The 72089-nt window shown below is 32.0% G+C and overlaps 4 protein-coding genes across 5 annotated transcripts; 3 read left to right on the top strand and 1 right to left on the bottom strand.

Moving 5' to 3' along the window:
• Positions 1-1167: 1167 nt before the first annotated feature.
• Positions 1168-4245, top strand: LOC126889366 (uncharacterized). The gene is made up of 2 exons (XM_050657616.1): positions 1168-1696; positions 1838-4245. Exons 1-2 carry the CDS (start codon positions 1376-1378, stop codon positions 3251-3253), a joined length of 1737 nt encoding a protein of 578 aa, XP_050513573.1. The 5' UTR covers positions 1168-1375; the 3' UTR covers positions 3254-4245.
• Positions 4246-5957: 1712 nt separating this feature from the next.
• Positions 5958-8458, bottom strand: LOC126889367 (uncharacterized). The gene is made up of 4 exons (XM_050657617.1): positions 8231-8458; positions 7900-8136; positions 7517-7686; positions 5958-6199 (listed from the first exon to the last, which is right to left on the bottom strand). The coding sequence occupies exons 2-4, from the start codon at positions 8117-8119 to the stop codon at positions 6026-6028; spliced, it is 564 nt and encodes a 187-aa protein (XP_050513574.1). The 5' UTR covers positions 8120-8136; positions 8231-8458; the 3' UTR covers positions 5958-6025.
• Positions 8459-8462: 4 nt separating this feature from the next.
• On the top strand, positions 8463-38164 carry LOC114336157 (putative glutathione-specific gamma-glutamylcyclotransferase 2). Of its 2 annotated transcripts, XR_007700006.1 has the most exons (3): positions 8463-9602; positions 30510-37877; positions 38087-38164. XR_007700006.1 is itself a non-coding variant. In XM_028286488.2 (2 exons), exons 1-2 carry the CDS (start codon positions 9423-9425, stop codon positions 30888-30890), a joined length of 561 nt encoding a protein of 186 aa, XP_028142289.1. In that variant the 5' UTR covers positions 8463-9422; the 3' UTR covers positions 30891-38164. The 2 variants fall into 2 exon arrangements, 1 of the variants encoding a protein (XP_028142289.1); XM_028286488.2 differs by having other exon boundaries at positions 30510-38164.
• Positions 38165-41276: 3112 nt separating this feature from the next.
• LOC114336155 (uncharacterized) lies at positions 41277-53765 on the top strand. The gene is made up of 4 exons (XM_028286487.2): positions 41277-41443; positions 47634-47688; positions 50377-50452; positions 53472-53765. Exons 1-4 carry the CDS (start codon positions 41404-41406, stop codon positions 53652-53654), a joined length of 354 nt encoding a protein of 117 aa, XP_028142288.1. The 5' UTR covers positions 41277-41403; the 3' UTR covers positions 53655-53765.
• The last annotated feature ends 18324 nt before the right edge of the window (positions 53766-72089 follow it).

A 72089-nucleotide genomic window follows, 5' to 3' on the forward strand; every position in this document is an offset into this window, starting at 1 on the left:
GGAAGATGCGAAGACGAGATCCGTCGATCACAATGGCCAGGCTCGCTATTCTCGACATCACTCGCAATTAGCGCGTATACGTAAGTTGCGACGGATTGATTTGCGAATATTTCCTAATTGGCAACGACCAAACTCACTGGCATATATGGAATAACACTGACATTACAAAAAAAAAAAGAAAATTACGCCTTGTTCGAGTATTAAAATTTCCTATCGCCACTTAGTCTTCAGAGACTTGGACCATCAAAAAAGCCGATTCTAAGCGTATAATGGCATTTTGAAATGTGAGTCTACTATGTAGAATGTTGCACATACCATGGACCGCACATCGCACAAATAATTCAATACATATTAAGTAGCAGAACTTAACATAAAAACTAGACTTACCACAACTATCAACCAAAATATACTAAGATAATTTGGACGTATAATCCGAAGAAAGGGAAGGCATGGAACGAATGATAGTTGAAGGTAACGAAGCGGGCAAAAGATCCTAAAGAAGATCTTCATTACGATGGTCGGACCAAATAAAGTACATGATTGGTTATTCATTCTCCGAAGCAAAGCAACACAGATAGTCAAACTCTCCGAAGCAAAGCAACACGGAGGGAGGGACAGAGATATTCAAACAAATTACATGGCTCCACCACATCCTTACGAAGGAGAAAAGATAGAGGAGGAGGAAGTTTTTAACTTAGTAACTTTATCAGTGGGGCTCATATAAATCTTAGATGCAGCAGGTAGTGCAAAAGAATTATTTCACACCTGTTTTTCATTGATTAATCGAGACCGTATTTTTAATGCTTATGTGGACGCTTTGATAATTTTTAAATTGTGTACTATGTAGTTGTTTAGGAATGGTATCTTTCTTATGAAAGACACAAATTCTAATTTTATGTAAAATAAACCGTTCATTTTATATGTAGAATATCATTCGTTATAAAAGTTTCTTCAAATTGTGTGAAATCCAGGTTACGTATACCTCCGACTATGTTGTAGCCACTTCCATATCATGCACAAGTGATGACATATGACACTGATGACAGACAATGACACCAACAACGTCATTTGGACGTCAATGACACGCACACGCGTCGGGTACACGTGCCAAAGACGTTGTCATTTCCCTATGTTTTGACGTCATTCGTCAATTAGGCAATCCAAACCACGTGACTATTTTGACGTTTAAATGGCGGTCGTATGGCATGCAGTCGATTTTGCTGGTTTACTTGCATTGTTGCACTTGTGCTTTTCGTTGTAGAGTTGGTGTTAAAATTGTTTTATTTAGTTACTTGTACCCTTTGAAAAACTGTCTTTTTCAAGACAACATTGCAATATTATTTGTGAGAGTCGGACTTTTGTTTTTATTACAAATATGGCTTTAAAAGAAAGTTCGTATTTGGACCAACTAAGAATAAGCTCTCCTGAAGCCGCAGATAGATATTTGGACAAAATCAAACAACTTAACTGTGATCCATATGCTCTAAGTGAAGTCGATTTTGATTATGGACTTACCTATGTGCCACCAATAGCTTCCATGGACATTCTGACCTATATTGTTTTTACTCACAGCTTTTATACCCATGAACAAATGAGAGCTTATAAAAGTTTAGCAGCTTACAAATATTTCAAGTCTGGCTTTGTAGAAAAAGTGGGTTTTAAAGTTATTAATGATCTGGTGCTTTTAATAGGCAAGGTAAGAGTAGTACCTGTATTTCAAATTTTTTAAGAAAAAATACCTGATTTGTTAATAATCAATATTAAAGAGATTACTTTTTAGTCTTAGGGTTTAATATAATTGATTGCCTTGATAATTGATTTAATTTTTTTGTTTCAGGTGCAGCATTCAATGAGAGCTAGAGAAACCAAATTAAGAGTTTGGATTATCGCTGAAACAGGTGGTAGTATTTGTACTGCGCATTGTACTTGCATGGCAGGTCTTGGGGAAGTATGTAGCCATGTTACAGCAGTTTTGTACGCTGCAGAGCATGCAGCATATTTGAAGCAGCAGAAAAATGAAAAGAATGTAGCGTGTACAGATGTCAAATCAACTTGGCCAGTTCCAACGCAAAGTGGTACACATCCAATAGAAGCTGCTTCACTAGACTGGGGGAAAGTGATAGAAGAAAAAAATTATAAGGAAATTCCTCCAATGGATGATAGCGAAATGTTGGACTTGCTGCAAGAATTGCAAAATTCCAATTGTGACGCTGTTTTGATGAGGCATGTAGAGCCATTTGCGTCACAACTGTCAGATGAAAATAATGAAAAAGTTAGTATACCAGTCCTTTTTAATGTGTACCATAAAAAATATGAAAAAATGCCTCTAGATGATCTCATTCAACTAGGTATGAAATGTAAAATGGAGGTAACCCAGAATATACGAAGAGAAATAGAAGATAAGACACAGGACCAAAGGAAATGTGCAGAGTGGTATAGACAAAGGACTGGTAGAGTAACAGCTTCAATTTTTAAAGATGTCTGTAGAACCAATGTGGAGAAACCATCCCTATCTTTGATCAAATCAATATGTTACCCTCGCAAAATTTCTACAAGGGCAATAAGATGGGGGATAAATCACGAACAGCTGGCAATTGATGCTTATAAAAAAGAAACTAGCAGGAATCATAGAGACTTTATAGTGAATACAATTGGCTTGGTAGTGTGCATGAAATGGCCTCAGTTAGGTGCCTCACCTGATGGATTTGTGTATTGTGACTGTTGTGCTGCGGGTACCTTAGAAGTAAAGTGTCCATTTTCTCTTCGAGAAAATGGAAATTTACAGGAGTATGCAAGTCGAAAGGACTCCTGTCTTGAATGTGATAAAACTGGTACAGTAAAAATGAATAAAAAACATAAGTACTATTACCAGGTGCAAGCACAAATATTTATTTGTAAACTTAATTATTGTGACTTTGTTGTCTGGTGTCCTAATTTTATATTTATCGAAAGAGTTTTACCAGACATAAAATTTTGGGAAGAAATTAAAGATAAAGTCCTAAATTTTCATGCAAAAGTAATTATGCCTGAACTTTTAGGACGTTATTACACTTCCAGAGTACCAGGTGGCAATATAACAAAGTGGTGTTTTTGCAATAATGTCGATGATGGCCAACCTATGGTTCAATGCTCATATGAGAATTGTAATATTTTCTGGTTCCATATTGGGTGTGTAAATTTATTAGAAAAACCCAAAACTAGGTGGACATGTTCAATATGCAACCAGAAACTATTTCATGATTATGCCACATAAAATTTTAATGGTTCATGTTTCCATTATTTTCATAATCATTATTGAGTCCATTCACTCTCTTCTTCCATTTCGCACTTTCTGCACCATGGTTCATTCACCTTACTTGTCACCATTTCAGTGACCGTTTTCATCTCTCGTTTATTGAGGTTCATGAAACTGTTTGAGTTTTTTATTAATATTCTTGATTATTTTTTTTTTATTTAGTCTAGACTTGAACTTGAGTGGTTCTCCTTTTCTATTGATGATTCTTTATCAGCCATTTCTGAACCTCATTTTTCGTAGCATCATTAGTGATGCCACAGAAAGGTTCTGGACCTTCAAAAGTTTCCCTCGAGCCATGTTTATTCCATATATACATACAAAAGTACAGTGTACCATAGTATACATATACTTTTAAGAGGAAATTTTGAAACTTTGTTTCCTTAATATTTTTACAATTCATTCTACGGTTGATATAGGTCAGTCTCCGAAACATCAAATAAATACATTCTTTTCAGTTTTCATATGATTTATTTTCATTAAAATTGTCACAAATTTTTTATTAATATCAAAATACAAAAACAACCAATGAGGTGTACATAAATAATATACGCTAGCCACAGTCATTATTGTAAGAATGCTACTTAAAGTTAAAATTAAATCATTTGAATGCAAATTATTGTCTGGAATTGTTGAATTCTGGACATTATTTTCGTTCTAGTTGAACACATTTTTTGCAATTTTTTTATGCAATCATTATGTTACTACATGATCTCTTGCTCTTGTATTGGCTTTTAAATTGTTAACTGTACTTAGTTTTTTACAAACTTAATGTCTGTATTTTACATTTCTCAATGGTTCGTTTCACTAGCTGCTTTACTTACAACTTGCTAGTTGCATTGCTTTTTTTTCTATGGATGTTTGTTATTTATCAAACTCATTTGTAGATGAACTGGTAATGTTCACTAATTAGTGAACAAAAATGTCTTCAATAAATAGATGAAGTAGCCGAAGTCTTTGTCTTTTATTCTCCACCTTTTGACCAATAAACCTACCACTTTCGAATGATAATATTATGATTTACTATCTTTTAGTAAAGTCGTCCCAGGAACGCAACTCATCAATATTGGCAATATCATTTTAAAGTCTTCTTCATTAAAATGTATAATCCATGTCTGAATTGCTGATATAAATGAGTCAGATTAAATAAATTATTAGAAGAATTTTTTACTAAGCAATAACATTTTTGTTTAATTTAATATTTTGTATTTTGACAACACCCGACTTGGGCGTCGAAACGTTAATAAAATCATTTTTTTGGTAAAATTGTGGCTTATTTCCCATTGAAAATAGTTGATTATAAAGTACTTTACAACATAAAGCAAAATGTTTATTTATTTATAAATCAAACAGACAAAAATGCCCAATTTTGTTTATATTATACCGATTTAACAACAATAGATCATCAGAACTGCAAGCTTCCCCACAACAAAGATTTGTAAAATGATGAATTCAATATTTTTAAAATTATTTAAGTATACAAAAGAGTTTTAATTCTTTAAACAATTAGCGGCCAAATCTGTGAGTAGAACTTTTTACTTTAACATATTTAAAAACCAACAAAAAAAGTTTTAGAAAAATATAAGCTTGTTTGATTTTGTCTGAAACAATGCAAGTTTTCTTGCTGTAGCTATTTATAATTCAAAACTAACTGACAACCTCGACAACATGGCATATATATATATATATATATATATATATATATATATATATATATATCCTAGTTTTGGCCAAAGGTGTCATTGATTGTTTTTCGTAGTGACACTTTAGATGTGTACCAAAAATTATTAAAAGAAATACTAAAAAGGCGACAATCTGGTGAAATAGGTTAAATTTAATTAAATTGGAACAATAGGAGGGCATAAATTAATCAAAACACATGCTATAAAAATTATCTTATCAACTATATTTATACCATCAGTAACATGGGTTAACATAGAAATCGGAAGTGGCTCTGAAAAAATATTAAATTTATTTTTAATGGAGCCAATAACTCTTTCTACGTGGATTCTAACCTGTGCAATGTTTCTAGTTTCTTCCAGCTCTAGTGGAAGCAATTGTTTTTTCCCCTTGGTAAAAGCTGGAATTACTAGCTTTGCTTGTAACACATCTAAAAATTCTTTTATTAAAAAACCTCGATCTGCTATCACAATATCTTGGGGTTCTATTTTATCCAAAAAACCAGAGAGCTCTACTATTTGTTTATCTGATGTTCTTCCTCCCCATGCTTTACTGATATATGAAATACAGCCTTGGGGAGTAATTCCAATAAGGAATTTAACTGTGTTATGATGTTTATAGTTTGACCATGTTTGCTGCTGGGTTAAATAACTAGCTGGTTTTTGGATAAACACCTCAAAGCAATCAATGATAATTGTGGTCTTATCATGAAAGACTTCTCTAAAGCAAGAAGGCATGTTTTTTTTAATAATTTCCCGATCTGGCCATTTTATGCTATTTTTAAATCTTTGATACATTATTGAGATGATGGTATTAAAATAGGTGGAACATGTTGATTGAGAAATGCCAAATTGGTAGGCCAAATATTTAAAATCTAGATTAAGTCTCATTTTCATCAATGTCAACAAATATTGTTGAGAGGGATCTAAAACAGTTACTGAGGATGATGGAATAAATGGTTTTAATTCTGTCAAATACTGACTTCAAAACAGAAAAATTTAAACCGGTATAATATAAACATTTCGGATTGTCCGTTTCTAGTGACTCGAAACTTTAAATGGTCTTATTAATTCTGCGAGTCAACTCGTCAATTTTTTTATTTGCAAATTTTAATTGTTGAGCCATCTGTTCAATATCATCTGAGGTTAACTCAGTTTGAGTTTCGGTTCCAGTACTGTCTTCATACATTGCTGTAGTGTTACTTTCACTTACTGTATTGTTTTCATTCTGTAACAAACATAATTGATTATAAATTGGGATCCTTATAGTGGAACCATATGCAAGCTTTAACAGAATTAAGCAAAAATACAACAGTTTTAATTTCAAAATATCAAACTTATGACAGTTTCTTATTATAAAATCATATACTTTACATTTATACGAATCTTGAAGGTTAGTTGTGAGTCAAACTGAATACCTAGATCTTTTATAATGTCTTCACAATCCGATACAACATTGGTAACAGAGTAATTAAGGTTTTTACATGTACTGTCGACTATTATACACTGATCTCTATAATTAAAATTCCCTTTAAGAGTGTAAGCGCAAATATTTTACTGCTATCCCTACCTTTTCTGTCTTTACATGACAAATTATGTGTAGTAAAATTCTCACTGGTATGGATATGTAAACATTAGTTGACAATGTCATCATTAACTTTAAAAATATGGCTTTTGAAAGTTCTTGGATAACTGTTACTTGCATAATGGCTTAAATTATTAATTCAGTTAATTAATATGATAATTTTTTCACTAGCTATGTATTCAGTGATTGTAATAATTTATATATTGTACAACAAAAACTAACACCCAATCGAGCAAAAGTGATTTTTTAATAATATATTGTTACTATAGAACGCTTACAATTTTGAACATCTGTAACAACAAAATACTTGGATCACAGAATATATACTGGTGTATTCCCCGCCTGGATCTTCCATAAATAATAAACAATAAATAACTTTTTATTAAGTTCACGTCTTCAATCAATTATTCATCAAATACACTATCAATATTATTTAATCAATAACTCAAAATATTCCTGATGCCATGTCAAATATTTAAAATTGTCACTGTCTTATCACCATATTCTATTCGACTCAGTGCGTTGTATGATAAAGATAACGAATGTTCGATTTGGAAAATATCACCATTTTTAATCCTGAAAAAACAAATAAATATTTTTAAAAAATTTAAATGCAGAATGAAAGACTAAATTGTTATCAAGGGCCGAAAGTCCCTTAGAATAAATAAAAAGTTTTCTTTTGAATGAGATATTTTAAAATAAAAAACACACTACATTTTCTCTTAGTTTTTCACCCCTGTAACTTATTAAAATAAACATAAAAGTTTTCAGGGACTTTCGCCCTCGGTAATAAAGTAATCTTTCATTCTGCATTTAAATTTTTCAAAAATACTTATTAGTTTTCTCAGGTTTTGAAAAGAATGAATCCGATTTAAATAGCATTGTAGCCGAAACTTTGTATGGATCCCCTTAATTCCAAATCAATTTAAAGTTAATGACATTCTCTTTTAATTAGTATACCTCAATAAATGTATCATTGTCCTCTTGTGAAACCTTTGTGGAAGATCTTTTCTTTACTCTTTCCAGTCTTTCAAGGTCCTGCTTTCGTTTTACAGGTCCCCTAGAGTAACCCATATTTTGGGTTGGTATCCAATCAGGATCATTTACATCTTCAAGTTTTGCAGGTTGTCCTAAAACAAAATTATATAACGTAGATACACAGTTAGTAGGCATTCGCATCGGGTAAAATTTTTTGGGAAAATAGCTTAAAACAATGTATATTTTCATATTTTCCAAAAAATTTTACCCGATGCGAATGCCTACTAACTGCCACGGCACCTACAATATTTTATTGAAATATATTAAGATTAATATTATTTCTTTATAGAAAATTATTGACAAACCTTGAATAAAATGTTTGGAACACACTTTTTGATATTTTAATTTTGATTCTGTCAGGTCTGCTCTTCGTATGGCCCTTATCCATTTTTTTCTGCGTTTAACAGTTAATTCATTCAAGTGGATAGCATGTTTAAACTTCAGTGGTTTGGGAATAGCAAAAAAAGATACTTTATCCCTTTTCGACCTGCTTCCACAGTTCACTACAATACATGTTAGTGGCATAGCTATTACTAACTAACCTAAAATAATAAAATACATAAGTAAAAAATCTATTTTAGGGATGCTTAATATAATTTATTATTAAACTTTGAAATATAAAATTTGTTAACCTACCTTTCTTCAACCTTCCAAATTACTTAGTTAAATAAAACTTTTTAAGTACTTATTCTAGTTTATTGATGTAAACAATATTTTTTATTATGTCACAGAAGTATGTTAGCAATACTTAGGCGGATATAAATATACGAAAATTACTTTAAATACTTAAAAAACAATATTTATCATATGCTTTCAATGTATTGCATGCCAATCGCCAGACATATTGGAATAGTTTGACAGATCGTTGGATTCCCTAATATCATGCCCCGCTAACTCTAATAAAAAACATGTAATCGTATTTATTTTCCTTCCGTTTAGTCAGAGGCGCTGATGTCGGCATTGTGATTGGTCGAACATGACTTTTGACAAATCGTGCGCTATCTGTGAATCTGTAATCTGTGTTCGTGTTCGTTCGTTCGTTGTCGTTCACTTATTTTATATGGTCGGTCATGATGTGATGTGTTTGGTGTTTGGTTTGTGTTTGTGTTACCATAAAAAGCTGATATTCAGTCGTGTTTTTTGATATTTTTGTTATTTCATAATCGAGTACCTTTTTAAAGGTAAGTTTTTCTGATTGTAGGTACTGTTTATCCAACAGTTTTAAAATACACATTTTATTTCGCGTTTTTTTGTTGGGTCTAATGGCCGATCAGCTGTTGTGTGCAGCCGATAAATTCAACAAGTAAACATATATTTAATCGAAATTAAATACTAATATTTCTATGTAAAATGTCACATTATTGTATAAATAAATAATTAAGAAACAAAAGTTGTTTGTGTTTTACCTTTATTGGCCACTTTAATAAAATAATATTAAATATTGGAAGTACCGTATGGAGGCTATGGTGTACCTAGCGTGGAGGCTAGATAACGCTACCCTTCCTATCCAATCAACAGCAAGAACGTTTAAAATTTCACACCTATCATGTTGAAGCTACAGACCACTTATGTGGAGGCCAGATTTGTAGTATCCTTCCAATTTCCCAGGTGCTGAAATACGTGACATATTTTTTGAAGGATAAGATCGCATTCTACCAAATCAGACAACACTTTTTTCTATGGTCAATATCATGATGATTAAATAAATTCAAATTATTTTGTTCAAGAACAAAGATCCCAGTGCTTGTTTTAATCAGAGTATTTAAATGTTCTTTGTATAAAAAATCACGACGTAATGCATTCTATACAATAGTTTCTTTATTCAATAATGTGGGTTTTTGGTTATGGGTCTCTTATATGGAAAATTGATTTTCCATATGAAAGAAAAGTTTTAGGGTATATTAAAGGGTACGATAGAAGATTTTACCAGCTCAGTACAGATCATAGAGGAACCCCAGAAAATCCAGGACGGGTTGTAACCCTTGTTCCATCCGAGGTAAATTCAAAAGTAAGTTTTTGAAAATGAAGAAAACTTAACTTACTCAAAACATATGTGATCAATTAATACAGATTATTTAGAGTTTATGATGCTAGTAAACGTTCTTTGACGTTATAGATAAACGATTTATTTTGTAGAAAACCTTTGTTACACAATATCTTTGTTTAAAATATGAAAGCAATACAAACTGGGGCTCAGACCAATCCACTCTACTTCTATGTAAATATTTAACACATTGCGTGCCGCGTCGCTTTAACACATTGTGTGTCACGTTTCTCATTTTTGATATACACATATGTCTTACTTTCTTTCTGTGGATATCAATGGCCCCTGAGATTATTTATTTTATTTATCAACGGGCAAGCCCAATTACAATTAATGTAATTAAACTATAAATTCATAATACTGACTATATCTATGGTTACAATACAAAAAATTAATCTGTATTATTATACAATGCAATACAAAAGTTATCTATATCTATTATCTCTATCTCTATTAGTCGAGCCAAGAGTACACAAAACCTGACGCAAGAATGAGCCAAAGGTTGCAAAGAAATCTATGTTGTCATATTGATTGGTTAGTCTAGCAGTTTCTGAAATGAAGTTGTTAAATCCATAGTTAGTGCGATGTATAGGGTAATGGAAACTAGCTATTCGCGGTGTGCAAGTACTTGGTAGGGGAAACGAGAAACGACCCTGCGCGAGTCACGGAGAAATATTGCAACTATCTTAAATAATTCATATTGTCAATTGAAATTGTCAAATTGACGTATATTTCATACCTTCTGCCAATGAAGCAGAAAAATTATATATTGCTCCACAATATTGATATGATATGCAATTATTAAATAAAGGTAGTTTTAATTAATTTTATTTTGCTTGCAGTACTGCATTTTAATAACTAATTTTATTTACTACATACAATTGTTGACGTTTTCATAACATAACCTGAATCTTATTTTTTCTTCTTATTATTTTTTTGGACTATGGTCTTGACAATTATCTAGTAACCAGGACTAATATAATTGGCCAATATAATTAAAAGTGCGAATTTTAGTATAGAGCGTAGAAATAGGGGTCGCTTTGCCGAACTTGCACGGTCCCAATACATCTGGTAGGTCTAGATGGAACATGTATATTAATTTTATTGAGCAAAGAAGAAGCAGCAGCTCTACCATGCAGAATATTGTAAAAAGTAATCAAATCTCTCTTCTTATGACGCATAGAAATGGGTGGCATATTTAATGTAGCAAGTAAATCTGCATCATTGTAGTTGTCCAAGATGTTTAATTTGAAAGCAATCTGTTTAAGGAATTTATGCTCAACACGACACAAGGTCTCAATATGCACACCATAAAAAGGTGACCATACACAAGATGGGGACGGAAAAGAGAGCAATAAAGCGTTTTTAAGGCAGTAATCCCAGTAAAATCCTGTGTGCTTCTTCTGATAAAGCCAAGCATCTGAAATGCCTTGTTGACTACATTATTTAAGTGATCAGAAAGTTGTAGAGTTGCATCCAAAGTAACACCAAGATCCTTGATGACAGGTACAGTATCTAGGCAATGCTGTCCAATCTTGTATTCAAAATTGATTGGGGATCTAGATCGAGAAAACGTAATGGCTTTGCATTTAGATGGATTCAGACTCATCCCATTTCTTCTGCTGTGCTAAGCCCAAAGGCAGTAACTGATTTTTTATCGAAAATGAGATTGTTGTATTTCTACGTAGATTATAGGTATTTAGAATATTTTTACCAAGTCCTTAGAGTTATAGAACTATTATAATGGATATCTAGAATATATTTACAAAGTCTTTGGAGTTGTAGAAGCATTATAATATAATGAAACCTACCTAGAAATACAAAATTGTCATTTTCGATAAAAAATCAGTTACCGCCTTTGGGCTTAGCACGGCAGTCTTGTACACCAGTCCAACAAATTGATTAACTCATATTGAAGTTTACCACAGTCATTGGGAGATTCAATCAGGCAGCTCAATTTTAAGTCATCAGCAAATAGCAAAAAAAGGGAAGAAGAAAAACATTCGTGAATATCATTTATAAAAATGTTAAACAGAAGAGGCAAAAGATGTGATCCTTGAGGAACCCCTGAAGGAAGAAGAATTGATTTGAAAAGAAAATTACCAATTTTTACCATGTGTCTACGGTTAGACAAATAGCTGCTAAACCAAGAAATCATTGGTTCATCAACACCAATCATTCTGAGCTTATGGACCAACATACCATGAGACACCCTGTTGAACGCCTTGGAGAAATCAGTGTAAATTGTATCAACTTGATACCCCCTCTCAAGGGAGTCAAACAAAAAATCTACATAAGTTAATAGGTTAAGCTCAGTAGATCTATGGGGTCTAAACCCAAATTGTTAATCGATAAGTTTAGGCTCGACTAAAGGAGTTAAAAAGTCACAAACCAGACTCTCAAATACTTTGGGTATCACATTAAGGACGCTAATAGGGCGATAATTACTAATGAGAGATTTATCCCCGTCTTTAAATATAGGCTTAAGAAAACTTTCTTTCCAGTAATCTGGAAAAACACCAGTTTGAAGGGAACAATTAAATATGTAATACAATGGCCTGGAAAGGTTAAAGCTGCATTTTTTTAAGAACAAAGTAGGTATACCGTCAGTGCCTGGGCCCTTATTGATATCAAGAGAAGCGAGCTTGGTGTATATTTCTGATATTAAAATTTTATGATTAGTGATATGAGTATTGGATGAAGATAGTTCATGATTGGGCATGTTGAGATTACTCTCTATTATTATCCTGATTACTCTCTATTATTATCCCGATTAAAGCGTGGCACGCAATGTGTTAATAAGTTCTTAGCTAGATTATGGAGCAATTGCCCATTCCACTGCTTATAATATAATCTCTTCTCACATCATTAGATATTATTAATAACAAAAGTCATAGATTAATCACAGTTCCTCTCCCTATTACATAAAGCCTGAGTCGCTTGTAATATTTCAAAGCCAATATATATATATATATATATATATATATATATATATATATATATATATATATATATATATATATATATATATATATATATATATATATATATATATTTGTTTGACCGCTTATACAGTCCCAAAACGTCATACTTCACCGCCTATTCAGTCCAAAAGTGACGTTGTCAGACCCGGCTTCGGGTCTGACAACGTTTACTTATAGTACTGGATTCTAGGGGTGTAGGGGGTGCAGGGGGTGAATTTTTAGCTGGGCTTGAAAAATCGGTAATACATCATATTATATACATATTTAGTTCACCGTTCGGCAGATTCGAGGGCGCTTCGGTCGCGCTCAACTAGCTGTATATATTTGGCATAGTTAACATACGCCTAGAAGCCCTACACCTGGCAACACCGTATGGTGTATAAATAAACCAAGAATATATATTCACAGGGCTCATACAATCCCGATACACTAAAACGACCTAAAACTTATTTGATCCAAAATTATAACAAGTTTTAATGATTAAGAGGCTTTTAAATATACGTTGATTGGGTATATATCTACAGTTCTGATACAGACCCGATATGCTAAAACTGCCTACTAACTACCGTTTTTTTTTATTTCGCGCTGGTAACAATGATAGATTTGTGTTGAATTATTCCCCAAAAAGAAAACAAAGTTTTGTTTATCCAAAATGCGATATTTTAATTTAGAAAATTGAAAAAAACATGAAATATTGTAACAGTAATTTCTACAGATTTTTCTTTGAGATACTCAAAACACATTCACAAACATGCAATATTGTCGTTTAATAAAAAAAACTAAAATTGTTGTTAACTAAAAAATGAAAAGTAAAAATTAGACTTCAAACTTATATGAGTTTAAATTTATTTGTAAAAGAGAGCTTACATAAAGGGTAACATAATCTATTTTGCGATTAAGCAGGCGACATTTGTGATAAATGCATAAAGAATTGCATTTATTTTCGACGAACGAAACTTGTTCATTTTTTAAATAATATACTGTTATTTTTGATAGTTCGTTAGTTTAAATAGCGAAATTTTATACATGTATAGTCTTTTTACTACAAAAGCAAGATTACGTAGGTCAAAATTTCTGACGTAAGAGCACTGTCAAACATTAGAATGTAACTTTTCATCATGGCCACGTTTATGTCATTACTTGTCAGATTTTTTGTTTACTCTAAAAATAATATCTATGGTTATTTATTCAAATTAATGATGTCAATTTGTTTTTCATTACTTGCCGAAATATATTATTTACCAGCAATATTACCACAGTGTAGGTATAATCATTAAAATATATTATTTAATATTTTTAAAACTAAGTACTGCAAACGCTAAAATTCATAAGAAAACTTTCAGATCTTTAAATCTAATAATAAACTTATTTCTAATAAAGCTAATCTGAGAAATCTAAATTCTTTAACTTACATCTATTCTCTGCAGTTAATGGTAAAAGGGAATCCCATTTTTTCGTTCTTGTTTAAAAATAAATAACCTATTAAAGAAGCATTTTTGATTTTGCACAATGTTTCTCAATACGAACACAAACACAATAGTATAGGTACACAACAATAATTGCAATAGTTTTTAAATTAAGGTATATTTTAATATGTGTAGGTATTTATAAAAATAGTACCTACAGTGTAAAGCTATATTTTGAATCAAATTGTGTACGAATTGAAGAAAAATGTAGCAACACAGAACTGTTACATCAGTACGATTACAGCGTTACAGCGTACGATTGTCTGATATATTTAAATAAAATTATTATTTTCTGGAGTATTTAACTTAAAGGAATGTTTTGTAAAATTTATATTATTAATAATAAAATATGTTGTTGGTTATTTATTTTTTTTATTTATTATTAGACGGGAAACCCCCATTACAAAAAAAAATAATAGTACATTTTTGATTAAAGGCTATATCAAAACTAATCTAAATAGCATCCTATTAAAAAAAGCTTAAAAGATACATATAGGTACAAATATATCACATACAGAATGAACAAAAAGTTATTTAAATAATAAATCCATTAGGTACATAAGTTATCACTAATAAACTGGCACATATGTAATAGCAATATAACATTAACATATTTCCAAAAGAGTTCTCTTAAATGACTGAAAAGAGTTATTAAACACATCCAATCTATCTTCTCTATTCATAAACTCTAGGGATCGATTCATGAATGAGTGTCTACCATAATTTGTTGCATGAAAGCCAATAAAAAATAAGTTATTTTGTCGAAGCATTCTCTGTGGAACAGCAAATTTGATTTGTGAAAGAATTTCTGAACATGATATATTTCCATTCAATAGTTTGAAAACAAAGCAAATATCAAACATGGTTCTTCTCTTCTCTAATGTATCCAGTTTAAGATACCTTAAAATATGAGAATAGTTGTGGTCAGGAATCATATTCAGATTGAACATATAATTATAATATCGTAGGAATTTATGTTGCACACTCTCCAGTAACGACTTATATACATTATACTGAGGAGACCAGATAATTGACCCATATTCAAGCTGTGATCTGACCAACCCAACATATACTGTCTTCACTGCCTCCAAAGATAACCCTTTACAATTTCTTAGTGTAAAACCTAACATCCTGTTCGCTTTTACTGCTAGTTTATCTATATGATCACTAAAATTCAGTTTGGAGTCAAATAGTATACCCAAGTCTTTAGCTACCTCATTTATTTTAAGATTTTGCCCATTTATAGAATAGAATGATGGTATTCTATTTTTTTTCCTATGAAATGAAATCTGAAAGCATTTATCAATATTAAGGTCTAAGAGATTATGTTCACACCACTGAGAAAGACTATCCAAATCTTTTTGTAGTAAACTAATGTCAAGATCATTACGTATAGTTAAAAATAATTTGAGATCATCAGCAAACATGAGAAAGTCACAATACTTCAAGACCTTTTTGAGGTCATTAACAAACAGGTTAAATAACAAAGGAGAGCAGTGTCCCCCCTGAGGAACCCCTGAACATACCTCAATCACTCTAGATATAAAGTTACCGATTTTAACTACTAGCCTTCTATCGCACAAAAAACTACGCAACCATTCCACCAATCTATCAGAGAAACCTATATTTCTCAGCTTCTCAACCAATAACAAGTGATTGACCTTATCAAATGCCTTGGAGAAGTCAGTATACACAGCATCAACTTGATACCCCCTCTCCAAGGCATCCAACAACCTACCATGGTATAGAAGCAAGTTGGTCATTGTGGAATGACCTCCTCTAAAACCATGCTGTTCATCAATAATGATGTGTTTGCAATGCCAGTTCAAATAACTATACATGAGACTATCAAATAATTTTGGGATAGATGATTGTATGGATACACTACGATAGTTTTTTACATCATTTCTGGAGCCTGTTTTAAATATAGGCGAGATATAACTTTCTTTCCAGATATGGGGAAAAATTCCAGTAGATAGAGACAAATTAAACAGTTTACACAATGGCTGAGATAATGAATATTTGCACTGTTTTAAAACAAGATTTGGAATGCCATCAGCCCCAATCATTAGCTTATTAGGAAGAGTCCCTAACTTTTCGAAAACCTCAGATACACGTATCACAGGACAATCTATGTTAATTTGGCTATAAAATTTTTCAGGAGACATTGCCTTTGCATTTGAGAAGACTGTAGAAAAGTGATTAGCAAATAAGTCAACAATTTGTTGACCATTGGTAGCAACTGAATTATTTAGAACCATGTTTTTCGGAATATTACTTGATGTTCTCCTACCATTAATGAATTTCCAAAAATTCTTTGGATTACTAATCAAATCCCTATTTACAGATGTCAGATAATTTTTGTGACACTCTTGACTCAATCGTTTACATTGTGCTCTCAACATACTAAATTCATGATAGTCCCTTTCACTATAAGACAGCTTATATTTTTTATGTTTACTCTTTTTTAGTGATATCAATTCTCTTAATTCCCTAGAGAAGAAAGAGGGATAGCTGGATGTTCTAAATTTTTTCTGTGGAATAAAACATTGAATACCAAAAGTTAAGATATTATAAAAATCTGACACAACAGTGTCAATATCATTATGTATAAATATATTGTCCCAGTTTACTGAAAATAAGTAATCATTTAGACCCTCATAATTGCCATTCTTAAAATCAAAATAAAATTCCTCTATTTTAAGTGAATCTAACATTTCATTTTTCCCTATTTTAAAATTACAGGTGTAAGAGGTATGGTGAATAGAGTCACAAAAAAGTGGATCTAAAGACTTACAACATTCCATTGAATTATCATTGGTAAAAAGAAGATCCAGAAATACATTTCTGCTATTTGGTGTATTAATCATTTGGAACATATTATAAAAACCATATGTTTGTGCTAGATAAAGAGCTGGAGAACCTGAAGAACAGTTTACTTTAACACCATTATTAGAATTTGACCACTGTACACTAGGCAGATTAAAATCACCCACTATGTAAAACTTGGTATCAGGATATGTAGCACAGATTTCTTCAACAGCCAGACAGTGGTCACTGTATTGATCCTCAGTTGATCCAGGTGGTATATATACACCGCCCACCACAAAACTTGTTCCAAAATATTTACATACTATAAACAACTGTTCGATGTGGCTTTCAGTTTTCTTAATAATCGAAGCTTGGATGTAACTTTTAACCAATACCACTATGCCGCCACCTCTGATTTTTGATGTAACTTGCATGTTCCTGTCAGCACGAAAAACATTATAGCTACTAGCTCCACCAAGCTCCTCAGATAAGATGTCCTCGCTTAACCAGCTTTCTGTAATAACAAGGATATCATAACTTGAGCAACTCAGCATTAAATCCAACTCAGCTAATTTAGTGCGAAGTCCACCAACGTTTTGATAATACATTAGTAATGGGGTATTAGCTAGTTTTTTCTTTTATTATTCGAGCCATTATCTGAGCGGTTATCCCTTTTGACTACTTTCGGACACCCATTGATGTAACGAATTATATAACAACTATCGTCAACTTCATTGTTTTTATCATTAAGTTCAGTTAATGCTTTTTTAAATTGGTCTCTCTGTAGGGTAGTCTTATCTGAAGTGATTTTATAACCAGATTCCACCAATTTTTTCTTAGCTTTCAACGCTCTTTTCACAAAAAGTTGATCAGTACAGACAATTTTTAATGGCCTGCAGGATCCCGTCTTTTTTGCACCCAATCTAAGAACCTTTTCAACTTTGTCACGCCCATCTTCACCAATACTCATAATATCAAACACCTCTTGAACCACTTTCCTGTCATCCTCAATCCTTCCTGAGAGATCATCCTTATTTGACTCCGTTGCATTATAAATTATTAAATTTCTGGATCTAATTGTTCTTTCATGCACCTCGTTGATCACTTGTTCCGGATCCAATTCTGAAGAAACATGTTGACATTTTTTATTCTTAACCGCCTCCAGCTCCATTTTCATGACTTCCATTTCAGCTTTTAGCTCTCTAACTTGTTTCAAAATAGCTGGAGCATTCTTAAATGCTTCCCTACATGGCTTACAAAAAAACATCATGGATCTTTTTTGAATGACAACCGCCCTTAATTCAGATGCATTAAGCCCTGTACATGGCTCAGTTGGGTGCATTAGTACATGGCAGCTATCACAACACACAGATTTATTGCCCTCAGAAATAATTTCTTTACATGAATTGCAGGAATTAACCATGTTTTATCTGATCTAACCTCACTTTGTAATAAGTTCAAAAATAATTAGAAGTTTCCGGGAATTATATAACCTCAATACTTGTGGTAATACAAAATAGAAAACACTATGTAATTCAGACTTTTTAACTCAATTTTTTAACCGAAAAAAGTATTAAAACTTAAGAGCTAAAATTTTGTAAACATGTGGATTGACATAACCTATTAATTTTCAATTAATATAATTAATTAATATAATTAATTATTATTTAATTAATATAATTCTAAAATTCTCAATGTACTCGCGATTACGTTTTTCTTATAGGGCTTTTCATCGATTGTCATTTGTTTCGAGCTACCCGGATTATACAACATATGGCAGAAGCTCGAAACAAATGACTGTGAATGAAAAGCCCTATTATAATACCATTTTAACACTTTTGCAAGATCGGTCAGTTCGGTCAGCTAAAAAAATGTCAATTTTAAAGTTGATTTAATTAACATTACAAATATTTCGGCGTATTATTAATATATTTCGGCAAGAAATGAAAACCGATTGACATCATTAATAGGAAAAAATAATTAGATATATTATTTGTACAGTAAAAAAAAACAAAGAAAATATCTGACAGGTAATGGCATTAACGTGGCCATGACGAAAAGTCACATTCTAATAATTTGTCAGTGCTCTGACGTCAGAAATTTTGACCTACATAACCTTGCTTTTGTAGTTAAAAGACTATACCTACCTTTAGCCCAGTCGGGATAGCAGTCGACCTTGCATGCCAAGCTGTCCCAAATTAAATTTTTCTAATCTTTAAGGAGGGTTAATAGTAATGTAAATTTAAAATCTCGACTGAATTCCGCTGTAGCGTTAGCCGCCATCTTGATTTTAAACAAGAACGGTTTTTGCTCAATATCTCCGCCATTCTCAACTTTTCGACAAAACGTATAAGTACTAAAATTGTTGAAAATTCAATTTTCGATAATTCATTTTATTTAATTTTTTTCGTGCGGTCGATATTTTTCGAGTTATGGGAGAAAACAGTGAGTTGGAGCATAATTATTGAATTATTTCGTTTATTATTAGTTTTACGACAAAAATGTACCTATACAAAAATAAAAGTGAATTAAAGTTTATACAATTTTCATTTGATCAATTTTTTCATAAAATCAATATTTAACGTAGTACGTATGCGGTAAAGGCGCGAGCGTAAGACCTGATTGGTTTTATAGCAAATGTTTTTGTTCCATATCTCCGCCATTTTCAACTTTTCGACAAAAATTGTAAGGACTGAGTTTGTTACAATAGCGAGTTACTACAATTTTTCGAGAGAACCAGTGAACCTACGAAGGCTCGTTCTGTGGCTAGAGGGACCAGAGAACCTACGAAGGGGGAGGGATGGGGAATTTTCCCAAACAGGGTCCAAAATTAAAAAAAAAATGTTAGAACAAAATTATATTCAGTTGACAAAAAACTTAATGGAAGTTTCAAAAACTGTATAAAATATAATTCTCTTTATTTTTGTTTACGTACAATCATGTCCTTAAATTAATGATACACGAGACAATTATTCAATAATTATGCTTCCCCTCCGCTTTCACTATTTTACCCCTTAACTCGAAAAATAGTGATCGCATAAAAAATGTGCAAAAGAAATTGTAGGAGATTGCATTTCCAACAATTCTATTCCTACCATTTTTTCAAAAAGTTGAAAATGGCGGAGATATTAAGCAACAACGCTTCTTCTTTAAAATCAATATGGCGGCTAACGCAACGGCGGAATTCAGTAGCAATTTTAAATTTACACTACTACTGACCTTCCCTAAAGGATAAAATTATAAAACTTGAGATAATTATGCCTCCCACCCCTTTTTACTATTTTCCCGCTTAACTCCAAAAATATCAACCGCACCAAAAAAATTGTTAATAAGAAATGGTAGGAAATCATATGTGGAACAATTTTAGTTCCGGCCGTTGTTATCGAAAAGTTAAAAATGGCGTAGATGCTGAACAAAAACCATTGCTATAAAATGAATCAGGTCTTACGCTCGCGCCTTTACCGACTACGTACTACCTTAAATATTGATTTTAGCAAAAAGGTGAAAGAAATCAAAATTATATAAAATTTAATTCTTTTTATTTTTTATCGGTACATTTTTGTCGTAAATCTAATAATAAACGAAATATGTAATTCAATAATTATGTTCTAACTCTCATTATTTTCCCCCATAACTCGGAAAATATCGACCGCACGAAAAAAATTATAATAAAAGAATTTATATAAAATCGAATTTTCAACCATTTCAGTTCTTACACTTTTTGTCGAGAAGTTTAAAATGGCGGAGATATTGAGAAAAAACCGTCCTCGTTTAAAATCAAGATGGCGGCTACTCAACGGCGGAATTCAGTCGAGATTTTAAATTTACACTACTATTGACCCTTCCTAAAGATTAGAAAAATGAAATTTGGGGCAGCTCGGCATGCAAGGTTATAGGCCTTTTATTCGTCTAACCCGACTGGACTACTTTGTATAATTTAAGTATAGTAAATAATGAATCCCAAGGTCATGATACTTTATGGAGACAAATTTATTAACTTCTAAAAATCCAATAATTGTGACCACTTAGGGATTGGTATATGGTATAACATTTTCGACCAACGCCACGAGTCCCGATTGTCTGGCAACACCGCTGGGTCTGGTTACGATGGTGGGATATTATCAAGTAGTATATATGGGCTCGAGAAGGTGGTAAAATGAATTGGGTTTAAAAACTGTTATTCAGTATGCAACTTTTCATGTAAAAAGAAATGTTTTCCCCTCTAGGCATGCTTAAGAAGTTATATTTTCGAACTGCTTATTTCCTGTTTATATACACACCTAAATCATTTGGATTAAGTGGGTCTTAGGTAGCCTGAATAATATAGCGGGACTGAAAACGTGGGCCGGATAAATATATATATATATATTTCTTCTTATTGGCTTTGGATTGCTTGATAGCCACGATAGATAATACATTAGGTACTGTATGCTACAATATTCCAAATATAATAACATTGCGTACATGTGCGCACATATACCTAATACTTATGCACGCACATACATAGGTAAATATTTAAATAAATAAAAAGCAAAAAAATTAAAAAAAAAAGGAGGTGGAAACATTAAATTGACCAGCAGGTATACTCTTCACTCATAGCCCCAACCAACTTAAATTTATTTACGAATAATGAAATTGACAAAAATATTAAATGCCAATACTAAATACTTACCTACTAATAAATATATGTTTTTTTTTACGCAGCGCTAAGGCTTCAACCTGGTTCAACACCTCAGAGGTTTAGACCTTCTTTGTGTGTTTTTTTTTTCAATATAAATTTTTATACAATTTTAATCTCATTACCTCCCTGTAAAATTTACTTAAAATTTCACGGGAGGCAATATTACATAAGGATAAACATAAAACAAACAATAATTATTGCAGTTATACTTCTTTAGGCGCGATTGAGATTGAGGGTGAATTTATATTGATCTGCGCGCATGTGCACACTGACAGTATGGTATTAGTCGTTATACGGGCTCTGATTGGGTGTTGAAATGATCTGTCAATAATAAATAACTGTTCAATATGAAGGTAAACAAATGTATAATATATTAGTTTTATTGTTGTGAGGACAGAAACAAAAAAGTTTATAATCGTAGTGACATTTAAATAGTTTTTAAAAGCAACAGGTACGTAATAATTGTAAATGTATCATAGGTACCTACCTATTTGAACCCACCAAAATACATAGTATGTAATACTTTTATTTACATAATTTGATTACCATCAAAATTTCTATCAATGTTCACCTAATATATTGTTTTCTTACTCTATGTTTTGTTGTATTTTTGAAGTTATACTTCTTTAGGCGCGATTGAGATTGAGGGTGAATTTATATTGATCTGCGCGCATGCGCACACCGACAGGATGGTATTAGTCGTTATACGGGCTCTGATTGGGTGTTGAAATGATCTGTCAATAATAAATAATTGTTCAATATGAAGGCAAACAAATGTATAATATACATATTAGTTTTATTGTTGTGAGGACAGAAACAAAAAAGTTTATAATTGTAGTGACATTTAAATAGTTTTTAAAAGCAACAGGTACGTAATAATTGTAAATGTATCATAGGTACCTACCTATTTGAACCTACCAAAATACATAGTATGTAATACTTTTATTTACATAATTTGATTACCATCAAAATTTCTATCAATGTTCACCTAATATTGTTTTCTTACTCTATGTTTTGTTGTATTTTTTCAATTCTAAATCATTTCAATTCAAAATTAAAATAATTTAATTCAAAAATGTCAAAAGCTTAATCCGTTTAGTTAGTCGATCTTCTCACATAATGACACATTGCCTCCGTGGCGAAGCGTTTAAGGCGAATGAACCCCAATATACCAACCGAGCTGATAGCTGGTTCGAATCCCAATAAAAACTTTTATTTTTTATTTTTTTTATACATTTTACGATTGTAAGTATATTTATTATATAATTTTATTTTCAGAAAATACGTATTTAGTTAAAAAAATGTCCGACAATTAATGTTCAGAAATCATTTGTGGCATTTTTAATGTGTTTGTGTGTGTTTTATTCTTTTATTCTTTTAATTTTTGGCACTGTTTTAATAAAAATGTTTGAGAAGTAGTAAGTATAAATTAGTTTAATATTTAAATAAAATATAAATAAAAAGTATATTAATTTCGTTTAAATCATATAATAGAAGTATAACTTCTTACGTGTGTACAAAGTACACACACATTCTTTTTTCAATTCTAAATCATTTCAATTCAAAATCAAAATAATTTAATTCAAAAATGTCAAAAGCTTAATCCGTTTAGTTAGTCGATCTTCTCACATAATGACACATTGCCTCCGTGGCGAAGCGTTTAAGGCGAATGAACCCCAATATACCAACCGAGCTGATAGCTGGTTCGAATCCCAATAAAAACTTTTATTTTTTATTTTTTTTATACATTTTACGATTGTAAGTATATTTATTATATAATTTTATTTTCAGAAAATACGTATTTAGTTAAAAAAATGTCCGACAATTAATGTTCAGAAATCATTTGTGGCATTTTTAATGTGTTTGTGTGTGTTTTATTCTTTTATTATTTTAATTTTTGGCACTGTTTTAATAAAAATGTTTGAGAAGTAGTAAGTATAAATTAGTTTAATATTTAAATAAAATATAAATAAAAAGTATATTAATTTCGTTTAAATCATATAATAGAAGTATAACTTCTTACGTGTGTACAAAGTACACACACATTCTTTTTTCAATTCTAAATCATTTCAATTCAAAATCAAAATAATTTAATTAAAAAATGTCAAAAGCTTAATCCGTTTAGTTAGTCGATCTTCTCACATAATGACACATTGCCTCCGTGGCGAAGCGTTTAAGGCGAATGAACCCCAATATACCAACCGAGCTGATAGCTGGTTCGAATCCCAATAAAAACTTTTATTTTTTTATTTTTTTTATACATTTTACGATTGTAAGTATATTTATTATATAATTTTATTTTCAGAAAATACGTATTTAGTTAAAAAAATGTCCGACAATTAATGTTCAGAAATCATTTGTGGCATTTTTAATGTGTTTGTGTGTGTTTTATTCTTTTATTATTTTAATTTTTGGCACTGTTTTAATAAAAATGTTTGAGAAGTAGTAAGTATAAATTAGTTTAATATTTAAATAAAATATAAATAAAAAGTATATTAATTTCGTTGAAATCATATAATAGAAGTATAACTTCTTACGTGTGTACAAAGTACACACACATTCTTTTTTCAATTCTAAATCATTTCAATTCAAAATCAAAATAATTTAATTCAAAAATGTCAAAAGCTTAATCCGTTTAGTTAGTTGATCTTCGCACATAATGACACATTGCCTCCGTGGCGAAGCGTTTAAGGCGAATGAACCCCAATATACCAACCGAGCTGATAGCTGGTTCGAATCCCAATAAAAACTTTTATTTTTTATTTTTTTTATACATTTTACGATTGTAAGTATATTTATTATATAATTTTATTTTCAGAAAATACGTATTTAGTTAAAAAAATTTCCGACAATTAATGTTCAGAAATCATTTGTGGCATTTTTAATGTGTTTGTGTGTGTTTTATTCTTTTATTATTTTAATTTTTGGCACTGTTTTAATAAAAATGTTTGAGAAGTAGCTAAACACATTCAACCGGACTCATTCAGTACAAGTTAAATTCTCCTCTTAGTCCTTTTTAAAAATTCCCAGATGATTTGTTTAATTTTAGAATTTCTACGAGACAAATATAAAAGAGAAGCATAATTTTGTGGGAAAGGTATTTGTTCTTGAACCAGATTGTGCATGAAATACTTAATTGCATCATCATTATGTTTGCATTCAAACAACCAATGATTAATATCGTCAACATAGCCATTGCAATCGCAAAGATCTGCTTCGGATAGGTTAAATCTATAGAGGTATGACTTGACAGTGGCATGATTAAAGAGACATCTAACAAACATGGAATATATATTTCTATTGGGATAACTTCTGAGAGCAAAAGGCTCAGTAGGTAAAATAGGATGAATTTTGGTGTAGAGATTGTTGCTTCGATTGCAGAAAGCGTACCACTCAATATCCCAATTTTGTTTCAGACTTTTCTTGCGAATAGCTGTTAGATCGCTTATAAATATGTAAACAAATTCCAAGATACTCTCTATACTGAAAAAACATATTACGAAATAATTAAATCCATACTTCGCAACATTTAAACCGTGGCCAATCCATTTATCAATCTGTGATATATCTCTAGCGTATTTCGATAAATCTAGTACAAACAATTCCCTGTTTCCAAGTTCGAAGCCCTCTTAAAAAAGTACACCAACTGCCATAAAATCTACACAGATGTATCGAAGTCTGAAGCATCAATTGTTTGCTCAGAAAACAATCGTCTTTTCTGTCTACCCCCAGTATGTAGCACATATTAAGCTGAGCTCTAGGAGAGAGTTGGACACAACCAGGTACTAGTCCAAAAACCGTCTGTATCTTGTGCTATGTTAGAGTAGCAAACATTTGTTGCAGATTGAAATATTCTAAAATGACTTAAGTTTGATATACCAATGTCAATTTTTATAAATATTGTTAAATTATTTAAAAAAAAATTGGAAAAATTCTTTGTAAAAGGTATAAAATTTTTTTATTAAAAATCCCCTTAACCTTTAACTTGGCGCGCCTATAACCGCTGTAAGAAAAATGTTTTTGCTTACTGGATGTCATTTTTAGAGGGCTCCATTATCAGAGTCAATTGCAGTTTTTTTTCTATTTTAAATTTTTTGACATTTTATTGACATTGTATCCCATAAGATACACTACTAGGCGTACCGTACATTACAATGTACCTCGCAAGACACATTGCCAGGAACACTATAAAACAAGTACTGATGCCCAATAGATACATTGCCAGGTTATTAAAAAAATACCTCCGTATCTAGAAAGATACATTGCCAAGATGTATATTTGTAGTTTGGACCAATATATTAAATATTATTGGGTCATTGAATTAAAGCAAAATTATCAAAATTCCACAAAATATAATGAAAACAATAAACAAATCTACAATAAATTGTTCCGCTAAAAGTCTTTAGAATTTTCAAGACTTTTAGCGAAACATTTGTAGATTTGTTTAATGTTGTAATTTTATTTTGTGGAGTTTTGTGTTACTTCAATTATGAATAGATGGCTTTTTGTGTAGGGGTTTCAACCATACACATAGTATTGTATCAATTAATATATAATCATGTACATTTATAAATTATAAATAAACTACAATGGTGATCAAACACTTATTTTTAAAACTTAAATTCAAAACTTCAAATAAAACTTGGAACACTCAAAAAATAAAAGTAGAAAGTAATTATAAGTATAAAATATTACAAAATTTAGATATTATGAAAATCATAAAAACAATTACGGGATTCCGTCAAACATAATCTCGCCCTACATTTTGTACAACTCATTGCTGTTTGTCCTTTGCAACAGTTTCGGCATCGTCCTTTGGTTGTAAAAGTTGGAAAGTGTCCGAAAAGATCTTTTCTGACATCTTCTCCAGGTATATTCTACGAATATATGACGTGACTACGAATCTTCTTTTTCGGTGTCATCGATAATGTCATCACGGCCAGATGGATGACGTCACTAGTATTATGCCAAAAAATCGTAATTTAAAAATAAAAATCGATCTGTTTCGGGAATTTCTATGTTTATTTAGATAATATCTAATGAATTTATGCGTTACTTTATAGACGCACTGTATATACCTAATATGTAAAAAATAGAATTCGATAATATGAAAACATACTGTAACATTTTTTTATACTAATACTTTCAAGAAATATTGGCGGGATATACATATGATTCATACATACAAGCTGGGACATACATACAAGCTTTTGGAGTAGATAAGAACATACGATCAATCATTACAAACATAATATACCAAATGTTTTTATCACTTTTCTGTTAATTCTCTAATGGGCAAAGTAGCTAATAAGAAACAGTTAGTATTTGTCCGTATACCGGGTGATGTATCCAAAAAGATACTCATTCAATTTTCATCAGTACCTGCCAATGTATATTCAAGGATACTATCTAAATTGCCGCTAACCTGGCAATGTATTTTCAGAGATACTACTTTTCAAAGTGATCCTATCTGTTTGTTTATAAACAAATCCTGAAAATTATTTTATACGATTGTTTCTTGCAGGCCTAATTATCTAGAAATATAGTTTACCAATTCATATAATAACTTAAAACATTTAAAAAATGAATTTACTTTCCGAATGACACAAACTAACACCTTTTTTGGAAGCCATTTTTAGCACGCTTACATAAAACGCTCTCTCATTGGTGGAAATCTCTGTGTATGACATTCAAATTAATTTATTGGTTAGGCGAATACTTTATGGAGAGGGTACGTTTAAAATCTCGCGGCAACTTTACGTATATATAGAGAAATTAATTATAATAAACAACGTATCCTGGAGTACACACCGCCAAGTTAAGGGTTAAGGGCTACCTCACAACAAAACGTTTTCGATTTTATAAAAAATCATCATCAGTGTTAGACAGATTGGATGCCAGCTGAACCATTAAAGAAATATTCGGGTAAAAACCCTTTAAATATAATATGGATGCATTAAAGGTGCATACTTAAATAAAATGCCTTAGGATGGATACATGGCAACAAGGATAATGCCCTTAGGTAAGGTATTAAATTTCCCAACACAATTCCAAAAATTCAATACCTTACCTAAGGGCATTATCCTTGTTGCCGTGTATCCATTCTAAGGCATTTTATTTAAGTATGCACCTTTAATGCATCCATATTATATTTAAAGGGTTTTTACCCGAATATTTATTTAGTGGCTCAGCTGGCATCCATATATAATAACACCTTTTTGTGTTTTATTAGTTTTGTGGTATCTCCTCTGATTTTTTGGTATATTCTGTAATCATCTGTGACTCCCGTTCTTAACCATTTGAGCCTTGCTGATTTTTTCTTCTTTAATATTTCTTCGCACTCATTGTCGAACCAGTCATTCCTTTTCTCTACATATTTTCTTCTTAGCACTGTATTTGCTGTGTTTTCTATACTTCTTCGTATATTTTCCCAGTCTGTTTCAATGTTTTCATTTTCTATATTTTCCAATAGTTGTTTTTCCATTTCTTGTTGAAATTGCCGTTTTTTTGTTTTTAACTCTTCTATTCCATCTTTTACTTTTGTTTTCTTTTTTCTCCCTATCTATCATTCTTAGCTTAAGTTTTGCAATTACAAGGAAGTGATCAGATCCCACATCTGCGCCTCGATATGACCTTACATCTTGAATCATTCTTATTCTCTTTTTATTTATTATGAAATGGTCAATTTGGTTTCCTGTATTTCTTCCTGGAATAAGCCATGTTATTTTATGCTCTAGCTTGTGCCGAAATTTAGTACTTGCTACAAATATCTGTTGCTAGATTGCCCATTCTTGTCCCATTTTCATTTGTTGTGTCCATGTGATAACCATTTGGTAGAAGACTTATGTAATTTTGTACCCTATATGTTAGTGAGAGGTACTTATACCTGTAATTTTGTAACAGATAACATTATTGTTGTTATCTTAGATATAACTTTTGTATAACTTATGTCATTTTAGAGTCACATGATATGCACTTTATGTAACTCAGAGATTGTCAAAGATCTAGCAGTTATTTTTAATAAATATTTATTTATTTTGTATATCAATTATTTTATTACTCCTTTATGTTCATTATTACAGGTTTGATATATTTAATATTTGACAGCAGTATAAGATACCTGGGAAAATGATCGAAGATCATTTTCATGGCGCCCATGATTTGTTAGATTTATTTATCTTGTTCGTCTTTAGCAATTATCCAGCTTCATTCAGTTTCAGTACATTATTCTTATTTTATTATTTCATCTTTTAGTCATCATTACTATCTATATAGAGCTACTGTTCTTCGACAGGCATGCAAACGAGCCGTATCCATCCTTGAGTGCCAAGTGGTTTTCTTGCATCTCTTGCTAGCCAACTCTATTCAGTTTGCCTCTGTCTCTTCCCACTTCTACTTCTATCCCTTCTAATTCCCCTTTCTTCAGTACTACTGCACTTTAGTAGTATTTTTTTTATTTTTCCTATTGCGGCTTCTCAACGTAGAAGTCACTTCACCCTTTTCTTTACACACCCCACATTCTCTTCTTTTCAGCCACAACTATTTAGTTACCTAGTATTTTCTTTTTTTTTCCCTTACTTCTGTTGGAGTACCTATATCTTTCTTTTTACTTTCACTCCAACAGAAGTTTTCTTATTTTTGTTACACTGGCCATCACATTTGGTTAGTCTTTCCCTGCTACCGATCTCCAATGTTCCTCTTTACCCATCTTTGCATTGAAGTTTCCTAGAATTATAAGTGTGTCATGATTTTTAATTTCCTCACAGAGACTTTCTAGGGCTTCATAAAATTCATCCTTCTCTTGATCATTGGCTTGTTCTGTGGGTGCATAGATATTTATCATTGAGCTATTAGCAGCTCTATTCTTTATCCTTTATTCTTCCATTTACTTTTTAAAATTCTAATACATATTATCTCCATCTTCTAATTATCATGAAGCCTGTTCCATTTCTACCTTGTGTATTTTCTCCTCCGTAGTACATTGTGTAATTTTGCTTGTAGATCCTGCCTTCTTCCTTCCATCTTAATTCTTGCAATGCTATTATGTCTATACAGTGATGAGCGCGCTAATAACCGGCAAAATAGCGCAAAAGATGGAAAACATAATACATTGCGAAACAAAAAGAGATGAAACTAGTGAAGGTGGAAATGATCGTTATAAACGTATAAATTAACATTACAGTAGATAGTTTCCCACCTTTAAACGTCTGTGACAGGAGTATTTTATAAAATTCTACTGTCACAGTGACAGTTCTCGTACTCCTCTGATAAGTCTAAAGGTGGGAAACTATGTAATTTAATGTTAATTTATACGTTTATAACGATCATTTCCATCTTCACTAGTTACATCTCTTTTTGTTTCGCAATGTATTATGTATTCCGATTCCGTCTTTTGCGCTATTTTGCCGATTATTAGCGCGCTCATCACTGTATTAGAATCTCTCATTTCTTTTGCTACTTCTTCCCTTTTGCCCATGGCTAGCATAGTTTTTATATTCCACGTTCCTATATTTATTATACCTCTCAATTTCCTATTTCTATTACTTTTCGGTACTCTCTTATTCGTTTTCCCTTTTCCGTTTTCACAAACAATAATCCACCCATATGTGATGAGTGTAATGTTCGATTAACAGTCAAACACTGTTTAATAAATTGTGGTAAATATGATCAAGAAAAACATCGTTACCACAACTCAAACTCTCTAGCAGAAGCTCTAGAACAAAAGTGCTCATATCATAATATAGTTAAATATCTAAGATCTATAAACATTTTCTATAATCTGTAGTTAGGTACATATTTACTTTTGTTATTTATATTTTGTTCTGTCCCTAATAATCTTTTGGTGGATGTGACTTTCTTTCTAATAAAGAAGAAATATCTTTGTTTTGATGCAAATGTCATATTTGTTTCATATAATATATCTTTCCAGGTTTATGGAGTAGCCTACAAAATTTCGGAGACAGATGTAAAAAAAGTAGTAGATCACTTAGATCATCGAGAAAAAGGTGGATACGAAAAGAAAACACTTGAGTTCTTCCCAATATGTGAAGACCAACAAACCTTCAACATCACCATTTATCTGGGGGATCACGAAAACGAAAATTACGGCGGCCCAGCAGATTTGAACGATATAGCAGCTCAAGTAGTAGCATCTGAGGGGCCTAGCGGGCCTAACGTGGATTATGTTTGTAATTTAGCTAATGCAATGAGAAATTTTTTCCCTTCCGTTCAGGATGAACACTTGTACGAACTCGAAAAGAAGGTTCTTAATTTATTGAGGAAAAATAACGGAGTATGTACTAGTACATAAGTGATATTTGGGGGAAATAGTAATGTATTTGTTAATGAGATTTGTTAGATCTTTGGCTGTTTAATTTTAGGTTTTATAAAATTGTCCGTTGTATTAAATGAGTTGCTAAAATTTCTTTCAGAGGTCAGAGGTTTAGATAAATTATGTAGAGAAAATGTTTTTCGAAAACAAACTTGTGATTTTAATCAGAAAACCCTTGTATAATAAAAAACAGATATTTTCAGAAGAGTTAAAATCATATTTTAAAAATTACCAACTGAAAAGTTTTTACATACCCTAGAAAAGAGGTAAGGGAAAGTGTGGGAATGGTGCGCAGCGGGTAATCGTGCGCTGCATTGTATTTAAAATTCCGTGGATGCTCTTAAGAACTCAACAAGTCCTACACCTTTTGGATGATCTCGTGAACGGTTGACGCCATTATCTTTAGTCGAATGTTGCACGTTGACTAAGTGAGATCGGATTATTGAAAATCGCAAGAATTCTTTTAGTTTTTCTGCTCCAAAAATTAAGACGCTAAGTTCGTAGGTTTTATTAAGTTGCTTTGAGCTTACTATTGATTTAAATCATGTTGTTTTCCGTACATTTTGGTCCATCTGTTGGTTTATATGGTTTAGTAGTTTTTTGTTTGTGATGACGTTTGCTATTTAAGGCGCAAAGGGGGTAATAGTGCGCACGTTTCCCCAACAAACAATGAAGTGGTAAATAATAAAGTTACCATTTTCGTTTCCAGAGGCCACAAACTACACTAGAAAATCTATGATTCTTACATATTATACTAACGAAGAGTTACAAAATCCTCTGTATGCAATCAGAAATGACGGCAAAAAAATAAGGGAAACGATAAAAGCTTTCGACATTCAAGATCGACTTCAAGAAAAAGACGAACGGGTTTATGTTCCTAAAGGAGCTACATATGTAGGCTCTGTCTGTTGATGGTGATATAACTATCATGGCCGTTTATTACATGAGTGCTGGAGAAAATTATATTCCACTCGTGTTGATCTATCACGAGTTAAACCAGAAATTAAAATAAAATCTCGAACAATCGAAAAATCTTACAAGCTCACCAATGAAAAAAAAGGAAAAAAGATGATTAAGGGACGTGAATCTCAAGAGAAAGCAGGAACAGAAAGCAGCAAGAAAGGCCAAAAATGATTTACTAAAAAATCGCTAGATATCTCGCCAGACAGAAAAAAACTTGAAGGCAAACAAAACAAGAAGAGAGTGCAAAAGGAGCTAACACCTGAGTAGTCTGATGTAACAGACACTGATTTGTCAGATATTATCGATGAAGACAAATTATATGATATAAAATTAAGTTTCATTCCACCACCAGAAAACCAGCTGCACCTAGGGACATGTATTTGCTGGAAAACAGAAAAGAACAATGTTTAAAGAATTTTATAAAAACGTTATTCAGTGCACACCATTTACCAATCCATGCGCATGATTACCCTCATGGATGGGAATCGTGCACAAAGGCACTTCTTTTCGTTTTTTAATATTTTGCTTTAGTATTTTGTATTTCTCTAAAACCTAATTTAAATATTCAAAGTATGTGGAATAATTAGAGCTTACTGTAACATACTAGCCGTTATGATGAATTTACAGAATTTACAACAGAATCGATTTCTGCTAAGTGCGCACCATTCCCTCACTTTCCCTTATTACTTAATAAAATATCAACCTATATAACCAGAGTAAAACTTAAACGCCAAATGTGCAAAGAATATGTTTTCCAGTGATTTGATTTATTCTTTGTACAAATAGGTATTACTATGTATAAGTATCCCAGTTTTATACTTAAATATCTGTGGCTCTTAGGTAAGCAAGTATTATTGTCAAAATTAGTGAAATTTTTTTACAGATATAGTATATTTCAGCGTTATTGACAAGTATATGAATTCTTTTTCTTCTTCAGCCTGTGTTCGTCCACTGCTGGACATAGGCCTATTCCATTTGCTTCCATCGATTTCTACTCTTGTTTGCCCGCGACTTGTTTGATATCATCTGCCCACCTCTTCTGCGGTCTGCCTACTCCTCGCCTGTTCTCACTTGATCTCCAGTTTGTTAGCCTCTGTGTCCATTTTTCGGGATTATTTCGGGCAACATGTCCGACCCATTGCCACTTGAGCCTTGCTATACGTTCTGCGACATCAGTAATCTTTGTTCTTTCGCGAATGTCGATATTTCGAATTTTGTCTCTCAAACTAATCCCTAGCGTGGCCCTCTCCATCGCTTTTTGAGTTGTACTGAGCTGATCTAAGGTTTTCTTTGTAAAGGCCATGGTATCCAGTCCATATGTAGTTACAGGCAAGATACATTTGTCATAAACTCTACGTTTTAGACACATTGGTATATTTCTATTTTTCAAGATACAGCTTAACTTGCCGAAAGCTACCCAAGACAATTGTATGCGTCTTTCTATTTCGGCTATTTGGTTTTCTTTGCCGATTTTAATGGTATGTCCAAGATATATATAGTGGTCTACATTTTCAAGACTGACGTTGTCAATAACAAGATTAGTTTGTACATTACTCATTATTTTTGTTTTCTGAAGATTCATTTTGAGACCTATTTTATTTGACTGCTGGTTTAGTTCCTTCATCATTTGCTCCAGTTCCTTGATATCTGTACTGAATAATACTATGTCGTCTGCAAACCTCAAATGACTCAAACGTACACCATCAATGTTTAGACCTTTTTCCTCCCAGTCGAGCTGTTTGAATACATTTTCCAATGCTAAGGTAAAAAGTTTTGGTGAAATAGTATCACCTTGTCTAATACCTTTACCAAGGCGTATTTTTTCGGTTTTTTGGTCTTCATTGATGTTGATGTGGAATGTGGCCTGTTCATAAATGTTTTTAATGAGTGTAGTGTACTGTAAGTTTATTCGAGCATCCCTTAGGGCTGACAAAAAGGACCAGGTTTCAATACTATGGAAAGCCTTGTGAAAGTCAATAAATGCCATATGTAAGGGTACATTATATTCTGTGGTTTTTTCTACCAGTGTTCTGATGGTTTGTAAGTGATCGTTAGTACCAAACCCTTTTCGAAATCCCGCCTGTTTAGTATATGAATATATAATACGAAATCAATAAACATAAATAAACATTTTGATAATTAAATAGTTTAATTACGAAATTTTGTACTATACAACAATTTTTTTGGTAATGACTCATTTTCGTTTGTTTTAGAGCCACAAATATAATGATATATATGATTAACTCGGCATTGGTCGCTAGGTTGGCTTTTACGTCAGTGGTCGCGCGTGAGATTTTGTCTCACCTATCCAACTTTTGCATTTCTTACGAAATAAAAATTTCAAAATAGATTTTAAACTTATTAGCTTTACACAATGTGCCTGTTGATGCGCTTGTACATTTAAATATAAAAATGTAGAAATAATATTAAATTTAAAATTTCAATATATCGCAGCCGTCTATGAAAAGTATAACTCCGAAAAATGCCGTTAAGAATATAACTTTCAAAGAACGCCGCGAAAAATATTATTTTCGATTATATGATCGTAAAAATTATAATCCCTAATAAAGTGTTAGCGAAAAATATTTTTTGAGAAGTATCAGCAAATACATCATTTCTGTTTGTGGGTTCACGAAAATTTTAATTACTAAAAAGTTCTCATTGAAAATAATTATTCTTCGATCAATAACATTGAAAAAAATTATTTCTAATTCTGTATTCATGAAGATTATAACTCCTAATAATGCGCGGTGAAAAGTATGATCCTGGATGAATGAGAGCGAAAAATATTTTTTCTGTTCTATACTTTCGAAGACCATAACTTCTAATACGGTGCGGTGATAAGAAAAAGTTTACAATAATTACCTGTAAAAATAATTATTTCTGATTATGTTTCCACGAAAATTAATATTACTAGAAATTTCTCGGCCAAAATAATTACTCTTCGATGAATGACAGCAAAAAAAAATCATTTCTATTTCTATGTTTGCGAAGATTATGAATCCTAATAATGCGCGGCGAAAAGAATAATCCTAAATTAGCGACGGCAAATTTTATTTTCGTAGCTACTTTACTGGAAAATAATTTTTGTTTAATGTAAATCTTCGAGGAGTTATTTTTTCCGCAAGAACAGGAATGTAAATAATTATATTCGTCGTCATATATTAAGAACTAGATGTTTTCGTCATAAATATTTTGGGAGTTATGATCTTCGTGAGTGTACAGATAAAAAGAATTATTTTTTGTTGTTCCTGGTATAAAAATAATTCTTTTTCTACGACCGTTTAATAATATGCTCATTATTCGCTGTTTTTGAATAGATAATAACATCCATTACTTTACCCGTGAGTAATGGTTTATTACTCACGGGCTGAAGTTACTCACGGTTTGAAGTTAGATTCTAGTGGTGCATGGCACTTTTAATATACCTATTAGCAAATAAAATTACTTAAGCTTGTTTATTTAATAAAATAGTCATTGTAATTTATATCCACAATTAAAGTCGAAAAATGTTTAAAGGATTTTTAATTGTAACAATGGGTTAGTATATTTTTTACGTTTAAATTTCAACATTTGACAATTTAAGATTTACGTTATTCAAAGGTAAATAAGCAATCGAATGAATTCTGTTTTACTTACTGTTGACTGTACAATAAATTTTTATTAAGAGCACACGTTTCTTTTCGTGTAATTGCCTTAAAATATGTCTTATTTTTAAAAGCCACCTCCATTCCATGACACTAATGTCAACTGTCTGTTTCATTGTTTCGTAAGCTCAAAGAGGGCTATTCTAACAGTGTTGCCATATTTATATAAAATATATTTTCTTATGAAAAACAAAATCTTTTGATTTTGAATAATGTTAGTAGTTGATAATTATATTTTCTACTAACCCAAATAAAAAAGGTCGTAGAAAAAGTATAGTATTCTACTTGCATGTAATGGCTATTACATGCTCGTTGAATAATATACTATTTCGTCACAAATATTTTTAAAATAATAAATGATGGTTTTGCTTGTTTTCGATTCAGAGGGTTGCACACCCGCTAGACAGGCTGTTTCTACCATTTCAGGCGTCATCAGTAGCTTTTGTTAGCGTGCACACCTCTGAATCGAAAAATAGCTCCACCATCATTTTAAAGGGAATCTGAAAAATAATTCAAATTTCCCATTAGACGCGATACAGCGACATCTACTAACAAATTGAAGAGTCTCAGATGCAGAATCCACCAATTTAATAAAAATTAAAATGGTAAATAGTAATTTAAACCTGAGACTTTTCGCGTTGAAAGTTCTTACTGGTACATCCTTAATCTGCGACTTTTTTAATTAATAAGACAGCAGACGACTAATACAGAAAACGAAAGGGAATCGATCACATTCCGCCTTCATTCGTCTCGGAAAAAGACAGCAGAGGAACTTTCAGTACTCAAACCGAGTAAAGGAAATAAAATAATAAATGATGGTTTTGCTTGTTTTCGATTCAGAGGGTTGCACACCCGCTAGACAGGCTGTTTCTACCATTTCAGGCGTCATCAGTAGCTTTTGTTAGCGTGCACACCTCTGTTCTTACTGGTACATCCTTAAAAAGTCGCAGATTAAGGATGTACCAGTAAGAACTTTCAACGCGAAAAGTCTCAGGTTTAAATTACTATTTACCATTTTAATTTTTATTAAATTGGTGGATTCTGCATCTGAGACTCTTCAATTTGTTATGAGATGTCGCTGTATCGCGTCTAATGGGAAATTTGAATTATTTTTCAGATTCCCTTTAAAATGATGGTGGAGCTATTTTTCGATTCAGAGGTGTGCACGCTAACAAAAGCCACTGATGACTCCTGAAATGGTAGAAACAGCCTGTCTAGCGGGTGTGCAACCCTCTGAATCGAAAACAAGCAAAACCATCATTTATTATTTTATTTCCTTTACTCGCTTTGAGTACTGAAAGTTCCTCTGCTGTCTTTTTCCGAGACGAATGAAGGCGGAATGTGATCGTTTCCCTTTCGTTTTCTGTATTCGTCGTCTGCTGTCTTATTAATTGAAAAAGTCGCAGATTAAGGATGTACAGTAAGAACTTTCAACGCGAAAAGTCTCAGGTTTAAATTACTATTTACCATTTTAATTTTTATTAAATTGGTGGATTCTGCATCTGAGACTCTTCAATTTGTTAAATATTTTTAAATTTATAATCTTCTTGGGCACGTAAATAGCAATAATTTTTTTCGTTGATATCTGTAGAGAAGTAATTGTTTTCCCCACAACTTTTTGAAAATTGTATTCGCCGGTACATTAACAAAGTTTTTTTTGTGGTCACTTATTGAAAAATGATTTAATTCCTTCGCTGTAAATCTTCCAGGAATTATTTTTTTTTCGCGAAAACAGAAAGGGGAATAATTGTTTTCGTTGGCATCTATTAAGAACTAAATCTTTTCCACATAAATATTTTGGGAGTTATAATCTTCGCGGACACGCATATAAAAAAAATTGTATCGCCAACACTTATCAAAGAGTTATTATTTTCACTGAAAATGTATTAGGAATCACATTAATTTAGCTGTATTTTATTGTCCTGTAACAGGGCAATTTCTAAAATTATCTTTGCACAATTCATATTGCAAATACAAAATCAAATATTCATACAATATAGAATAACGCTATAAAATAATGCTAAATAATATTATACACGGTAGTCGCGTGACGAGAGAATATCTCTCGTGAAGCGCACTGAGTTAACAAACGGGCCATACTAAGTCAACTGTTCGAGTAACTGTAAACTATTCGATTGTAGAGGAAGGAGAATTATAAGACTAGAAGGAACTACAGCATGTGTAATTTACCAGGGAAAAAGTTGTGTGCAATATTCTGAAACCGTGAGAGAAAATCTCATATAGCGACCAATGCCGGGTTAAAAACAAATAAACTGTGACAGTATTTCGAACTTTATATTTACTAATGTTTTAGCTAAATTATTGTGATGTAGAATATGTTTTTAGGCTTAATAAAGTCGACTTTACACTACATGATTTATCATGTGATTTGTCTTATGATTTTTCCCATGACGAGCCGCATGACAATGCTTATGACAAAACGAGCCGTATAAACAATGCAAAATCATATGACAAATCACACAGTGTAAACATGTAAATTTCACTCCATGACCAAATCATATGACAAATCACATGATAAATCATGTAATGTAAAGTCGACTTAAGATATTTGGAAACAATTTACTCCAGAACTTACTGGTAATTTAGCATTTTATTTATTTTATTATACAATTTTAAACTAAACTGCAGTTTTATTAACCATAATAAAAATAGCCAAAAATTCCTCGGTCCCATCATGAGAAGCACTAAGAAATATGGATTGCTGTAATTAATTTTACAGGGAAAAGTATTAAGGAAAACGGACCAGGAAGGCAAAGGATTTCCTGGCTGACAAATCCATGTACGTGGCTCAACACAAAACAACCACAAATATTATCAGAGCAGCAGTGTACAATGTACAGATTGCCATGATGGTCGCCAACCTCTACTTATCTCCTAATTTAAAGTCTACCCTATATACTATGGCGATTTTTATCTCGGGGGCGGTTCCCACCTCTTCTCGGGAGTGGAAAGTTTTTTGGTTAAAATAACCACGGAAGTGGCTAAAGAACCTAATTCTAAGCAAAAACTTTTTTGTTTTTTTTTGAAAACTCAATACTTTTTGAGTTATTTGTGGTTGAAAATTTGCCATTTTCATTAAAAAAGACACCTTTTCGAACGGTTTTTTGCGAATATGTACCTTAAAAACTATGCATCTAACTAAAAAAACTATACAGGGTGTTAGTAAATAAGTATGAAAAACTTTAAGGAATTCTATATGAAAAAATAATGGCAGTTTGCTCTATAAACGTATGTCCGCAAATGGTTTGTTTCCGAGATACAGGGTATTGAAATTTTTATTTCCATTTGCCAATTTTTTTATTGCTGTAAGACAGGTTGAGATATGAAAATTACATTTGGTGGGTTTCAAGCGGTAGTTATTGTGCATTTTTTGGCAAACAAATAACAATTTTATATTCATCATTGGCGCGCCTACGGGTAATGGTCTGAATTTTTTAAAGAAAAAAATAGTACGCCACTGAGATATTTCAAATTAAAAATTATTTTTGTATTCCACGTTTACTTTATGATAAAGAACCTTTCTTGTCTTTTTTCATAGGGTGCACCGTTTTTATGCAAAAAAATAAAACGTCTTCACGCGTACTTTTCATTTCTTAATACATTATCAAGAACTCTCCAATATAATAATACCAAAGTAGAACAATAACAAAAACTATTACTAAAAAGATTTTAACTAGATGCAAAGCTACAACAAATGTTCAAAATTACCTCCTTTAAAGGTGACAGAATAATTTTATATTCACCATTGGCGCCCGTACAGGTAATGGTCTGAATTTTTTAAAGAAAAAATAGTACGCCACTGAGAAACGTCAAATTAAAAATCATTTTTGAATTCCTCGTTCAATTTACGACAAAAAATCATTCTTGTCTTTTTTTCTCATGCGGCGCCGTTTTTATACAAAAAAATAAAACATGTTAATGCTTACAAATTATTTGAGGTAGATTCCATATGCAGAGAAACTTATTTCAAATACTTTGTAAACGTTAAAGATATTATTATTTTTTTGCATAAAAACGGCGCCTCATATGAAAAAAGACAAAACGATTTTTTGCCGTAAATTAAACGAGGAATTCAAAAATGATTTTTAATTTGACATATCTCAGTGGCGTACTATTTTTTCTTTAAAAAATTCGGGCCATTGCCCGTACGCGCGCCAATGGTGAATATAAAATTACTCGTGTCACCTTTAAAGGAGGCAATTTTGAACATTTGTTGTAGCCTTGCACATAGTTAAAATCTTTTTAGAAATATTTTCTGTTATTGTTCTAATTTGGCATTATTATATTGGAGAGTTCTTGATAATGTATTACGAAATAAAAAATACGCGTGAAGACGTTTTATTTTTTTTCCATAAAAACGGTGCACCATATGAAAAAAGACAAGAAAGGTTCTTTATCATAAAGTAAACGTGGAATACAAAAATAATTTTTAATTTGAAATATCTCAGTGGCGTACTATTTTTTTCTTTAAAAAATTCAGACCATTACCCGTAGGCGCGCCAATGATGAATATAAAATTGTTATTTGTTTGCAAAAAAATGCGCAACAACTACCACTTGAAACCCACCAAATTTAATTTTCATAGCTTAAAATGTTTTAGAGCAATAACAAAATTCGCAGTTTGAAAAAAAAAATTCAACACCCCGTATCTTGGAAACGAAGCATTTGCGGACATACATTTATAGAGCAAACTGTCATTATTTTTTCATGTAGATTTACCCCTTAAAGTTTTTCATACTTATTTACTAACACCCTGTATAAAACATTTTTGTAGCTCATAAAAAGCAAAGAGATTCGCTCCTTCATAAATCTTCTAATACCATAAAAAGAGATATGGTAGATAAAGAGTTTGTTTTTTGGTGCAAGCGCAAATCGGTGTGTTCAACTGTAAATAACTGAGAAACGGTCGATTTTAGGTGTATAATGCCACCAATACCTTTTGTAGTGCTTGAAAAGACCTTTAAAATGAGCAATATTAAATGTCGATTACAATCAAACTAAGCGAGATATCCTGCAAAACAATGATGCCTAATGCATTTTAAGAAAAAATGAGAAGTATCCCCTCATCCACCAGAATTTAAATTCATCGTGTTCCTTCCACACTACCTTTTATTACAGTTTTAAAATAATGATTTATTTATGATCTTATAGGGGGGAAGGGGGGCTTTTATCTAGGAGGGGGACTTTTTAATTTTTAACCGAGTTATTGAGCCTTGAAAATGGCTAATTTCGCGTTTTTCAAATTTTGAATCGCGTATAACTCGACAACAATCAATTTTAGAGAAAAATCACAAGAGACCTTTTTTGCTCATAATTACCCAAAGAATCTAAAAAACGTTTGTCCGAAGTGAAAAAATTAATATTTTAAATTTGTTAAACAAAATAGCGCGGTACCTCCTAGCATCCTGTGGATTTGTTATATGTTTGAGTTTGTGCGCAAAAAAAAAACGAATCGGAATAATTTACCAAACGGGGGCGAGCATACAGCCTGGACTATCTGGTTTTAACGTAAAAAGTAGATAAAAATATTTGTTCTTAAAAATTGACTCAGTTAGGTGTTATTTGATAAGAAAAAATTTGGATAATAATCCTACTTTAAGCCTTAATATGTATATAATACCTAATAATAAACATATTATAAATAAATAAAAAACCTAATAATAATCCTACTTTAAACCTTTACTGGAACATCTCAGAAGTATTGTTCATGCTATTGTATGTAAAACATCAATAATTGATGCTTACATTAATACTGACTTAAGTATTCTTTACTTACTAGTATAAAACTGAAGTTTAGTACTCCACCTTCTTAGTTTTTTGTTCTCTTTGCCATTAGCTGTAAATAAAATATTTTACACAAGATGAAATCAGTATTCGTTATTGTATTCTTCGCTTGTTTTGGTAAGTCTTATTAATAGCAGTCTAGAAGGTGTCCAGAAATTCTACCGACTAACGAAGACAGCAGATTATTCAGATAATTTTAAGACAATTTAGCTCAATTCACCTAGTCCGAAAATGCTTCCTACGGGAGCTAGAGCTTTTTGAAAATGGCGTCTTGTAATTAGTTTTTCTTAAATACCTCCAGAACGCTTCAATTTAGAAAAACGAAAATCGGTGCGTATATTTATCTTCCAGAGATAAATTGATTCCATTCATTGCGAATTTCTAGTACCGATCATAGGCGTCTGTTTTGGGTAGGGCAATGGTTATATTATCACATTACTTTTTTGTTTTTAACTTTTAAGCATTTTTGACACTGGATTGTTAAATTGTGAGGTATTCTAGTACTAAACGGTACTATTGCTTTAATTCAGTAGGACACACGGTTTTCTAGAAAAATCGATTTGAAAATGTTTCGTTTTTTGGATTTAAAATGATTTTTGAAGTTATACTTCTTTACCGGCGATAGAGGGTGAATTTTTATATGTTAAAACCTATCAGCCCGGCGCATGCGCATTATAACTTTGTTCTGATTGGATGTTCAAATGACATGTCAAAAATTATCCGATATGGCAGCTGTAGGACAGCTGTGGTTTGGAGGTAAAGGTAAAGGTAAACAAATTTACAATATATTAGTTTTATTGTTGTGAGGACAGAAACAAAAAAGTTTATAATATTTTAGTGACTTTTAAATAGTTTTTAAAAGCAACAGGTACGTAATAATTGTTAATGTATCATGGGTATAAACCTACCTATTTGATCTGCCAAAATACATAGTATGTAATACTTTTATTTATATAATTTGATTACCATCAAAATTTCTATCAATATTCACCTAATATATTGTTTTCTTACTCTATGTTTTGTTGTATTTTTTCAATTCTAAATCATTTCAATTCAAAATTAAAACAATTTGATCAATTTTCAAAATATCAAAATATCACAAGTTTAATCCGTTTAGTTAGTCGATCTTCGTAAATAATGACACATAGTGTCCGTGGCTAAGCGTTGAAGGTGAATGAATTCCAATACCAACCGCGCTTATCAGCGCTGGTTTGAGTCCCAATAGAAACTTTCTTTTTTGTTTTTTTTTAATACATTTTATGATTGTAAGTATATTTATTATATAATTTTATTTTCAGAAAATACGTATTTAGTTAAAAAAAATTTCGACAATTAATGTTCAGATATCATTTGTGGCTTGTTTAATGTGTTTGTGTGTGTTTTATTCTTTTATTATTTTAATTTTTGGCACTGTTCTAATAAAAATGTTTAAGAAGTAGTAAGTATAAATTAGTTTAATATTTAAACAAAATATAAATAAAAAGTATATTAATTTCGTTTAAATCATATAATAGAAGTATAACTTCTTACGTGCGTACAAAGTACACACACATTCTTTTTTTTTCAAAAGAAACGGTGTATTTTACCAACTTAAAGCAAGAGTAACTTTTAGTACTAGAATACCTCATAACTTAATAATTTAGAGTCAAAAATGCCTAAAAATGTTATGCGATAAAATTAGCGTTGACCTAGCCAAAACGGACGCATATATGACCCGTACCTACTACAAATTGCAATTAATGAAATCGATTCATCTATGAAATATAAATAAACGAACCAGTTTTCGGATTTCTAAATAGTTTTTTTTTGAATTTTTTTTTGGAAATTCAAAAAAAGAAAAATTTTCAAATTGATTTTTGTAGAAAACGGTGTATCCTATCGACTTAAAAGAAGAGTAGCTTTTAGTTGTAGAATACCTCACAATTTAATAATCCAGAGCCAAAAATGCTTAAAAATTAAAGATAAAAAAGTTGTGCGATAAAATAACTGTTGCCCTACCCAAAACGGATACCTATGACCGGTACTAGAAATTCGCAATACATGAAATCGATGTATCTCTGGAAGATAAATATGTGTACCAATTTTCGTTTTCCTCGATAGAAGCGTTCTGGAGTTATTTAAGAAAAACTAATTTCAAGACGCCATCTTCAAATAGCTCTAGCTCCCTTAGGAAGCATTTTCGGACAAGGTGAATTGGTTTAAAATATCTTAAAATTATCTGAGGAATCTCCTGTCTTCGTTTGTCGGTAGAGTTTCTGGACACCCTGTTTAAAATTTATACCGAGAGTGAGCTTTATGTATGGAACACCTCAATTACCTCTTAAACGGTTTGCACGATTTTCATAGATTTTGGTGGGTAAGTGTTTTCTAATGCGGCCGATAATATAGTGTTATTTGCATTGTTTTCAGATTTTCAGTTTTTCTGGAAATCTAATAAACTTTCTTATTTCAAATGGGATACACTGCCTATTTTTTGCGATTTGAAGTCCTTAAGAAATACTGATTATTTTTCATGTAATATTCCATATACCCAAATGCCGTAATTTCGGAGTTATTGCTACATTTATTAAAAAAAAATATATAACAAATTATAAAGAATCATTTTTGAATCTTTGAATCACTGGGAACAAAAAAGGTGTTTTGTGTAATCTTTCTGTAAAGTTGATTGTTTTCAAAATATAAGCAACTTAAAACTGCAAAAAAAAACTAAAAATGACGAAGTTCAGTACATACTCAAAACACAAGTAAAAAAATTAAAATAATTACAAGGTGTTCCTAAATTCACTCTAAAACATTCTTCTGTCAGATCCATATAAGAAAATTTGGCATATTTTATTCCAAAATATTAGGGAACTTGCATACAATTTTAAATTCGAAAAAAATGTTATAAATCATAACAGAACATAATTTAGAACCTGTATCAAAGATTAAAAAGTTTTGTTTGTCTTTCGTTTGGCCCCTAAAGACGACTAAAAATTCAACTTATACCAGCCACCCCAAAACGCGTCGTGACGTCACGCCGTTGTATGTTTACATTCTACACCAATTGTACTATATATAATTTTAAATTAGACATTATAAACGTCAGTAAAAACTACAGTTATGTGACGTTAAAAGTGTTTTTGATCGTTTGAACTATTCATAGAAAATTTTGTACTTTTACAAAATGGTTTTATTTTCAATAGTAAACCTTCTTTCCTTTCCTTCAAAAACTCTATCAAACTCCAATCTCAACAAACTGGTATATATTATTACAACGACATACGATAAATGTCATTAGAATATAAATATTTTTCCTGTATTCCCGACGACGAGCTGGCCAAATACACAAGTAGGTCGAGGCCAATAAACTAAAGAAGGAGAAGAAGAATATACCTAAATATAGCGCTGTGTCTAGGTACACGCTAACGTGTACGCAAATAAAAAAGTTAGAGTGTCCGAGTGTTGGAATTTGTTTAATCGCGTTGTGTTTGCACTTTAATTTTAATATTGATTTTAGTAAAGAGATTTCTTATTTTTTATTTGTTTAGTGTTTGTTTTTAAATTAACTATGCAGTGTCGACAATTACTTAGTTGTTTTAATGAGTTTAACAACATTTTAAAACAGTATGAAAAGTTAAGAGATTATAAATTAATATATATATATATTAATATATAATATTAAGTTTTGTTTTGAGTTTTATCTAAATTTAAACATTTTTATTTGTAGATAGTCTTGATAAAGAAAATAAAATTTTCGAAAGCTCGACTAATAAGTTCAAAGTGTTTCACTGAATAGCCCAAATATTTATTGACTGCATTCCCCAATAAAATTTTTATTACATTCCAACAGTCATTACATATTAACAATCATATATATATATATATATATATATATATATATATATATATATATATATATATATATATATATATAGTGAAATAGTATTACCGTCCAAAATCAAAATAAAAGGAAGACCTAAAGCTTTTACAATAATAATTAACTTGTTCTGAAGCTATTTCCTTGTGGCATTTTTGTAATCAACTATTCTAAATGGGAGCTAAGCCACAATTTAACTAAAAACATGATTTTATTAACGCTTCGACGTCTAAATCGGACGTCGTTGTGAAAATACAAAATATTATTAAATTAAACAAAAATGTTGTTGCTTAGTAAAAAATTTTTTCTAATAATTTATTTAATCTGACTAATTTTTGTATTTTGACAATGACAAATAAAATGTTAATAAAATCATTTTTTTAGTTAAATTGTGGCTTATTTCCCATTTAGAATAGTTAATTATAATAATTAACTTACGTATAAAAATTATTTTAACAATATTTTGTACGTGTCATGTCAACTAAATATATATATTTATTTTGCTAACCTAAATATATACTTTTATATACAGGGTGTTTGGTAAAGAATGGGCCATAGCTTAGCCTCAGGTTCCTGAGGTTAAAATAGGCCGATTTAAGCTAACTTACCTTAGTACAAAGTTTATAAAAACCGAGATACAGGGTGTCAAAGGTAAACTTTTTTTTATTTATTATTGAATATTTCCTGACAGGTATGAGATAACAACATGAAATTTGGTATGTGGGGTTTTTTTGGGTCGAGAAAACTAAATTCCCTACCAAAAATTATGTATTGCCCAGAGGGCGCCACATACGCCTTTCAGCACTCGTTTATTACGTTCAATTTTTTTATCCCTCACTCTGTATAATTTTGACATTAAAATTTTTATCCTCCTATTAGTTCTACTTAAAAAAAGTATACTTCTTTCATCTCCCTAAACTCAACCGTTTTCGAGATAAACGCATTTTAAATCTGCGATACACCGTCATTTTTAGCATAATATCATTGTAGTTACACCCGAAAAATAACTTAAAACCATAATAATTGTGTCAGTTCCAGTTCTCAAATTTATGTTATTGCATCGCAAATTCCATTTGAAGAAATTTGCGATACATTTTTGGATAATTTTATGGTTTTAAGTTATTTTTCTGGTGTAACTACAATGATATTATGCTAAAAATTATGTTGCACCGCAGATTTAAAATGCGTTTATCTCTTAAACGGTTGAGTTTAGGGAGATAAAAGAGGTATATCTTTTTTAAGTAAAACTAATAGGGGAATAAAAATTTTAATGTCAAAATTATACGGAGTGACGGATAAAAAAATTGAATGTATTAAATGATTCCTGAAAGGCATATGTGGCGCCCTCTGGCCAACACCTAACTTTTGGTAGGGAATTTAGTTTTCTCGTCACGAAAAACTCCCACATACCTACCAAATTTCGTATTGATATCTCATGCCTGTCAGGAAATATTCAATAATAAATAAAAAAAAAAGTTTAACTTTGACACCCTGTATCTCGGTTATTATAAACTTTGTACTAAGGTAAGTTAGCTTAAATCGGCCTATTTTAACCTCAGGAACCTGAGGTTAAGCTATGGCCCATTCATTACCAAACACCCTGTATACATCGATTTATTACAATTAAGTTTGAAACATCTGAATAGTTCTGCTTCCCTTCCCTTAACAAATATTTTTCTATCAAACAAACACTAAACATATCAAAATAGCATGTACCAAAATATACAGTCACTGCGCACGCTAAATCATGACATCACTGGCTTGATGGAGTTTAATTCGCGTGTACCTAACTTTTTTATTTGCGTACACGTTAGCGTGTACCTAGACACAGCGAAATATAACCATAATAATAACTTATGTAAAACTATGTGACGTCACGGGTCGTTTGAACTATTTTATACCGCAGAAGACTTTAAATAATATGTATTTCTAAGTTATTACGAGTTTTTGAAGCGTGAAATTTTGGAAATCTCATTTTTAAACAAAACTGAACATTATTATGTAATACAAAAAAATTCGCAAGTTCCCTATTGTTAAGGGCACGGTATCATCGGCGTACCTGATAATGTTGTCTATCCTGGTTCCGTTTTTCTTGATTCCACCTTGTACCTCGTTTAATGCTTCTCTAAATATAGACTCCTAATACAGATTAAATAATAGCGGTGATAAGACGCAACCCTGTCGCACTCCTCGTCGGATTTGTATATTTTCGGATGTTGTGTGCTCTATTTTAATTTTTGCTGTTTGGTACCAATATAATTCTGGTATAATTCGTAGGTCTTGCTCATCAATTCCAGTTGTTCTTAGGATTTCTGATTATATTTTACCTGCGTCATATATCTTATTGAACAGTGCCGTTATCAAGTCAAGGCTTTTACTTTCGTAAGGGCTTGTTTAATCAAGGCTTATGCATGTAAAATAACAAGCACATAATCTATTTTCTTGTAGGTATTATATTATCAGCAAAACTTCCAACTCCAGCACCAAGTCCAACACCAGAACCGTAAGTAAAATAAATTAAGCATTCAATTATTTAATAATAAAAATTTATTTGAAACAATAATATAACTGTAACAGTTAAAAAGCGCTCTTTATCAGAACATATTATTCAAGACAAGTGGGTTGGCTCTACCTATTTTTTTTAATTAATGTGATGGCTTTCATCATCCAGCCTCCAAAGTCCACTGCTGAACATAGGCCTCCTCCCCTCGTTTCCAACCCGATCTATCCTGCGCCGCTCTCATCCAGTTTTTATTTAGCTTTCTTAAGTTGTCAGTCCATCTTGTATGCGGTCGACCGACGCTTCTCCTGTTTTCTCTTGGCCTCCATTCTAATAACCTCTTCGTCCATCGCCCATCTGTCATTCTGGTTATGTGTCCTGCCCATCTCCACTTCAACCTGGCTATTCTTTCGATGACGTCAGTCACCTTTGTTCTCCTGATTTCTTCGTTTTTGATTTTGTCTCGCAGAGTTAATCCTAACATTGACCGCTCCATTCTTCTTTGCGCGACTCTTAGTTTGGTAGCCGAGGCTTTAGTTAAGGTAAGTGTTTCTGATCTGTACACGTACGTCAAGACTGGGAGGATGCACTGATCAAATATCTTTCTCTTTAGGCATGTGGGCAACTCACTTTTAAAAGTTTCTCTCAGTTTTCCAAATGCTGCCCACCCAAGACCGATTCTTCTCTTCAGTTCATGAGTCTGGTTATCCCTTCCAATCGTAATTTCATGTCCCAGGTATTTATATCTATCTACGAGTTCTATTTCTTTTCCACCAATACTGATGTTCTGGTTGGGTACCAAATTTGTCATTATTTTTGTTTTCGAGATGTTTATATTTAAACCTACATGTTGTTCTGAAGCTATTTTCTTGTGGCATTTTTGCAATTTTAACTATTTATAATGGGAAATAAGCCACAATATTATTAAAAATGATTTTTATTGACGTTTCGACGCCCAAATCGGGTGCCGTTGTCAAAATACAAAATACTACTAACATAAACAAAAATGTTGTTGCTTAGTAAAAAAATTCTTCTAATAATTTATTTAATTTGACTCATTTATATCGGCAATTCAGATACATATGATACATATTGGCAATATCATTTTAAAGTCTTCTACTTTAAAATGTATCATATGTATCTGAATTGCCGATATAAATGAGTCAAATTAAATAAATTATTAGAAGAATTTTTTTACTAAGCAACAACATTTTTGTTTATGTTAGTAGTATTTTGTATTTTGACAACGGCACCCGATTTGGGCGTCGAAACGTTAATAAAAATCATTTTTAATAATATTGTGGCTTATTTCCCATTATAAATAGTTAAAATTAAACCTACATTTTCTGTAGCCACAGCGAGTTCCTGTACCATCTCTCTTGCCATACCTAGATCCTCAGCTAGTATGACTATATCATCGGCGAAACGTAAGTTGTTTAGGTATTCTCCATCTATTTTTATTTCCTTTGTCATCCCATCCAAACTCTTGAAAGCATGTTCTAAGACCGTATTAAAAAGTTTAGGTGACATTGGGTCTCCTTGTCTAAACCCCCATTCTATTTTTATGCGATTACTGTTAGTATGCAATTTGACAGTGGTTGTTGCCTGTAAGTATATTTTGTATAATAATTTTGTATACCTATAATCTAGCCTGCATTATTTAAGCGCCTGTAATATTTTGCTAAGCTCAACTGTGTCAAATGCTTTGTGAAAATCGATAAATACCAGAACTAGAGGTTTATTGTATTCCACGACTTTCTCTATTAGGGTTTTTATACTTTGTATATGGTCATTTGTTCCGTAACTTTTCCGAAAAAAAAGTGATGGCTTTGGTAAGAACCAATTAGCCAGACAATTTTTTCTTTAACTATAATAATTATTTTTAATTGAAAACTGATCATTCTTCATGATTACAGTGCTCAAAATATTAGTAGGGTAAAATTAATGCGTGTGCAATTTTTCTTTTGTTTTTTTTATTATTTAATTTTTACCCATCTTTTTATATGTATAATTAGTTTGTTTTTAAATCCTTATTATTCTCTTTTCCTATTGTTTTTTTTTTGTTTTTTTTTAAATTTTGTTTATTTTTTTTATTTTTATATAATTTTCTTCTGTTTTTTTTTATTTTTTTCGGTGCACACGTACAAGATATAACTAGTTGCAGAATAATTGCTAACAAAGATGTGGTTCAAATCTTTGTTAGCAGTCTTTGTTCCAATCTTCAAAAAACCACATTCCCATGTATTTAAATTTGCTCACTCTTTCAATGGACTTGATGATATTCAGTGTATGGTGGAGTCAAGTGCATCCAAGATTCTGGAAATGATCATGAATTTGGTCTTATTTGTAGATATTATTCTCTAATCGCATTCGCTTACTGTATTCTCCGATTATAGTGACAACGAAGATCGACTATGTTGTTACAAATTAAGACACAATCATCAGCATATCGCATGTTGTTGATTAATACTCATTAACTTTAATTCTGATCTCTGCATCTTCCAAAGACTCTTGAAATACGGCTTTCGAATAAATGTTAAATAAAACATCCCTGTCTTCTTATATATAATATGGGTTTGGTATATAAGTTGATAAAATTTTATAAACCACTCCCAGAACCGTAAAAATATTCTGTGTTAAATTGAGTTCTTAAATTTTGTCATATTAAAAAATCTATTTGTATCTTTTTAGAGATGACTTAGTCTGTGGAGTTTGTTTTATGATTGGGAATATCATGGAAGCTTTCAAGAAAGAAGATATTCCTAAGGTAAGAACTAATGAATAACTTATTTTTTAATTTTTGATATTACGTGCTATGATATTTCTGACAAATATTCTTAACTTAAGTTAAAGTTGATTTCATGTATTCAAGTGAACTATCTTCCAATAAAGTCGTCCCAGGAACACAACTCATAAATATTGGCAATATCATTTTAAAGTCGTCTACTTTAAAATGTATAATATTTGTCTGAATTGTCAATAGGTATGAATGAATCAGATGAAATTAAATTATTAGAAGAATTTTTTTACCAAGGAACATACACAAAATTTGTTTAATTTATTAATGTTTTGTATTTTGATAAAAAATTTTGATGTGGCTGTGGAAACGTCAAATAAATTTAATTTCAAACCAAAATTGTGGCTTATTCGATTGGACAATCGACCATGGCTAATCTTAGTCAACTCCACAGGAGATTACTTAGAGGAACTCAAAATCAGAATAGAAAAGGCTAATCTGATGGGTACTCGACAATTAGACCGAAATCATTAGACCGAAATCAATATTTTGATAAAAAATTTTGATGTGGCTGTGGAAACGTCAAATAAATTTAATTTCAAACCAAAATTGTGGCTTATTCGATTGGACAATCGACCATGGCTAATCTTAGTCAACTCCACAGGAGATTACTTAGAGGAACTCAAAATCAGAATAGAAAAGGCTAATCTGATGGGTACTCGACAATTAGACCGAAATCATTAGACCGAAAGCAGTAGACCGAACTCAATAGACCGAAAAGCGCTTTACCGAAACCTCACTAGACCGAACAGCATTAGACCGAAGTGGTACATAAATTTAAAAAGATTGCAGAAAATTATGCTAAGATTTTGTATATATCTGCCTTTTTGTCTATTGTATTTTTTTGTATTATTTTATATATAGACTGTGTAAATTGTTACGCTGTACAGTCTGATATGAAATAATTTTCATCCGTTAAACAAATTAGTGAAGGTAAAAATAAATTAAGGATAGAGTGACGTTAACACCATTTTAACTGTTTATAATAACCATCCAAATAACATTTAGTTGTAATTACATTAGTCATTAGTCTTATCTCTTTTACTGCGACAAGTAAAAAGAACTGCTTTTCGGTCTTCTGCTGTTCGGTCTAGTGAGGTTTCGGTAAAGTGCTTTTGGGTCTAATGAGTTCAGTCTACTGCTTTCGGTCTAATGATTTCGGTCTCTTTACAGTAAACCAATCTGATGTACGTATTCTGAATTTTACACTTGTATGTAATTATTTACGTAAATGATACATCATAGCCCCCATTGTTGTTTTGTATGTGTATGTGTTTGTATGTCTGTGTCGTGTTAAATTGATAATTATAATGACATAACACGGACCCGAAAGAAGAAGACACTCATGGCTTCAAAACTTACGCCAATGGTTTGGACTAACATCGATCGAGTTATTCAGAAACGCTGCAAACAAAATTAAAATTGCTATGATGATAGCCAAGGTCCGCAACTGACAAGGCACATGAAGAAGAAGAAGAATGATATAACTGTAGTCACGTTCTCAGTTCATCCACCATTGTTTCTTCTTCTTCAGGTTCCATCTCCGCTACGGAGGTTGGCAATCATCATAGCTATTTTAATTTTTGAGGCAGTAACTCTACATAGTTGTTTTGAGCTGCATCCAAACCATTCTCTCAGGTTCTTCAGCCATGAAATTCGTCTTCTGCCGATGCTTCTTCTGCCATCTATCTTTCCCTGCATTATGAGTCGCAGGATGCCATACTTCTCGCCCCGCATCACATCTCCGAGGTACTGTAGTTTTCTTTCTTTAATTGTAAGTTCAACTTCCTTCTCTTTACCTATTCTTCTCAGTACTTTATTGTTCGTAACTCTATCTACCCAGGAAACCCTCATAATTCTTCTATACGTCCACATTTCAAAGGCGTTAAGTCGTCTCATTGTCTCTACATTTAACGTCCATGATTCCAGTCCATAGTATAGTACACTATATACGTAACATTTTGTTAGGCGTACTTTAAGAGCTAATGTTAAATCTTTGCTACATAGGACCTTTTTCATTTTCATAAAATTAGAACGTGCTTTCTCGATTCTGACTTTGATTTCTGCAGTGTAGTCATTATTTTCGGTTATAAGTGTCCCTAGGTAAGTGTACTTTTTTACTCTTTCGATCTGCTGGCCCTCTACTATCAAGATTTCGTTAGTATTATGGTTGTTTTTACTAATTTTCATAAACTTTGTCTTTTTGATATTGAGAGAGAGTCCGTACTCCCTACTACACCTTACTATTTTACTCATGAGTATTTGCAGGTCTTGTAAATTATCGGCTATTATTACTGTATCATCTGCATATCTGATGTTGTTAACTAAGACTCCATTTACTCTTATGCCGACTGTTTCATCTTCCAGAGTTTCTCGCATTACCTCTTCAGAATAAGCGTTAAATAATAGAGGTGATAGTATGCAGCCTTGCCTGACTCCTCTCTTTATTTCCATTTCTTCAGATGTTTCTGTTTCAATTCTTACTATTGCTCGCTGATTGTAATAGAGATGTGTTATTAGTCTTAAATCTCTTTCATCTAGGTTTTTAGTTTTTAGAATTTCCATGATTCGGTCATGTTTTACTTTATCAAACGCTTTATTGTAGTCTATAAAACAGACGTAAAGAGAACGGTTAACATCCAAACATCTCTGTGTCAGCACGTTGAAGGAGAATAATTCCTCTCTGGTGCCCATTCCATTGCGAAACCCATATTGAGTGTCACTAATATCCAGCTCCAGTTTAGAGTGTATTCTGGCGTGGATAATTTTCAGCAGAATTTTCAAGGTATGTGACATTAAGCTTATGGTTCGGTAGTCACTGCATTCTTTGGCATTCACTTTTTTTGGCAAACACACAAATGCTGATGTCAACATTTCTCTAGGAATGATTCCCGTAGTATAGATAGCGTTGAACAGTTCTACTATTATGTCCAGGTTTTTCTCGTTGACCATTGTTTATTTGGTTATAATTTTTGAATTTATATTTTAGGAAACAGCAACATCGCAAAAGACTTTTGTTTGTGAAGTAGTGTTTGCAACTGAAGAAACAAGGCAACTATGCTTGGACTCATATCTAGAGGAGGTTGATTCCTTTTATGACGAAGTTGACACTGACACAGTAATGGACAAATGCATCCAATTGAAAAAGTGTCCAGCTAGTGGAAGTTATTAACGCTATTATTTTTCTAAATAAAAATATATTGTTATTCTAAATAAAAAGTGCTGATGCTAATAGAACATAAATGCATTTTATAACAAAAAATAAACCAATCTGAAACACAAATTCTGAATGTTTAAATTATCGTCTATCTAATCTATAAATATAATCTATGTTACCTTTGACTCGATTTGCAGCAGGTTTGTGCCAGCGCGATTCTGCGCTGGCATATCTTACGAATGTCTTGAGTTGTCTTTATTATTATCATTCCCAAAAAATAAAATGTATTAAAAAATATTTAGATTTCAAATTTACACAATACAAAAAGTGTATGTAGACACACCACAGCTTTTTTGTTAATGCATATACAGAGTGATTGATTAGTAGGGTAAAGCTCAATAGCTCCGCTATAGTAATAGATAGCAATAAAAGTTAATAACAAAAATTTTAGCCAGCTTTAAGCTTCACATTACAAAGTTAGTTAGAATGTTACAGGGTGTTCGATAACACAGTGGCAGACCAAACTTATGTTTTTTTAAATGGAACACCCTATATTTTATTTTAAATTCGAAATCCTGTTAACTTCTCCATCACAAAAATATAAAGGTTTGTTATGTTATACAGGGTATTTACAAAGTTATAACCAATTTTATATGAAAATCGTAACAAGTTCAACTCCCTGTATAAATAAAAATAAGCAAAACAACAATGGTTTATTAATGCAATATTTTTTAATGTATTGTCAAAATTTTCAGGAATGGTCAATATTGCTAATTTTCTTTATATCAAATACAGAGTGAGTCAAAACGCAAGTACATTATTTTCTCAGTAATTTTAAATGGAACACCCTGTATTTTATATCACTATTGAAAAGTACCATTACCGTACTTTAATTTTTAGATAACATTCCCTATGTTGTCTAAATTTATTAGTTTTCGAGATATTTTCATTTTTCAATGGACCAGTAGCGTGGCCACCCAAATCACCAGAATTTACTAAACTGGACTGATTTTTTTGGGGTTACGTTAATAATAAAGTTTATAAATTACCTCCAACAACAAGGGATTAGATGAAAAATAGAATACAAAGTGTATTTCGATGTGTTAATTTACAAATGCTCCGTAGAGTAAGTAGCTCATTCAATAATCGTTTTTAGGCGTACATAAATGGGTTAGGAGATAATTTTGATAATATTAAAAATATTTTATTAAAAGTAGCTTCTAATTTTTTAAAACATGTTTTTTTGCAAAATGTATTACTGATAAATTATGTTTCGTTTTTTATTTGTTACATTGTTACATTTACATACAAAAGTAGTGTTTAATTGTCTTCACAAAATATTGTATTTTGTGTTTGTGTGTTTTTTGGTAAAATTTATTACTAATTTTCTTTGTTTATTTGTTGCATTTACATAAAAAGATAGTTTTTAATTGTTTCAAAAATGTTGCATGTAGTGGTTGTGTTTTTGTTTGTAAAATGTATTACAGTGGAACCTCGATAACTCGGATTAATCGGGACCGCGGCCGATCCGGGTTATCGATAATCCGGGTTAGCCGGAGAGCATGGTAAAAATTAATAAAATACGGTATACTTATAGATAAAGTCCCTTATAAGCAAAATAATATGAAATATAATGCACAGTTACCTATGGTTGTATAGAGTTTAGTATAGACAATATAGAGTATTATTAATTTCTAGGTAAAAAAACTCAGTCAGTTTGGTTGTGTCAATAATTTCGTCTGGTCTGCTTATGTAATTTAAGAACAGTGACTCTTTCATTGTTTAAAAGACCATTGTTTAAAAAACAATTTTTTAAAAGACAGTTGAAAATAAATAAAGGAATAACAGGTGCCTGTTGTTTGCAATAATGAATGTCCCTCTGCCGCCGCCGTGTGCATGAGTCATTTTTACTATCATATAGTTCAAATTACACAGATACCCATTATCTCTCAAATATTATATTATGATTGAAGGGAAGTTTTATCAATGACATTCGATATTTTTAAGACATTCCAGAAGCGGCTGCAGATAAAATTTTTAACATAATACATACATTTTTATTGTTGAAATGTTTGCCCGATGAAAATCGGTCCGGGTTAGCCGGACTTCCGGGTTATCGGGGGCCGACTTATCGAGGTTCCACTGTACTAATAAATTATTTTTATTTCTTTATTTGCTACAGTGTTACATTGATTACCGGATTGATAATCGGTAATCTTCAATTGTCATTTCAGTCATGGCTTACTTAAAATTTAGATAAATTTAAACACCTAAAATAATTTGCTCTGAAAAATGAAAATATCTCGAAAACTAATAAATTTGTGCATAGGGAATGTTATATAAAAATTAAAGTACGTTAATGTTACTTTTCAATAATGATATAAAACACAGAGTGTTCCATTTAAAATTACTGAGGAAATAATGTACTTGCGTTGTGACTCACCCTGTATTTGATATAAAGAAAATTAGCAATATCAATAATTCTTAAAATTTTGACAATAAATAAAAAAATATGGCATTAATAATAAACAATTGTTGTTGTGCTTATTTTTATTTATACAGAGAGTTGAACTTGTTACGATGTTCATACAAAATTGGTTATAACTTTGTAAATACCCTGTATAACATTACAAACCTTTATATTTTTGTGATAGAGAAGTTAACAAGATTTCGAATATAAAATAAAATATATGGTGTTTCATTTAAAAAAACATAAGTTAGATCTGCCACTGTGTTATCTAACACCCTGTAACATTCTAAATAATTTTGTAATGTGAAGCTCAAAGGTGGCTAAAATTTTTGTTATTAACTTTTATTGCTATCTATTACTATAGCGGAGCTATTGAGCTTTACCCTACTAATCAATCACCCTGTATAGGTACTTACAATTTTATAAACATATCTATTTTCTTTGATTAAACTGTTTTTAATTCTCTTAAAAGCCTTTATAATGTTATTTGTTGCGTCCATTATTCCAAGTGTAATTTGATTGACATCAGATTACACATTTCGGTCATTCGTCTTTAAATCGCATAATGTTTGGCGGTATTTCATTTAAAAATTATAAAAGCTCAACTCAAAAGATCCTAAAATTCGGATTTATTATAGGATTGTTTCCAGGAATCTCAAGAAAAGATACATCGTCTTTGATTCAAAAGTGGATCTGTAGCTGCTTGTATATAATTGAAATACCTTGCATGCTCGTGTTAACGTACGATATGAGGTCATACAACTTTTTAAAACGTTTAGCATTATTTGGTTCCATTCTCTTTGAAATCAATAGCTGGTGTTCTATTTGGACTAACCAAGAACCTTTGTCTCATATGTATCAGAGTTTTATTACAATTGATAACACACTGGAACAATACAAGCGAAAACTACAAATCACTGGACTAGTGCTTGGTTTGTTTATTTCTGCAACCTGTATATCCAACATGGTATACTTTATTTTAAATGAAATAATGTGGCAATCTTCCATACTATACAATATGGCTAATTTTTTTTGGTCATGTAGTTCGTTTAAATTAAATTTTTTCATTATATTCTCTCTACTGATGACTGACCATTTGAGCAGCATCTTTATTGCACTGTTCGATTTGACCCGATCGACTTTCCTACAACACAACCAGCCTAAAATATTAGTTTTTAAACAAATTAACACTATTACAGTAATATATAAAAACGGATTTATGGCAGTGAGGATGTTTAATAAAGTTTATGGCAATTTTTTTTTAATACTATTAGCCACCAACCTTAGCGATCTGCTTTTTGCAGTAGACTTTGCTTTACATAACAACTATCTACGTAGTCATACCTTGGTTGAGTCTCTTCATATGGTTGGTGCAACAGTTGTACAATGTGTAAGTATTTTTTATTATAAGTAATACCTACTCCAATTTGACGTTAGATTGAGTCTTTAAGAATGAAGCTTACTTACTTACTCCGTGGCGTTACAACCCTTCATGGGTTTTAGCCGACTCGGCAACATGCTTTCACTGTTCCCGGTCTTGAGCAACCTCCATCCAATTCTCCATGCCCATAGTGTTCAGTACCTCAATAGTGATTGGTGTACTTCAATTTATATCCCGCTACACAAAAAAGGAACTACTACCAGATGTGAAAACTACCGTACACTGTCACTAATAACACAAGCTAGTAAAATCTTGTTACACATCATCAAAAACAGATTAAAAACCTTCTACATTACCAAATACCTCAGGAACAAGCGGGGTTTGTAAAGAGTAAAGGTACAAGGGAACAAATCCTGAACCTGAGACAACTCATTGAAAAGTCTAGAGAATTTCAAGTACCTATGATTTTATATTGATATACATATGATTATAAAAACTAGACTCAGCACAACTATCAACCAAAATATACTGAGATATTTTGGACATATAACTAGAAGAAGGGAAGGCATGGAAGGAATGATAGTTGAAGGCAACGTAGAGGGCAGAAGATCCAGAGGAAGATCTCCATTACAATGGTCGGACCAAATAAGGGACATGACTGGTTACTCGTTCTCCGAAGTAAAACAACACGCACAGGAGAGAGAGGATTGGATAGAAATAGTCAAACGACTTACATGACGCCACTACATCCTTACAAAGGATAACAGATAGAGGAGGAGGATGATTATATACTTCGTTGACTACCAAAAGGCGTTTGATTGTATAATTCACCTGGTGACACTTATTAAAAATCTGTACCAGTCCAGTATAGCGACAGTACGACTAGATCATAAGTTCTCAAACCAATTCAAGACCGAGAGAGGTTTTAGACAAGGATGCGTGTTGTCACCTGACTTATTTAACATTTTTGGTAAACATGTCATGAGGATGGTTTTAGAAGGATGGGCCGGTGAAGTAACAGTAGCTGGTAGGATAATCTCCAATTTAAGATTTGCTTATGACACTACACTTATAGCAGCAAATGAGCAAGAAATGTTTGATCCCCTGTGAAGAGTTGAGTACGAAAGCAATAAAGTTGGTCTGAAAATCAATAAAGCTAAGACAAAAATAATGGTGGTCAACAGATTTGACACTATTCAACTGACTAAGATATTACAAAAATACCAGATAGTAAACACCGCTGTCTATCTCGGGTCTAGTATAACTAACGATGGTAACTGTGAAGCAGAAGTTCGGAGACGTATTTATATGGCAAAAAATGCGATGAGTCGCCTAACTAAAGTTTGGAAAGACAGATCTATCTCTCAAAATATGAAGATGAGACTGGTGAATGCCCTTGTATTATCAATGTTTCTATACGAAGCAGGGACTTGGACTGTTCGTACATGCGAGCGCCAAAAATTGATGCCTTTGAAATGTGATGCTGGGGAAGAATGCTGCGCATACCTTGGACAGATCATAGGACAAATGTTTCCATTCTAAACCAACTCAAGATTAAAAAAAGGCTGTCCACAATATTTCTGAAACTTAAACTGCAATTCTTTGGTCGCGAGTTATCGAAAATCGACGTGCATAATCCACTTTATCCTTTTGAAAACGCTCTAAATGTTCCTGAGAAATACGTATTCTAATGTGTTTGTTGCATGGTTAGAGAATACGGCACCCACTGTCAAAATATTGCTTTATGCAAAAGATCCCTAGGACTTCTACTCAATCTCTTTCAGTCACTAGACGATTTTTCAGTAAGTACGATATACATAATATATTTTCATTTACTAAGCAGAACGCACTGAAGATGATCTGATCTAGATCGAAAACGCTTTGCGAATCCTTTTGAATGACTTTTAATGGTTTTTAATAAACTTTTTTGTACCATTGTACAAACGAAGTTTTTTACTTCTGTATGATTTTTTACATAATATATTTCTTTACGATTTCTGGAGTTATTCTCTTTTTGGAGCTGTTGAGCTGTTTTTGGACGTCCTTGAGGCGGATTATCTTTCAAGGTTTGTACGATCACGTGTAAATTCAGCAATTCATCTTTGTAGGTACTGTAGTAATTAAAGGCGAAGAGTCCTTATGCTATTTTTGCGCACCTAAGGGAAATTCAGTATATTGCAAAAATTTCAAACATTTCAGTTTCAAACTTCTTTGAAGATATACTTCAATGACCTAGGTATATTGGTAGAGGCCGCATTCAATGAATGGCTGAACAATAGAACAGCGAGAGACAAAATTTCTAATTAGTGTAACGCGCACAACTACCCGACCTATTCGGCTAATGGTGCGCATATATCAGATAACTGTGCACAATAATAGAACTTAAAAATGACCTTCGAAAATGTAGTTTACTGAACTTAAATATTAAAGGGACAAGATAACATATAGTCTAGGCGCCAGAGGGGTCACCGTGTCATATTCAATTCTGATGGACAAACTCAACGGTTTCTTATGGATTTTTGGCTGCTAATTAAGAATTTCGAGGGGGGATTTCGATCCGAGTGGTCAAAAAATTGTTATAAACAATTTAATTGTTTATAAATTTTTTATAAGGCTCTGGCTCATAAACTAAAAGAGATAAAAAATGTTTCAAATACAATTTGTTCCTTAATAAAAAACGAAGAATAAACCGTTTACTAAACTTAAATCTAACAATTAGAACTCAAGATATTGTAAAATTAGTGCACAATGCAAATTGCAAATTGCAAAATAAGTATTTTTCGAAGCTTTATCGATCGTAACTTGGCTTCTACGCATGAAAATAAGTCTTAGAACATGTCGTTTTAAAGCTTAATTAACAGGCTTCCAAACAAAGTTTGTTAAATTACTTGATCTTCATTTGTTTTAAAGTTATACCCGTTTGAAGTTACAATTTTCTTAAAAATATTGTACATTCATTTATTTATAAGGGTTTCAAGCAAATTTGAGCTTTAAACATTTATACTTTAATGAACAATAATGATAGAAAAACTCAAAAGGAACAATTTGAGGTTATGAAAATGTTCATAAGTTTATGTTTGGCCAAGATGTCGATATTTTAATGGCGCGCGCTATGAGGCGCAAGATCGGCTCACCGCGTAAAGGTTCACGCGCTAACTTCTCGATGCAAATTATAATTTCTATGTTATCTTCACGTTATCTTCAGTTTTCATTTTTGAAGATCCTAATAAAATTTTATCATATAATTCTTATAATTAAATCATCATACTGTACCTCGTATCACCTTTCATTCTATTTACATTGTCTTCTATTTTTTGCACTAAATGAGAAAAAAACATTTAAAACTAATATTTCAGAAGTATAACTAAAAAGTAAGTTTATATTATTTATTAATACTATTTTTACAAACATTTTTTTCATGCATCTGCAAATCTGCATAGAGATATACAGGGAATATCAGCTTTTTTACATCTGCGTAAGTTCTTAGCGAAATTTTAACAGTTACATGGTGGTACAAGTCTGTTCTTGTAGGCAGTAAAACTAAAACTGTTTTAGGCTTCAGAGTCTAATTATCTATATGATATCGATATAAAGTGGATCTAGTTCTTGTGCAGCATCATCAAGGCCCGTCAATTGTGTGTATGCCGCCACATCATAAATGCTCGTTTTATATGCAATGATGATTCTGCAAAATAACTCGATCCATTTTTATATGTATATCATATATTGGCTCATTTTCATGCGTAGAAGCCGAGTTAAGATCGATAAAGCGTCGAAGAATACATACTTACTTGACTGTGAGCCAATCTTGCGCCTCATAGCGCGCCATTAAAATATCGACATCTTAGCCAAAAATAAACTTACGAACATTTTATTAAACTCAAATTATTCCTTTTGACTTGTTTTATCATTATTGTTAATTAAAGTATAAATGTTTATAGCTCAAGTTTGTTTGAAACCTTTATAAACAAATTAATGTACAATTTTTTTAATAAAATTATAACTTCAAACGGGTATAACTTTAAAACAAATGAAGATCAAATAATTTAACAAACTTTGTTTGGAAGCCTCTTAACTAAGCTTTAAAAGGACATCTTACAAGGCTCATTTGCATGCGTAGAAGCCGAGTTACGATCGGTAAAGCTTCGAAAAATACTTATTTTGCAATTTGCATTGTGCACTACAATGCAACAATACAGAAACAAAATGGAGAAATACAAAAAAATGTATAAATGAAACAGCGGATGAACACAAGGGATAAAAAGAAATAAAAAAGACAAGAATGGTATATTGAAGAATGCCATAACATGCTAAAAAAGAAGATAGGAATGAGACCAATGAGGATAAGAACAAATAGACAGGATTATATAGAAGAATACAATAGAATAAGGAATGAATGTAAGAAAAAAAAAAAAGAAAGTGTGTACTTTGTACGCACGTAAGAACTTCTATTATATAATTTTAACGAAATAAATAATATACTTATAAATGATATACTTTAACAGGTTAGTTGTATTTTATTTAAATATTAAACTAACTTTCTTACCTACCACTTTCAAAATTTTTTTATTAAAACAATCAAAAATTAAAGAAAAATATGAATCATCCGGGATTGGTACCCGGGACCTCTCGATCTCTGGTCCAATGCTCTACTAACCGAGCTATCGAGACCTTTTTAATTGACGTCTAGGATATAATTACACAACACGGTGACAAATAGATCAAGTGAAGTATAAAAATGTTATCCCTAGATATTTTATTATCTTACTACCGAGGAAGACAAATCCAGAGACACAGAAATTATAATAAATAATACGTTTACTAAAAACACTAATATTATGACTTATTTGCGCTAATATATTGAATACACATACCTATGTTGAAAGATTAGCAACGAACTACATACTGTCTGTGTGCGCATGCGCCAGGGAATTATAAAATTTCACTCTCGATCGTAAAGAAAACTTCAAAAATAAGAAAAATTAGGCGTACCTGGTTGGATGATAAGATAAAAGAAATAGAAAAAGAAAGTAAGATAAGAAACACAAAATCATTCTATTAGAAAATTAGCGAGCAGAACAAAACCTTTAAAGGAAAAATAAAAGGCATAAAAGATAAAAATGGAAAAGTATCAGAAAACGATGAAGAGTATAAAGAAATTTGGACTAACTACTTTCTAACAGAACAAGAAGATCAAGACCTAGATGAAAACGTAGAAGAAGGGACAATGATGTTAGGAAACCAGCTAGAACGGCCAACAAAAGAGGAAGTTGAGGAAATTATAAGTAGCAGCCGTAATGGTAAAGCCTCAGGATCGGACTGTATCAATATGGAGCTTATAAAATATGATGGTGAAGAATTAAAAGATAAACTACTCGTATACAATTTAATAAAAGGTATATGGGACGAAGAAAAAATGCCGGAAGAATGGTACAAAGGACAAATTATCACGATACATAAAAAAGGAGACCAACAAATTTGTAATAACTACAGAGGACTGACGCTGTTAACCACAGCATATAAAATCATGTCCACTTTAATACAACGAAGACTGACCGAAGCTACGACAAATATCATAGAGGACAGTATCAATGCGGATTTATTAAGGGAAAGTCAACAACAGATGACATACATACGGTTAAACAAATTATGGAAAAAGCTTATGGATACAAAATATATATTAGGGTGGTGCGAAAAAAGTCAAGTTGATAATCCCGTATCGCTATAGTGCGGAAAAGTTGCGATTAATAATTACAAGAAAAACAAAACAAAAATTATTAAAATCGGACTTTATCTTCCGATCCCGCAACGGGCCTAAAGATTATGAAAAAAATGAAATTTTACCTTTTTTTTCGGAAATTTTTATTTATTCTCCATGTACGTTTTATTTATCGCTATAGTAAAATTTATGTACAGTTTGCATGGTTGAGTAATAAAAACAACAGTTTATGCATTTAACGAATATCTTCCGATCCCGCAAGGTCAATCAAAATCTATAAAAATTTGAAATTTTCGAATATTTTGATAAATTAAAAAACATTTAGTTATCTCATTTTTCTCCTACATTGTGAAGTTTTTCGCTTGTTTATATATTGTATGACAATACTTAAACAACCCAGAACTCACAACGAGGAGGTGGTTGCACTTCTAGCTCCACACACACCCTTCTCTCCAACCAACCAATGAGTGTGATTTTTACATTATTTACATAGTAAATTTGTTTTTCATGCTTGTATCCTGCTTTTAAACGTCAACTTTGTATTGTGATTTGGTGGTAGAATCTGGCAGCATGGACCTTGATTTAAGTGTTGTCCTTATGAATCCATTTCTTGATTGGGGCCCACATACATTAGACCAGGAGTGACCAACTTAAACGGACTCGAGATCTACTGTCTGCTTTTCTAATTCTCTGCGATCTACCAACTAGGAATTTTCGTAATATTTAGGACGGGAATAGGTAGGTAGGTAGATAATTTTTTCTTGCCATCGATCGACTGATCTAGGGGTCACGATCGACGGGTTGGCCTCCCCTGCATTAGACGATGCTTCCGTGACCAACTTTAGGCACATCTCATCAGCTTGCGTGTGTCAGGGATAGTTTTGTACATTCCAGTCTGGTGTGTCGCCCGATGTAATGCAAGAACTTATATCTTCATTTGGCACTTCGAAGAAGTGGTGGAGAAGATAGTTTTGCAACATTATATTCCAGTCTATTATTTCAGTTTAGTCCCGTGCTTCAAAATTTTAAGTAGTAGGGAGAAAGGAAACACATTAGAGAGTTAAGGAGAGTGTTAAAAGCCGGATAGACTAAAGCCAAGGGCAAACGTATTAGAAATTTCATCCCTCCTACATATAAAATTATAAAGCACAGGACTACACTGAAATATTAGATTGGAATGTTGCAAAATCATCTTCTCCACCAGGTCTTCAAAGTGTTTCAAATGAAGATATAAGTTCCTACATTATATCAGGAAACACGCCAGACTGGAATGTACAAAACCATCCATGTCATACGCAAGCTGTCTATCGGTACGTAGAGTTGGTCACGGAAGTATCGTCTAATGTATGTGGGACCCAATCAAGAGATGGATTCATCAAGGCAATACTTAAATCAAGGTCCAGGTCCATGCTGCCAGATTTTACCACCAAATCAAAATTTAAAGTTGACGTTTAAAAGCTGGACACAAACAAATGAAAAAGAAATGTACATATGTAAATAATGTAAAAAGCACACACTCATTGGTTGTATGGAGAGAAGGGTGTGGGTGGAGTAAAAAGTGCAACCACCTTCTTGTTGTGAGTTCTGGGTCGTTTAAATATTATTATACAATATCTAAACAAGCGAAGAGCTTCACAATGTAACAGAAAAATGAGATAACTTAATGTTTTTTAATTCATCAAAATCATCAACAATTTCAAATTTTTATAGATTTTGATTGACCTTGCGGGATCGGAAGATATTCGTTAAGTGCGTAAAACTATTGTTTTTATTACTCAACCATGCAAACTGTAAATAAATTTTACTATAGCGATAAATAAAATGTACATGGAGAATAAATAAAAATTTCCGAAAAAAGGTAAAATTTCATTTTTTCATAATCTTTAGGCCCGTTGCGGGATCGGAAGGTAAAGTCCGATTTGAATAATTTTTGTTTTTTTTTTCTTGTAATTACCAATCGCAACTTTTCCGCACTATAGCGATACTGGATTATCAACTTGACTTTTTTCGCACCACCCTAATATATATTGAACTGCTTTTTATAGATTTTCAGCAAGCATTTTTGATACAATAAAAAGATCTAAATTAATGGTAGCTCTGAAAGAAATGGGAATACAAAACAAATTAAGAAGATTAATAAAAATGACAATGAGTAGAACTGTAGTAAGTATAAAAACTCAAGTAGGAGACACAGAAAATTTGGTCAAAAATAAAGGGGTTAGACAAGGAGATTCGTTATCAGCAACTCTGTTTAAGCTTGTCCTGGAATACATCGTCAGGAAGATCAAAAAACGAGAACCCTCAGAACTAGAGAAGGACAAATAATAGCCTACGCTGACGATATTGTGCTAATAACAAAAAATAGAAAAACAATGGAACAAATGTTAAACGAAATGGTAACAGAAGGAAAGGCAATTGGATAGAAAATAAACCAAGAAAAAACAAAAATAATGAGATTTGACGGAAACTATAAAAACAAAAATGTTAGAGTAGGAGAATACATTTTTGAAGAAGTCGAAAAATTTAAGTATTTCAGAATATTAATAACAAACAATGGAGAAATTTTCGATCTCTGTTTGCTAAAGATAACGATAACGAACCACCAACACCTGAAGTGACAACAAACGAAGAAATAAATATTGAAGAAGCAGAGGTAACGGAAGCATTAAGCAAATTAAATAGAATAGAATAGAAAGGAATAGAAAATCACCAGGAGAGGACCGAATATCGAATGAACTCCTAAAGTATGGAGGACAAGGCCTGACCAAACAATTATTAAAACTAATCCAAAAAATAATAGAGCTAGAACAAAACAGAATACCACAAGAATGGAGATAAAGCATCCTAATACCTCTTTTCAAAAAGGGAGAAAAATCGGACCCGGATAATTACAGAGGAATTAATTTATTAAACACAACACTAAAATTAACGACCAAAGTAATAACAAACAAACTGAATAAAATTATAACATTAGCAGAAGAACAGCAAGGTTTTAGGTCGGGAAGATCATGCACCGACGCTATATTTATAATGAGGCAGATTCAAGAAAAATCGTTAGAATACAACAAACTGGCATATTTATGTTTCGTGGACCTAAGAAGGCATTTGACAGGGTAAAATTAAAGGACGTTATCCATTTATTGTACGCAAGACAGGTACCTCTAGGAATAATTAAAACGATCGAAAATATCTACCAGAACAACACAATAAAAGTAAAAGTAGATGAAGAACTAACTGACCCAATTGATGCTGGTAATGGGATAAGATAGGGAGATTACCAGAAGTCCTCTGTTGTTCAACCTGATCATGGACGAAATATTAAAAAAAGTAAAAACAAAAAAAGGATACCAAATGGGAGAAAAACAACTTAAAATAATCTGCTATGCAGACGACGCAATACTAAGCTCTCAAAGTGAAGATGATTTACAACGTATGCTGCACGAATTTAATATAACCGCTAGAAAATTTAACATGTTAATTTCCCCAAAAAAGACTAACTGCATGGTTATAACAGCAGATCTAATAAGGTGTAAATTAGAGCTGGATGGTCAAATAATAGAACAAGTCATGGAGTTTAAATATCTAGGCATCACACTGTGCAGTTACGGAAATCTCGAAACAGAAGTGGAAGATCAGGTGAATAAAGCAAACAGAGCCGCAGGTTGCCTGAATGAAACAATATGGAGAAATAAAAACATCGGAAAAGAAGTGAAAGGCAGAATTTACAAAACAGTCATCAGACCAATAATGACATACGCGGCAGAAACACGACCTGATACAGAAAGGACAAAAAGAATGCTAGAAACAGCAGAGATGAAAACATTGCGAAAAATCGATGGTAAGACGCTGTGGGATAGAGCTAGAAGTGCAGATATACGAACGAGATGCAAGGTGGACAACATTAATAACTGGGTGAAAAGCAGAAGAGTAGAATGGAACGACCACATAAGCCGAATGACAACAAATAGAGTAGTAAGGACGGCGAGAGACGGTTCCCCAATAGGAAGACGATCAGTGGGAAGACCACGAAAACGATGGAATGACAACTTACTGGAGGCACATTGAAAAACAGACAGAGTAATGTCTATATAAAAAGAAGAAGAAGAAGAAGAAGTACAATGGAGAAAGGGCAACATGAGCTTTCATGCAAATAAAAATGATATTAAACAAGAAATCGAAAATGAAGGTATACAAAACAATAATTCGACCGACGATGATGTATGGAGCCAAAACCCTTAGCATGACAGAAAACAAGAGGAAAGCCTTAGAATACAAGGAAAAAAAAATACTAAGAGCAATATTTGGATCAATAAAAATAAATGACAATGAATTTAGACAAAGAACGAACCTTGAGCTACTAGAAGAAATTAAGGAAGATATAGTGTGTAAAATAAAACAGCAAAGAGCAAAATGGCTAGGATACGTTTGGAGATCAGGATCAACTACGACTATATTCTCAATATTGGAATGGACACCAGCTGGCAAACGAAGACGTGGAAGACCAAGATCTACATGGTTACAAGAAGTAGTAAATGATCTTAACAAGGCGGGTATACGACAACGCAAAGAAAAAACCAGAGATAGGAAAGAGTGGAGAAAAATAACCGAGAAAATTAAATGAAGAACATGAGGACTGGTCTACCTTAAAATATAGATCTATGTATATACATATAAATAAAAATGAATGTTTGTATGTATGTACCTTATAGACTCGCAAACTATACATTTCATCATACGATGACTTTTAAAAGTTGTTGTGCATGAACCCGGAAAGGTTTCTGTGTTGGTACGACCAACCTAAGTGAAAAGGGGGCTTGCCCCCCCCCCCGAAATTATGTTTAATTTTTTTGAACAATCTCTTTTTTTCTAATTTTATACGATGTAGAACCAAAATATACATTCAACCCTAAATTTTCACTTTTCTATCGTTTACCGTTATTTTTTAATACCCATCTAAATATTACCTCTTCTATATAAATAAAAATGAATGTTTGTACAAACACAAATGACTCGCAAACTATGCATTTCATCATTATGATGACCTTATGATGCGTAATTATCGCGGGGCGAAATTAACGAATTAAAATTAAAGAAAGTAGTGTGCGATATTGTAAGATTTGGAAAAGTCAAAGACTGCCATAGCTGTGATATATCTAGAGACAAGAAGACAAAAAAACACTAACGAAAATATTTACAATAGAAGCTGACACACTGACAAAAAAAGAAGGTCCACAACGAGATGGTTGTTTGACGTAGAAGACGACCTGAAAACTATCAATGTAAGACAATGGATAAGAAGGACATAAAGGAGGTCTAAATGGAAGGACATAGTCAGACAGGCAAAGTTTATTTATGGTTATGATGTTAAAAGAAGAATAACCGTGTACGATAACTGATCAATTTGTTACTAGACCAGTTATCCCCGCCAGGCGTCTACCAGTGTTACTTCTTACTCAGTAAAAAGCAATATATTTAAAAAAAAGACTAAGTTTTCACTCTAATGGCATATAAAACAACATAATGCTATTCTACATCCCACCAGAATGAAAACAATGGGAACCTTCTCTGGTTAGACCTCCGAGGCTTCTACAATTTGCAAGCCATACGGATGCTGAGACTAAGGAAGATGAGGGAATTCTACAATTTGCAATTCACGTCCCATCTGCTCAGCGCAGTAAAGTTTCTAACGATAATGGTTCCCTTCATACTCCACACAGAGTAAATGTAAATCAAAAATAAATAACCATTTTCAATTTCGTTGCAAAACGAAAACAAAGCCGAACCATATTCTAGTCCAATCAGAGAGTGCTGCAAGCACCCCTACCGGTTTCGAAACTTATTAGTCTCTCATCAGGAGGCACATATGCTGCTCTCCCTGATCCAACCAAAACAAACCCCAGCGTGCAGTCCCGGATTGCAACGAACGAAATGGCATAGATGCCCTAGCGGCAACTGCTAGCAAAAAAACTAAGTTTTCACTCTAATGGCATATAAAACAACATAATGCTATTCTACATCCCATCAGAATGAAAATAAATGGGAACCTTCTCTGGTTACACCTCCGAGCTTCTACAATTGAAAATGGTTATTTATTTTTGATTTACATTTACCCTGTGTGGAGTATGAAGGGAACCATTCTCGTTGGAACTTTGCCGCGCTGAGCAGATGGGACGTGAATTGTAAATTGTAAATTGTAGAATTCCCTCATCTTCCTTAGTCTCAGTATCCGTATGGCTTGCAAATTGTAGAAGCCTCGGAGGTGTAACCAGAGAAGGTTCCCATTGTTTTCATTCTGGTGGGATGTAGAATAGCATTATGTTGTTTTATATGCCATTAGAGTGAAAACTTATTCTTTTTGCTAGCAGTTGCCGATAGGGCATCTATGCCATTTCGTTCGTTGCAATCCGGGACTGCACGCTGGGGTTTGTTTTGGTTGGATCAGGGAGAGCAGCATATGTGCCTCCTGATGAGAGACTAATAAGTTTCGAAACCGGTAGGGGTGCTTGCAGCACTCTCTGATTGGACTAGAATATGGTTCGGCTGTGTTTTCGTTTTGCAACGAAATTGAAAATGGTTATTTATTTTTGATTTACATTTACTCTGTGTGGAGTATGAAGGGAACCATTCTCGTTGGAACTTTAATGCGCTGAGCAGATGGGACGTGAATTGTAAATTGTAGAATTCCCTCATCTTCCTTAGTCTTAGTCTCAGTATCCGTATGGCTTGCAAATTGTAGAAGCCTCGGAGGTGTAACCAGAGAAGGTTCCCATTGTTTTCATTCTGGTGGGATGTAGAATAGCATTATGTTGTTTTATATGCCATTAGAGTGAAAACTTAGTCTTTTTGCTAGCAGTTGCCGCTAGGGCATCTATGCCATTTCGTTCGTTGCAATCCGGGACTGCACGCTGGGTGTAATATAGTGCGGACAACCTATATAAATTAAGTTGTAAATATCTTTATCAAAATATAATGTAGTGTATTAGCCATGCTCGAAGACAATGACTCCTGACCGTGAATTGATACGTGAGGTTTACATATTATGTCGTGTATAAAAATGCAGTGTAGGTAAATTCAAGAGTTGTTATAATTAAATACTTGATATGTACAAATGTGTGGTATAGGTAATGATTTGTATTTGTAAACAACTATGGTTGAATCACCGTTTATACGATGTAAATATAAAGTTATCCAAACAATAGAGTTTTAATTAGTTTGGACCAAAAAGACATTAACATCACACTATTTATTACATGGCGCTCCTGTAAATGAATTGGGAGAATCTTCTGACAATGGGCGACAAAAATTGGAAACGGAGACGGCGAAGATGGACCAGGACGAAGATGCAGAGAACCCAGGGAACAAAGACAAAGTGATAAAATGTAAGTAAGAATGTCTATCTTTATTAAAAATGCTTCCCTCGTTTTTATATTATTATTGAACATTGAAATTTATCTTTTCTGATTTTTGAATAATTTATGAAGTATCGATTTTTTTTAAGAATATCTATGAATTTTGAAATATGAAGTGATTTTTGAATTGAATATTTTTATCGAAGTTTATTATATATGCTATTATTGAATTTTGAATTTTATCGAATTTATTTGAAAAATCTCTATCCGATTTCTATTTCTAGTACGGTTATTTTCGAATATTTTATGGAATCTCGAATTTTTTTTCAAAAATTTCTATCGAATTTTGAGATATGAACTGATTTTGAATATTTTTATCTAACTTTTGCATATGCTATTTTTGAATTTTTATCGAATTTTTGTCGAATATGTATACTATTCTTGAATTTTTATTAGCCAGTTATCTTATTACATATTGATATTTATCGAGTATATTTAGTACATTTTCATCGATTTTGTGTTAAATTTTGTATGATATGAACCTGAATTAATAATTTTTGTGTGATAAATGATATATAAATGATTTTTTTTTTGAATAATGATTAGTGATGACATACGTTAATATAAGAGCTTAAGACAAACATTGCTATAAGCAAGAGATTTATTTTTAACGAACCGACCTGATGCGTCGAGATAAGGAATTTGGAGAGGAACTATATAGATAAGAAGAAGAACTAACAATAGTATAAGCTAAATATTATGAGACAACTTGAGACAATAAGAAACCCACTGCTCTTGTCAAATTAGGATGGTACTAAGTGATTTATAGAAGCTTGAAAGCTTATTAGAGACTCACTCTGTGTTTTGAGAGTACCTATTTTATTCATGATTATTCGTGAATAAACAACGGCCTCAAAGCAAGGGATTGAGGTTGTGATATTTTTAGAAGAATTTGAACCGCATAAAATACCTATTTCGTGTTTTGAGTTAACTATACCACCTTAATGGTGCGTACAGATCAGGGCGAAAATTCGGGTTAATATTGGCGGAGAACTAAGACATCCGAGTGAAACCTCTTTTATTAAGGTAAAACTAAGGTATCGGAGCTAGTATATGAAGTGATGATTATGATGTTATATGAAATGATATATGAGATATATGATATATGATTGTTACATGAAATATGTATATGAAGATGAATTATGTACACTGTAGAAGTGCTATTATATGAAGAAAAATGAATTATATGAGTTGTAGTACCAGACAAAAAGAAAAAGAGAATTTTTAGTAAAATATGTGGGAAAAATAAAAGAAGACACATAAAAATTGCAAGAAAAGAAGCAAAATTAAGAATAATATCAAATAAGTAGCTAATCATTGAATTATGTCTAAGAATTAAAGCTGTAAATTTTTTTTTCTCTAAAGTAATGTTAATTATAAATAATTTATTTTTAAATGTAGATAATGAATTCAGGTTAAATTTTCGTGGAAAATGGAAGTGTTTGAATTAAGGATAGACAATATCTTACAA

The sequence above is a fragment of the Diabrotica virgifera genome, chromosome 8 (assembly GCF_917563875.1).
Source record: "Diabrotica virgifera virgifera chromosome 8, PGI_DIABVI_V3a".
Taxonomy (NCBI): Eukaryota; Metazoa; Arthropoda; class Insecta; order Coleoptera; family Chrysomelidae; genus Diabrotica; species Diabrotica virgifera.

Coding starts and splice junctions, on each gene's coding strand:
- LOC126889366 (XM_050657616.1), top strand. CDS start 1,376: ATGGCTTTAAAAGAAAGTTCGTATTTGGACCAACTAAGAATAAGCTCT. Junction 1,697..1,837: donor TGGTGCTTTTAATAGGCAAG/GTAAGAGTAGTA, acceptor TTTTTGTTTCAG/GTGCAGCATTCAATGAGAGC.
- LOC126889367 (XM_050657617.1), bottom strand. CDS start 8,119: ATGCCACTAACATGTATTGTAGTGAACTGTGGAAGCAGGTCGAAAAGG. Junction 7,687..7,899: donor TTCCAAACATTTTATTCAAG/GTTTGTCAATAA, acceptor ATTTTGTTTTAG/GACAACCTGCAAAACTTGAA. Junction 6,200..7,516: donor ACAATGATACATTTATTGAG/GTATACTAATTA, acceptor TGTTTGTTACAG/AATGAAAACAATACAGTAAG.
- LOC114336157 (XM_028286488.2), top strand. CDS start 9,423: ATGTGGGTTTTTGGTTATGGGTCTCTTATATGGAAAATTGATTTTCCA. Junction 9,603..30,509: donor CATCCGAGGTAAATTCAAAA/GTAAGTTTTTGA, acceptor ATATCTTTCCAG/GTTTATGGAGTAGCCTACAA.
- LOC114336155 (XM_028286487.2), top strand. CDS start 41,404: ATGAAATCAGTATTCGTTATTGTATTCTTCGCTTGTTTTG. Junction 41,444..47,633: donor TGTATTCTTCGCTTGTTTTG/GTAAGTCTTATT, acceptor ATTTTCTTGTAG/GTATTATATTATCAGCAAAA. Junction 50,453..53,471: donor AGAAAGAAGATATTCCTAAG/GTAAGAACTAAT, acceptor TTTATATTTTAG/GAAACAGCAACATCGCAAAA.